Consider the following 72,089-nt stretch of genomic DNA (forward strand, 5'->3'; position numbering starts at 1 on the left):
AGGGGGGTGAATAACCCATGAGATTTCATGCTCGTCTGTCATGCTCATTTGATAGGTTGTCCCTACTTTCTAACGTTATTGCCTTGTTGGAATGACAGGTGGCATGCCTGGTTACCACCCTCCGATGGGGTTCCTGGACAGGTTAAGAACAAGGCTCGACCCCCCGGAATTAATCTTGGTCGTTGATTGGTCACGTTCTTCTTTTTTACTTTGACTCTCAGGGGGGTAGGCACCGACTTAATAGTCATGCTTGTTACCCCATCAAAGCCTTGACGAGATTGGGCTACTTCAAAACAAACGATGATCCACTCGATAAGATGCTCGCTCATTAATGTAGGTTTTAACCCCGTACAGAAATTACCTACATACGAATTCTAAAACACAGAAAATAAACAATGTGAGAGCATAACACATAAAACACATATACATAGAGATTTTCCCATAGATCTAAAAATCGGGACTACTAACTTGATTTTTCATTATATTCCTTTCAATGTTATAATACATATTTATATATGCCGAAGCATCCAATCCCATGGACCAAAAACCATTGCGTTCAATACCATAATTTTTCAAGGCGTTGCCCCGGACCCCATAAAGTGGGGTTATGGGTATGCCTCAAACCCCCTGTGACCCCCCCCCTACTACACAATCGTTGCGACGAAAGGGGGCTCCGACCCCCCTCAACCCCCCAGTTAACTACGTGGGCTAGTCGTGGAAAGAATATAACACAACCCAACATTCTCCCACTTGTTGTTTTCTTTCCACAGGGGGCCACAAGAGAGCTTAGTCATATTTCGAGCCCTGAAACGCCCATTGTCTCTCTACACCAAGAGAACTTCTCAGAGCTCACAGATTTTGTCAATGCATCTGTAGTTTTCTTCAAAGTGTCCACCTTTACCAGCAACACCTTTTTGTCTTCTATCATATCCCTCACAAAGTGATACTGAACATCAATGTGCTTTGTCTTTGAATGATATGCAGGGTTCTTTGCCAAGAAAATTGCACTTTGGCTGTCACAGTCTATCTTTATAGCTTCCTGTACTAACCCCATACTTGAACACAATCTCTGCAACCAAACTGCTTCCTTGCTTGCATGAGTGGCTACCATGTATTCTACCTTTGTAGTTGATAGTGCCACTACAGATTGTTTCTTACTCATCCAACTGATTGCACCTCCAAATAGGTTAAACACATACCCACTTGTAGATCTTCTTTGATCCAGATCTCCAGCCCAATCAGCATCAACAAAGCCACAAATATCCAACACTCTGTCCAATCCTGGTCTTCCTTGGTAGCACAAACCATAATCACTAGTGCCACGCAAATACCTGAAAACCTGCTTCACTGTTGTCCAATGCTCCTTTCCTAGTTTTGACATAAACCTACTCAATACTCCCACTGCATGTGCAATGTCTGGTCTAGCACAGAACATTGCATACATCAGGCTACCGACTGCACTTGCATATGGAACATAGGACATGTCCTCTTCCTCTTCTTGTGTCTTGGGACACTGTTCAGCAGATAACCTCACACCTACAGGAATAGGAACCTTCACCAGTTTACTATCCTGTATATTAAACCTCTATAGTATTATCTCGACATACTTCCTCTAGTTTAACTAGAGCTTCCTCTTTGCCTGATCTCTTTTAATTTCCATGCCCAAAATATAGTTGGTAGCACCAAGATCTTTCATGTCGAATTTGGAGGACAATTGGGTCTTCAAATCCTGGATAATTTCTTTGTCATTTCCAACCAGCAACATATCATCCACATACAAGACCAGATAAATAACACGGTCACTAATTAATTTAAAATACACACAGTGATCTGCTTTGCTTCTGGTGAAGCCAAGTCCCCGTATAAATGTATCAAATTTTTGATACCACATCCTTGGTGACTATTTTAACCCATGCATATACTTCTTTAACTTGCATACCAGTTCTTTCTTACCCTTCACTGCAAAGCCTTCAGGTTTCTTCATGTAGATTTCTCTTCCAGATCCCCGTGAAGAAATGTTGTCTTCACATCCATCTATTCTACCTCAAAATCAAAAGTCGCAGCAACAGATAAAAGTAATCTAATAGAAGCTACCTTGGCAATAGGAGAAAAAATATCACTAAAATCAATTCCCGGCACCTAGGAATAACCTTTTGCTACCAACTGAGCTTTGTATTTCTCCACTTTTCCTTCTGCATTTGTCTTCTTTTTAAACACCCATTTGCTACCAATGGGTTTCCTTCCAGCTGGCAACTCCACTAGATCCCAAGCCTCATTTTTGTGCAAAGATGCCATTTCATCAACCATGGCCTCTTTCCAAACTTTTCCATCCTCTGAATCCACTGCGTCCTTCACAATTCTGGGATCATCATCAATAACAAACAAAGCAAAATTTGAACAGAAAGCAGATGGACTATACCTTTTTGGCTTCCTTCTTTCTTGAACTGATCTTCTCACAACTGGAGTTTGTGGCTCTTAATCTTCTGATTCCTCCTCCGTTGTAGAGTCTGATTCTTTCTCCTTTAGCTCAAACTCTATCTTCTCAGGTTCCTTTGGTTGGACTTCATGTTTAATAACATCTTTTACCTCTTTGAAGACCACATCTCGACTATACACAACCTTCCATGTGACTGGGTTCCAAAGCTTATAACCCTTTAAACCATCCTTATACCCAATAAAGATGCACTTTTCAGATTTACTGTCCAACTTGGTCCGTTTCTCCTTTGGAACATGTACATATGCATCACATCCAAATACCCTTAGATGTGAAAGAGAGGGTTTCTTACCAGTGCATACCTCTTGTGGAGTCTTATCCTCCAACGTTGATGAAGGTGACATGTTGACTAGGTAACATGCATTATCCACTGCCTCTATCCAGAATTCCTATCCTAACCTGACACCACTGAGCATGCTTCTTGCCCTTTCCATCAACGTCTTATTCATTCTTTCTGCAACTCCATTTTGTTGAGGTGTATATGGAGTATTCTTCTATCGTGCTATACCACACTTCTTATAGAATTCTTCAAATTGCTTGCTACAGAACTCTCCACCATTATCTGTCCTCAGCACCTTTATCTTCTTCTCTGTCTGATTTTCCACGAGAGCCTTAAATTCTTTAAACCTGCCAAAGGCTTCAGATTTCTTCTTAAGGAAATATATCCATGTATTCCTTAAGAAGTCATCTATAAATGATACATAGTACATAGACTTACCCAGTGATGGAACCTTCACAGGTCCAAACACATCACTGTGCACAAGTTCTAATATCTATTTCGCCCTCTTACTACCAGAAGGGAAACTCACCCGATTCTGCTTCCCATATACACAATTTTCACAGAAATCAAAATCCAGAGAGATATTACTCATACCTTCTACCATACCTTTAACATGAAGTATTCGAAGGCCCTTCTCTCCAATATGTCCAAGCCTTTGATGCCACAACATGGTCTTCTCTCCAGAGACCACTAGATTTTCTGCTCCACTTTCAGGAACCACAGAACTATTGCACCCATCAATAACAGTGCTACCTTGCAGCTTGTACAGAGTTCCAATTCGAACTCCCCACATCAATACCAGTGCTCCCGAACCATTTTGTAGGTATCCTTCTCAAACACTATTTTTACACCTGCATCATCCAGCTTGCTTACAAAAATCGGATTTCTGGCCAATGCAGGAATATGCAAAACACCTGGAGGTGTTCCAACCCTTCCACCTTGCAACTTCAACTTTACTTTTCCACGACCAATGATTCTAGCCTTCCGATCATCCCATAAGAAGACATCACCACCATCGTATTTCTCATACTCACAGAACCACTCTCTATGGGTAGTGAAGTGAAAGGATGCACCTGAGTCAATCAACCATGCCTCATGATCTACATGTGTACTTGAAGAAGCCAAGTACACATCCCCACCTTCATCTGAGGTGGTTTTCGCCTCTGCAGAAGGAGCATCATCAGATCCCTTTCCTTTATCAGGAGCTTTAGATTTACATTCCCTTTTGCAGTGCCCTTCCTTTTCGCATTTCCAACACACCACCTTTACAGGTTTTCTTGGAGATTTAGATCTCCCTCTAGATTTAGATCTCCCACTCGATGACTTATTTTTGTTTTTGTTCTGGGACCGTCCTCGTACAGACAAGGCATCACCATTCTGGCTCTCCATATTTTTCCATCTCATCTCCTCCGTCAGCAAGGATGAGACTATTTCATCAAACTGCAAGGCAGTTGCATTGCTACATATTGAAATAACCAAACTATCCCACGAATCTGGTAGAGAACACAACAAATTGATGCACTTATCTTCATCTGAAATTTTAATATCAACAGATGCTAACTGACTTACCACAGTATTAAATGCGTTCAGATGCTCTGTCACTGAGTCTCCATCTTTCATCCTCAGGTTATACAGCTTTTTCCATAGGAACAATTTATTCACCAGAGACTTAGATTGGTACAAAGTCCCTAACTTGTCCCACAAATCCTTCGCCATAACTTCCCCTGATACATTTAGAAATATTGAATCTGAGACACACAATCATATTGTGCTCTTTTTCTTCCGATCCAACTTCTTCCATTCTTCATCAGACATTCCCATTGGTTTAGTACCCGGATCTACCGCGATCCACTAATCTTTATCCACCAATAGATCCTCCATCTTGAGTTTCCAAAACTCAAAACTCTGACCATTAAATTTTTCGATCTCTATCTTTCCACTGCTCGCCATCGTCTTTCACCACCAGAATCGATCTCACAGATCTCCCATTGAACAAGGTTTACCACAGGCCCCAGCAAAACCCCTCAGAAACAACGGCGTCCCTTGAAGCCAAAACTGCTCTGATACCAAATGCAGGTTTTAACCCCGTACAGAAATTACCTGCATACGAATTCTAAAACACAGAAAATAAACAATGCGAGAGCATAACACATAAAACACATATACACAGAGATTTTCCCCTGGATCCCAAAACCGGGACTACTAGCTTGATTTTTCATTATATTCCTTTCAATGTTATAATACATATTTATACATGCCGAAGCATCCAATACCATGGACCGAAAACCATCGCGTCCAATACCATAATTTTCCGGGGCGCTGCCCCAGACCCCATAAAGTGGGGTTACGGTTACACCTCAAACCCCCTATGACCCCTCCCCCGCTACACAATCGTCGCAACAAAGGGGGGCTCTTCCCCCCCTCTAACCCCCTGGTTAACTACGTGGGCTAGTCATGGAAAGAATATAACACAACCCAACAATTAACCATTGGATGTCAAATGTGGGGAAGGCCCAAAACCCGTTACCTTTTTCTCCTTCCCCCTTTTTCTTATTTTCTCTCTTCCATTTTAATATTTTATTTTTATTTTTCTAAATCTATCAATAATTCCCTATACACATGAATGGTCTTCTTCTACTGCATGAATAATGAAGTAAATAATGAAGAGGGTACAATAGTATCTACAATTAAAACATTTCACATTGTTTCATGAATACAATAGAAAAAATTGTAGACTTCACATGTTTCTGAATTGGTTCTTTTCTAAGAATTTAAAGAATTATATAATCCTAGGAAATCCCATAGTAGTATATTAGCAAGTCATATATCAAAAAATTATGAAGAATATGCCTAACCTAGTTCGATGGGTGGTATTCATAAAAAGTCCTTGCTTGCGAAAGTAAAATAGATCTATGCTTCTTTCCTAGTTAATACTTCAAGGTGAAATACTATTTATGAGAGGGGTTTCCTTTCTATAGTATTCTTTCTCCTTCACTCTATGATTGTTGGACTATCAGATGGTTCTCAAACATCGAGGTCCTTCCAATTCCTACACACTTAAAATAAAAATACCTTTCATATTTCTTACTTAAAAACATGATAATGGAAGTCTATACTAATACATGAATATAATGATAACATCTCTAAAATGTCCATCATCCAACATAAAAACTATCCAATATGAATTGAATTAAAAGTTGTGGTGGGAAAGGGGATATAAGAGACATTTATATTTTCAAATTATAAAGTTTTAAAAGAAAGTTACGTACTTGAGTTTTCTAGCAATAGCCTCTTCACCCTATCCTAGTTTTTTCTTGCCTTAGCCTCGATTCAAATTGTTATATTTCAAGGACTTGGATGTCCAATTGGTAGAGGAGGCAATATGTCTTTTCAATACACTAAGAAATATTATCTCAAACTTATAGAGGCTAGTGTTTATTCACAAACAATAAGAATGAGCACTAAAACATTTCCTTTGATTTTCATGGGATAGCTAATCCATTACCACCTATCCTTGAAGCTCTTACTTATGGTGATAGAAGTTGGTTGAAGTGGGTGAGGATCAAGTGGAAGGATGTATGTGCCTCATTTATCCCACTCGAATGTTTTTACTTTTTATGCATTTTATAACTTTTATATGCCTATTTTAAGTGTTTTTAGAAATTGCCAGCTAAGAACGAGTGTTAATGAGAATCTTCAAAGAAATGCATGAGTAGAAGGAAGGACTATCAATCATACCCACAAAGACTGACACTTGTAGATTTAAGATTTCATGAATGTTTTATCAGGTTATAAGGTAGTAGATGACCAAAATATTATATGCGAGTGTGTACCATATTTCAATACTTGGCCTTTGAATTATGGTACTTGATAGCTATATTACTTTTATATGAAATAAAGAAATGTGTAATAATAGTGTTTATATATGTTTTTTATTTGACTAGGAAACATTATGCACTTAATCTTATCCACAAGGGTTTTCAATGTACTTGTGAGATGCTGTGCACTATATGTGTGAGCTACAAATTCTTAACTTGCATTAGTTGGCTAATATACTTCTGTAAAAAGGAAATTGCATGGACACACTTCTTAAATCCAAATCTAGAGAGATCATGCTTGGAATTGGTTATGTACTTGAACACCAATAATTTTAACTTGAAATTATTATCACTAGGAAATCTCCTTGAATGGGTTAGGTAATCCCATTTTCTGTAAATCATAGCTCTCATTGTTGGAATTTTTTTGTACAAATTAGTCCAGGAATTGAATTGTTATTCCAAAAATAAAAAGACATCACTCCTTGGAAAAAAGTGAACTTGCAAAATTGAAAATGTTTAAATTAAAGCACAAGAAATGAAAAATAGTTGAATCATACAATTTTCTATTCTTGTGCAGTGGGATTTTCCTTAAAAGAGCATGGAAATTAACTAAAACTACATCCATGCAAAATTAAATAAAATTATAGACTATGGAGAATTATAAAACTATAATTTACAATAAAATGAGAACTTAAGAAAATTTATTCCATGTCATCAAAATTTGGACTTGTTCTCTAAGAATCCTCACTAAGGAATGGAGATGGGAGTCTCTTTTATACGAAAACTTTCTTGAAACTAAAAACCCAATTGAGGATAAGAGATTCTCAAGTGGTTACAACAATTTTCTCAATTTAGCAACTCATGAGTAAATAATTACAAGATTCTTGCTACACCCATAAATGAATTTGTTAAGAAATGAAGATGGAAAAGTCCATTTCAAATGTTGTTGCAAGTATTCTCCAAGTGTTATGTGCAAATTTGGTTATGAAGTAGCTATAAAAATCCATTACTAACTAATCACATGAGTTGCAACTTCCCAAATGATTTTGGAACTCATAGATATATGGAAAAGCATAACCGAAGATGTGGGTATGGCTTTTCCCTCCAACAATTAAGGCCATATGTCTCATCATTTATTAACTTACCAAAATTGATGTAAAACTAAATTCATGGCACTTCCATTATTTTTTTGACAAAATGTTTTAGATTTCTTATAATTGTTAATTGTTTCTTATTTGATTATTGTATTTTTTAAATTCGCCACATATTTTATTAAATCACCCCCTCTCAAATTGTGTGACATCTAGGACATGATTGATAGTGTGTTTTTCCTTGTCACCCAAAATATGTGCATGTAAAAACCAAATATCTTAGTAAAAAACCATCATATGAGGACTACACGACTGAATCAAAAATATTATTTAAGGATGTGACATTCTAGGAATAAAGATAAACACAAATTCCTTTTTTTCTAATATTTAATAAGTGATTCAAATTTAATACTAAATAAATATAATGGGAAACACTTTGAGTCTAAATAATGTATATAAGCATTAAAATGGGTTAATATATGGTTCTCGGTGAACATAAAGAAATTAGAAATAGAGAAAAGAAGATGTCAAAATATGGTAGTTTTGTCACTCATCATGTATGGATGTCAATCACATGATAATATAATCTATGAGATTTGTATGAATTTTTCCATAATGTCATGAATCTTTCTTAGAGCAAATAATTATGAAGTTTTTAGTGAAAACCACCATTAAAATAAAGGAGGGTTCTTTTTCCGAAGTAAAATATAATGTCTCATTATTTTGAGTTGATACTAAAACAGGTCAACAAACTAGAAACCAAAGATTGAAGGTAAAATCTCCACTTACTTTCAATGCAACTCTATTGTATTTTAGAAATAAATAACATGAAAATATATGTTAGAAATAACATAGACTAAGTATTAAAACATGAATCCTAAGGAAAAAGGTTGTAAGAAATGACAATTAGATTTTCCCATGAGAAGGAATTGCACATTTTTATATTTAATAATTTTTAGAAACAAAAATAAAAATGTATATGCATTATCAAGGTGTAAAATATGTATATTCAAAATCTAGATAGAAGCTTAATCCATCTCACGTATTTGTATTTCCTAAGAACATGTCTATCATGTGTCATGTCACAACTAACATAGTCTAAGTATTAAAACATGAATCCTAAGGAAAAAGGTTGTAAGAAATGACATTCAGGTTTTCCCATGAGAAAGAATTGCACATTTTTATGTTTAATAATTTTTAGAAACATAAACAAAAATATATATACATTATCAAGGTGTAAAATATGTATATTCAAATTCTAAGTAGAAGTTTAATCCATCTCACATATTTGAATTTCCTAAAAACATGTCTATCATGTGTCATGTCACAACCTATATTTCCATTGCAAATTAAATTTTGAATAACTAAAATAACAAGGTGAAATACATAAAACATTAATAATTCATCATTCTTTCTCTCTTTTATCATGTCTTGTTTTAATTAAATTATACCTAACCTACAGAATTATAGACATATATACACCTATTTCCATACATTACAAATATTTTCTTTGATTTTTAATTTTTATTTATGACATAAGTCATACCTCGCCAAATAAGTAATTATTGTTTTAGTGAAAAATAAAAGAGTATATGTGAAGATAACAGATCTTTTACTTTGACTTACCCAAAACTATAATGATTATATCTTTAGTTAAGAAAGGCCGAAAAATAAAATAATTTTTTTTAAATAACAGATTGAAGATGAATTTGTACATTAACGATTCCGTAAGGAAGATAACAATTTCAGTCTAATCAACGCACAAATGTGGTAAAACCTGTGACTTTAGTCTAAAAAGATGAAAGGGTCAATGTAAGTTTGGAGAAAAGAGATTTACTAAGAATCTAAGATATAAATGGTGGCAAAAATGCAACGACTCTCTAAAGAATATGGTAAAATTTCTTATTCGTGCTTTTAAAAGTAGTGAAAAAATAATGTGTTTTTCGTTTTACATGGAAAAGTAATACCAAATTAGACATTGATTTCTTAAAGGAGAGTTTATCGAAAAGGTCGGATCACCTACCTTGTTGTGGACAGCTCAAACTTATTGTGGAAAGTAGTTCGTTGTACCTACCTTATTGTGGACAACTCAAACTTATTGTCGAAAGGATAGTCTTTGGTACTTTTTCTTCGATGAAAATCTGAAATGTCTTTGTTATCACGTGTCTGTCGTTGCCAAAAAACTGTTTCAGAAGGTATCGCTCCCTTTCATATCGTTCCCTTCTACGTCTCTCTCCACTTTACTGTAAGAAGATTGCAGGATGCATAATGTTCCAAAAGATCTTTTTCTACGTGAAAATTTGGTATCCATTTTGATACCAAGAAATTTTGAATAAACTTAGAAGCTCAATTTCTTTGGATCTCAATAAGTGGTAAGGCGAAATCCCACAAGTCCATAGTTTCAGCATCTTTGAAGTGTTTTCACCATTGAACTAAAATAGACTGTCTCTTTTAGCACAACAAAGATGGCAAAAGAAACATAGAATTATTAATCATACAATTATGGCTTATAATTTATTTTTAAGTGGTTGAATATGAAAGCAAAACAACATGGAATCATATTTTGTTAAGTGTATCTTTTCATTTTCAAATTGAATATGGATATAACTGGGAGGCCTTCAATATCATATTGGGTTGAACATTTTTGAGTCGAAGAGTTATCTCAATAGTTTCTTGTCTATTAGGTTATCCCACTAATCAGTGGGTAGATGAGATTATTCTAGGATTTCTATTAGTGTTTTCAGCACGTGAAAACCTTTCTATGATCTTCAATTACAGTGAGATTTTGTTTGAAGCAATACATGATCAGTTCTTAAATTTTTCAACAAAAAGATCTTTCAGGTATCAATACATTCTTGTATTCTATTTTTATTCCATCAAGCATATAAATTCAAGTTTCAATTACAGAAATTAGATGAGTAGGGTAATTCTCAATCTGTGATTCATTAGACTTCCTTGGTAAGAAAGAATACCAATGGATTTTCCTTCAGTGATTACACCAATCAATTTTTATGCATGGTCTTATGCTTGCTAAACAATGATGATGTTCCTAGGATTTCCTTTGAAATCAAGAGAATTCTCCATCTCAGTGAGCAAACAAATACTGGAGATTGGTACTTGTACGGAAATGACATAGAGATCAGAGTATATGGATGTGAGTTTCCTCCATATAAATTTCCTAAGTTTGTACCAATTAGGGTTTTTTCACTTGAATATATTAGGCAGATGATGAACATGGATGAGCTACACTTTTTGTCAACTAAGAAGAAATCTCATTTTAAATTAAAACCTCATATTGGACCCTTTATTTGTAATACTTGAGTAGCAGCAAAAGAAGCAGACCTCCTTTTGAAACAAATGAAATTTAAACTGAGTTTTACCTAGTCTTATGATCACTTGGGAATTATTTATAGGCTTAGGGTAGAACATAAAACTACTCCTTCTGCACACACACCTAGACCAGAGATTGAACAGTATATGAAGCAAGATGAATGGTAGGAGAACACATTGCAGGAAGCAGAGGAGAAGGTTTTTATTTCTACATCATCAAAACCTCCAACACCACAAGGAAAACAATGTTAAAAGGACAAGGGAAAGTATTTCCCCTCTTGTTTCGGAAATTTAGCAGTCGGAATTCATAATGTATAAAAAGAAGAAAAAGAACCCTCTTGAAAAGCCATATCAAGAAGAGAGTTCGTAGGAACATACCACATTAATTTCATTAGGTCCTTATGCTACAACATTCCCAAGAGTTGAAGAAATTTTCTCTAGCTCTCCTATATCTTCAGTCACTACAGATCCATTAGAATTAGTTCAGATAAGAGAGCTAGCTCAGACGATTACAGAACAAAGTATATCTGTTAGGTACATAGAAATTAAGAAGAAAAATTAGGCACTCAAGGCCACTACGTATTCATAATTTTGGAAGTAAACTTCAATTTCCCAGCACCGACTTCTCTCAGCATTAGATACTCAGAAGGGGTCGTTTTAGATGGAAATTTTAGAGAATAAAGTTCCTTTTACTGAAAACTGTAGTAGATTACAAATAATCTATTTTTTCCTTTGACACTAAATAGATCCATCCTATTGACCGAATTGATCTGCACAAACAAGCCGGAGAAATGGTTTACTCCACCTTGACCAGTTCAACCATGCCAGCATCCAAGTTGCAGGTTTTAGTGAATAATGTTCAATCCGAGTTAAAGCTAGAAAATATGTCATCACCTGCCAAAGATACTAAAACAAAATCTTTATAAGATCGAGTAATTAAATTGGGATATGATCCCAGTAATGTTAAAGTCGTCAAGGAAATGATTAAGAGGAAAAATGTTGATATTCAAGCATTGGAAAAGTAATTGAAACTCCCTACTACTGAAGATCCCTAGACCAAAGAAGTTAGTGAGTTAGAAAATGAAAAGGAAAACATGTTCAAAATTATTATTGAATAAAATTTGTAGATTCAAAGGATGGAGACTGAATTAGAAAGTCTTTTGAATGAAAAATAACAACAAGTAGATGTGGCAGTAACAATTCCTATAGAAACAACTTCTATTGTAGGTACTTCAACAACTCCTATTACATAGACTTCTACTGCAACAACTATACTGGAAACACAATCCATAGACTCAACAACTGATTTAGCTAAAGCAATGGGAGATTTGTCCATAAAAGATCAAGAGATTGAAAAGTTGAAGGCTCAACTCAACAATCTCCAAGAGCAGAACCTAAAAATTGATAATGTTTATTTAGCAGAGCTTCAGAAAACTCATAGACTAACTCAAAGGATAGAAACTTTAGAAAATGAATTCGTTATTGTTCATACCATTGCACATGCCAAGGAAAACATCTGGCTAGACATTAATGAGTCTATGACAAATTTGTGGCCTTGTATTGAAATTATTTTTGAACAGGAGCAACTATTGGAAAAATCAAAGGAAGTGATTGTCGAAGTAAAGAAAGACCTGATATTAATTTGAAATCAACCTTTACCAATTCTAACAACCATGTCATACTCAACAATCAACTCACATTCAGCGGTCATAGTACATAATTCTACAACTATCACCTACTTACACTCAAGTACATATCAGTTGTCTCAACACATAGGTATTAGTACAACCATCTTAAAACAAGATCATTTCGGCAAGAAGTCTTATAGACACATACCCATATCATTCAAGTAATCAAACATTCAGGCACCATATAGATGACATAATACACACCAAACAATCAAATACCAAATAAATGACATAGTCAAGCATTCTAACACCAAATAGATGACATAAGAAAACTCCTACCTTAATGTATCTCAAGGGAGGCTATCTTGTCTGCATAATCAATCCAGATTATCATGATATTACTTCACGACATATCAACTCAAACATAAATAAGGTCATGATATCAATAATAGTCACTAGCTAACATGTTCACATCATAAACTCATAAACAATTATCATTCATACGTAATAATCACAGTTGCATAGCGAGTCTAGATTACAAATAAGTCAATTCATACCTGAATGTCACAACCCTAACCATTTGCATAGGCGAATCCAAATTAGTATGATACATATAACATTTATATAGTAGTGCTATAACCCTAATAATCAAGTTAACTAACATATAACAATAATAAGTTAACATATAACATGCTCATCAACAACATATAACATAATCATCGAGCTAACTACAAGTTAAGATATAACATATTCATCAAAAACATATAAGATAATCATGAAGTTAACTAACATAAAACAAGAACAACAATGCATACAATCACATGTTACTATCATTCATGATTATGTGACACGTGTATATGACTACACTGATCAACTAATATTTATCATATATGTAACCATAATAATAATAGAATTACAAACATATAAATAACCTTAATTCTTACAACAACCATGAATCACATACTTGCATGCCCACCATACAAACATGTATGATGATCTTCTCTTACCCCGAAGTCTAGTGCTGCAATATCGCTCTGGTGGTCTACATCTCCTACTCTATCTCATCCAATGCATCAGCATGATAACAACCAACAACATCATGATGACCTAAAATGCATATAATGACCTCACAATGCATGTTTGACCTACTATACATGAATAACTATAACCATGACAATGCATGCATAATAACATATGGACGTTGACATGCATATAAAATTCATAAACAACTGACATGCATTCATGACTAAAGCATCCCAACAACAACATCATCAATCTTCACATGGCGACATTACTACAACCATGATCAACACCGTGCAAATGAAACAAGCACATGGACTATAAGAATAAGGAACACATATGCAATCGATATGAATGCATGACCAACACACCGCCCATCCAGTCTGAGGGGTGACCCATGCTCTAATACCACTCTCTGACACCATCCTTCCACATCTACCCAAGTAACCGAACAACCAAGGTAAACATGTGATGAGAAATTACTATGATATTATTTGACTCCCTAGGTGACCTTAAGGAAGTGAAACTGATGGAAAAACACCATACTGACCTTCCACATCAGCAACAAAACTCCCAAGAGCCATCCCAACCACTAAGATAACTAGCCCCTCGGTCCCACTAAGTTTTTAAACCATTAAACCCCCAGACTCTCCCTTGAAATGGACACACATGTGTCCAGGAGGCTCTAGATGCTCCCACAACATGGGTATGCATGCGTCTGGAGACTTTTCTCCTCATACCTGTACCTCTGAATCCGAGATTTGTGCCACTTTTTAATGTCTAGAGCGTAGGTCACTACCCATAACTCAATGAAAGGTTCAGAAATGAATTATCACAATAGAAAAATGATAAATCTACAAAAAATTTGACAAGGACTAGACTTGACCCCTACTAGCCATGACACACATTTCATCAAACATGTCACAAATATGAAAGTTATAGGTCTTAATAATAGAACTGAGCATAGGGGTCTCATGCTTATTTGAGAATTTCTAAGAAGGATTTATGCCTCAACATATTAGCTACAATTTCATCTATTAGGAAATAGATACATGTTTCATTCATTTACAAGTAAAAACATGATGAGAGCCATACATAGCGACTGTCATAATATATGTTCATAACTAGCATAATAACAACAAAAATTCCAAGGAAGCAACATCTATATATTCCACATATAAACCAGTAAATTACTCATCAAATAACAATGAGAAATAACCTCATATTAATGATGTAAAGGCCAAACAAGTTTGGGACTTCCATGAAACATCAGACCGTAGAGATGGCTGAGCCAAATCTCTCTTTAGCTATCATCCGCATTCCATATTCTAAGAACGAATGTGGGATCTCATAAAACACATCAATCAAAACCATCCAGGGCTTCCAGAGGCCAAACCACCTGAACCCATCAAACAGTGATTCCACCTCATGGTGAGACATCACAAACTATCACCAGATTGGTCTCTACCCAAGCCTTCCAGTGCTCTAGAGCATGTGTTCCAACTAAGGCTCCAGGACTAGTAACTCAACCCACAAATTTGTCGAGGATTCCAGAGCGTTTGTACAACGAGGAATTCTAGGACTAGTAAATCAACCCACCAAGGGCTTCCATAGCGTTTGTCCAACAAAGGCTTCCAGAACTAGTAACTCAACCCAAGCTACTACAGGGCTTCTAGATCGTTTGTCCAACCAGGGCTTCCAGGAACTAGTAACTTAGCCCAAGCTAAGTGAAATGTGAGAACCAACCAGACAATCAAAGAAATGAACCCACAACACCATGGTTATCTAGGAAATGGCAAGGCCATGAAAATCCACTGTTAATCCAAGAAATCCTCCATGCCAATGACATATCATGACCAATAAACCACATGCATATGCCATGCATGCCAAAACTAGCAACGAAAACATACATGCAACACGATACCTGCAAGCAAAACTCATTATAGTTTTTAATCCCGATGTCCTCTTACACTTTCCGTATTTTCCTTTGCCTTCTTGCTCTAAATTCCAAGTATGCCACACTCATCGAAGAGTGCTCCAAGAAAACTCTAAGTGTCCAAGAGTATGAGAAAGAGAGGGAATAGAAGAGAGCTCCACCAAAACCCTGTCCAAGCTTGCCAAGTGATCCTCAAAAGCCTTTTTATCAATGAGGCCTCCATTTTCTTCATTTTCCATTATTTTCCTTCAATTTCCTCCTCGCATGCAACCTGTGACCTTTCACCTTCCTTTTCTCCAAAAATTCCATTTTTCCTTTCCAAAGCCTTTGCCATTGCCTTTTCCAATTTCCTTAGCCATAATAAACCGAAATGACACCCCACTAGGATGTCTTTTTCCCACCATTTAGCTTGGAATACGTGTCCCATGACCGTGGTCTTATATTTTTATATTTACATGGACTTTTAACTAGGGTTGTTACAATAGGTAGAGATGGAGAAAGTGAAGGTTCGAATGTTGATTCAAAACAACAAGAAGCTCGCCCCATTTATTGGAAGAATTCAAGCCTCTTATGTATGGTTTTTCAGTAGTTTGCATGTCTTGGTGAGAATACATTGGATACCGTTAGTAAGTTCCCTCGCCAAAGACAAATCTAAGAACCAAGTCTGGTAAGATAACGAACAATACTTGGAGCATCTTACATAGAATGCCACTAGGGAAGACTTGGAGCTGAATAGACAAAACATGCAGAATTTCATCGGTGGTCTTTTCTAAGTTAGAGCAATGCTACTCATGACTCAAAACAAACTTGACATAGGTTCCAAGACAGTGTATCAGATGCCATGGAGGCTGGAGTCTTCTTCCAATCAGACAACATTATGTAGTTTGGTAGCATCATCACACATTATCAAGCTTGGCACCAATATGTGACCGAGAAGCAGCAAGTGAAGGTTGTTGAGCTAGACTTCTCCCAAACTCAAGCAACATAATGTTGTGTCTTGTTAGGCTTTCAAGTTATCTCCACCCTATTTTGTCTTATTTGGGTACAAGTGTAAAATGTGATATTATTTATAGTTATGTTGTAGGTGAAATTCCAAGTACCAATATTGGAATATGAAGAGTCATCATGTAATGTAATGTGTCATTTTGTAAAGATGTTGAAGAGTCATGAGGGTATTCCAAAGGTCACAAAGGGGATTTGAAAAGTCACACCCTCTTGTTATAAATAGAACCTCATAACTCATGTAAGGGGCTTTTTGGAGCCAAGCTTTTTGCTAGGCTTAGGCTTAGAAAGAGATTGGGAGTATTGTGAAGGGCCTTATCTTCTCCATAGCATAGAGCTAGTATACTTCTTTGGAGGAGCACTTATTCTTGACAATAATTTTCCACTATTGGGGCTAGTGGTCGTCAATGGTGTATATGTTAAACACACACATGGAAAAGACAAAATACGAAAGATAAGCATGATATTGTATCTATTATTTGACAATGATATACATTTATAGTACATTTATGTGATCGTTGGGATCCACATACCAAGGTCTCTTGGACTCTAATGGCTGTTCACATTCTACACCAACCCATATAGGATTAGGTATCCAACGTTCCCCCCCTTAATCTGAAGGGTTTTGTATGAGTCCAAGAAGAGAGATGTAATACAAAATATGCAAAAATGCATGGCAGCACTAGGCTGAATGTGCTCTTTGAAATGTTGGTATAAAGGGTGGTGGTTTAAGGATGACCACCAACACTGGAACGATTAGTGAAGTTCCCGAAACTCTTCCAATTCTAGCATGAAGCTGAGGTCTTCTGCTAGAGGAAGTGCTCCTAAGGTTTTGAAGAGAGAAACCTTCAACCTTGAAAGGGAGGTCTCACCTCGCATAAAAGGGAGAACTTCAACCTGAAAAGGGAGGTCTCAACTTGTGATGGTTTAAGGATGACCAACAACTCTAGAATGCTTAATGCAATTCCTGGAACTCTTCCAAAATTGGCAAGAAGTTGAAGTATTCTGCTAGAGGAAGTGTCCCCAATTCTTTGAAGAGGTATCATCGACTAAAGGCATGCTCAGGGCATATTTGTCTCTGGCTACAACTCTGAATCTTGTATGGTAGGTTGTGGCTCAGGCTCGCTTGATGTGGCTTTGAAGCTTGTAGATCACCATTATTCCCCCCCCCCCTGTCAAATACAAGGTGAGATGATGGAGAAAACTAAATTGCAAGAATGTTCAATATTCGAAAACAAATCATGTTGTGTGAGAGAAATATCTTCTTGGCTGTTGAAGCCCATTGCCAAGAAGCGATCCATCCAAGATGAATCTTTGCTCTTGTAGGAGGTTTGTTTCTGAAGAACATGTTTGAAGAATGACTGGTTTTATGACAGTGCTTACATGGATGAAGATCAAAACAATGATCTTTCATGTGGCCAACCAGTCACAGTGTTGGCATTTCATAATCTATTGTTGTTGTTGTGGAAGAGAAGCAGAATCTAGAACAGTTGAAGGTGAACTGTCATGAAGGAATCCAACACTCTGAAACTGAATGGGCTTTGAGTAATTTGGAATGTGAAAGGAAACCTCCTTATAATATCCAAGTCCGGTTTTGTGCTTGTTATGGACAAGCTCTTCCCAAGGTCTGATGATTGGCTTGGGAAGTGTAGGCTGGCCTTCTAAATCTGCATTCACATCTGCTCTTGAATCAACCTCAACTTTACTGTCTTGATTAGTTTTTGCATGTTGATGGGAGTCAATTTTTTATTCAAAAGGAGAACTGTTCTAATCAGAAACAAGTTCAGAATCATGACTATACTTCTGTAACTGCTCTTGCTGTAGTTATGATTCTAGCTGCAAAAAATCAATTTGTTCTTGTGCATATTGTAGACATGTCTGAATTTCTGAGAGAGAACCTTTGCTGATTTGGAATGTGTCATCAACAGTAGATTGTACCAGAGTTTTCAGAAACTCTAATACTTCACCAATTTGAATCATTTCTCCAATGTCAAACTTACAGTTTAAAAAACTTATTACAGCTACCGATCAATGAAGAAGAAGCAACACCCAGTCAAAATAAGGAGGTGAAATAAATGTACACCTACAACTTGATACTCCACTATGAGTTAAAAGTTTTCAGCACCCACATTATTTCACTTAATAACTCAACTAATTAAAAAATCACTCGAAATCAAGCCATTGATTATAATAACTACCAATTCAAGGAGAGTTTTGTTTTACAATAACCAATGTAGCTCATTCCATTCCCGACACTTTCGAATATTTAAATAATAAAAATTGAGGAAGAAACAAAACTAGAACGAAGGTTACTATCTTGGTCCTCAAGTTGTCTCCCTTTGTGTGCCCATGCAAAAATATGTTAGTGCCTCAGAGTTGGTCTTTATTTCGACCTCAATATATATATATATATATATATATATTTTTTTTTTCTTTCGACATCAAATATTGACAGAGTGTGGATGCTATTATTACCAAAATATTTTGGTTTCAGCACAACCTACGAGAGGCTCTCAATATCAACTCACATATAAATTATTGAGAAAACAACTTCTCAATAAGGATAATCACATTGGCATAATGTAAAGCAAGAGCAGAACATCCAAGAGTAGATGACGATGCATCAATTAGCTTCTTATATTTGGAACCAAACTGTGCCCTTGTATTTGGAGATTTGTTATAGATATGACCAGAGTGCAGATAGCTTATAGGTCCACTTGCAAGTAGGTCTTCAGTTTGAGAAACAGGCCCTCTGTTTCCTGATGTCGATGCCGATGTCATCGTTGTATCGCAATATCTTGATTCTATATTACAAGGCTTCGAGGCTACAGTGCCTTTGACATACAAACTCTGATGCTTCGGTGGATGATGAGCATTCAAATTCAAGCATTCCACATATCAAATAGTCATGCCATTCACGCATAAATCTAATCAGGATTTTACATGTATGGAGGAGGTAGAAACTACACCATAACACCTTCAATGCACAATGCATATAAGACCAACTCACATATATGTATAAGACAATGCATATATAAATATTCCAATTAGTAAATAAACCAAGTTGTCAGTGGAACAACGCATCATACAACACAGGCTTGAGTTCTTCACTTGGGATAGCGTTATGCGATCAATCTTGGTTTGTGCAGATCTCTGGCTTGCAGAAATATCCTTTCTCATGAGCACTTGCACATCTCATCTAAGGCACTTCAGGTCTTTGAGCTTCTTTATATTCAAGTAACCAGCAACAAGGAGGCAACCAAATGCGAGGCCTCCCTTGATTGCGAAGGCATACAAAATGTAGGTTCATCACCTACCTAGCATGCCACATGTTGGGCCCATACGCCAAAATATCAAACACAGTGGAGGATCTGAAGCGATGTCGGGGAGGATAGTGCCACGAGAGCCACGTATCAAACACAGTCGAGATACAGAGTATAATTGTTTGAGAATCAGAGATATGGGAAGACTGGTGGTATGGGAAGACCAGTGGCTTATGAGGAAGGTGGTATGGGATATACCATTCAACAGTATGATGTAAGTCAACTTCTAACTAGGAGTAGAAATACAAACAAGTGGAAGGTGTTATATATTATGATAGGTTTGCGGTGAGGAGCAGTGTGAGGAGCGAAGAGGAGGGAGACATATGACATATATATCACAATAATGCTATTAACACAATCAACATAATAACACACTGATAATACCACATTGATACTCAGCGTTTATAGGCAGCGTGAAGTGGAATGGGTCGGATATATATGTGCAGAGGAGGGGCCGAGCCGAGTAGCTTCCAGCGTGGAAGGAATAGTGCGACATGGGAGGTATGGATTGGCTTTTACAGGCAGTAACGTTGCCAGCAACGTTGCCTTACTATTAGCACTTGTCCATGAGACGTTGTAAGCCTAGCTATAATGTTGATGAGCTCCTCACAACAATAGCTTCTGACACACCTGGTACTGGTAGCGAAGCTCATATACCCATAGAGACGAGAGCTTCTGACGCACCTGGTACTGGTAGTGGAGATTATATACCAATAGGGTCGAATGATAATAAACAACCCCCCTTCTGGTATCAAAGCACTGCTATACGATACCACAGCATAGACAATGTACTCTGCTACACTCTTTTGCAGTCAGTCAATTTGTAAAATTGTTGTAGCGGCTGCTCTCCACTGGGGATTGGTGGTGAATGGCGATCACTGACGCCTCCTCCAACACCAAGGAATCCGCACAAGACTCTGATATAGTGAGAAATGCAAGCTAAGGCTGTGTTCCCACCAGTAGTTGTGCCTCCCTGTGCTCTCAACCATACATAGCGTTAAAAAATCCTCTCGACATATAATAGAGAGGTACTACTCTCATATGACACTCGACTTCCATACCAACAAGATAATTTTTGGGGAAGTTTCCATTATTCCCTCCAAACGTCTCAGAAACAAAATCGTCGCATTTGATGAAACGTATTCAAAAAAGGGGCTGGTGAGAGGAATCTAGCTGAAACTTGAAGCATTAATGAAGAGAGAGTCAGTTCATTGATGAGAGGTTGAGGAATTTGTGTTGGCAGAAGGCAGATATGTCAGGTTGCAGAAATACATAACATGGGTAGAAAATCACGACTACAATATAGCTAACAGGATTCACTGTGAGGTAAATGTAACATTTCTGCAGGAAGGAAAATGCAAAAGGTAGAGAGGACAACTAAAATAGTGCACAATGGCAGAGCACCCAGTTTGAAGAAGACCACATAACTAATGGTGGGAGAAGGCCACACATCATGGCTCCAATACCATGTTAAACACGCACATGGCAGAGACAAAATAGGAAAGACAAGCATGGGATTGTATATATTATTTAACAATGATATACATTTATAGTACATTCGTGTGACCATTGGGTTCCACATACCAAGGTCTCTTGGAATCTCATGGTTGCTCACATTCTACACCAACCCATAGAGGATTAGGTGTCCAACAGTATATATGAATGGAACTTTCACTTATAATAATAAAATCAGAGCCAACACGCTTTCATGCATATGTTTTGAATATAGTAGGAATATTCATTTTGTATTTGCAATGTATGTTATTTAACTTATGCTTATGCTTATGAACTATTTCATTTGCATTTGTATGAATCTTGTTGAATGTGTGTTGTTGTATTAACTCATCACTCTAACTTGTGGACTATTTCGTATCTTAGCTTGTGATGTCATTTCACTCATGTGTTCCTTTCAAGTTGAATACTATTATACGCTTCCAAAGGGTACACTTCCTTTTCCCTTCATGTGTTGGAACCTTCATGCATCACACTTGAATCTTCACAGGGTCACACACTTGTTGTCACCCAAAGTTATCATACTTCCCTCTACGTGTTTCCGCAGTTAAGGCATAACATTACCACCCATTGTTGGGGCTCCTACTCCAAATGGTGTGAGGTCTAGTTGGGACTTAATATCGGGGAGATCCCCTAAATGTTAGTGGGTCCAACACTGTCAACACATAGGTGAAAGAAGAAATACAAGAAAATAAACCAAGTGCAAAGGGATGAACACAGAATCCTATGCACTAAATTTCAGTAGAATCGTGAATTAAACTAAGGAAATTAAATGAAAAAAAATCATGGAGCACATTTTAAGGATTTTGATTCAATACATCACATGTACCATTTTCCATAACATAGCATATGTAAATCTACAACTTAAGATTGAATGTTGAAGCTACAATTACACAAATTATGAAGAAGAAAAACACATATGGAGTGACAAACAAAGATAGAAACACATACTGCACATCCCAATGCTTGGAATCACTAGAAAAATTCTTCATTAGTATTTAAAATGATATACATCTCATAAGATCAAGAACTTGCAGAACAATGACAACCTCCTTGATAGAAAAATTGAAACCTTACTAATGAGTCTTTCTTCCCTTTTATAAGGAGAATCAAAACAAGAATGGTTACAAAATATCTTGAAATGCAACAGTTGTCTAAGCTACTCAATTGTGTGATTGTATAACTGGCCTAATTGTCCTAATGATTGCATAACAAACTTGTTTCTCTTCTTGAAAATGAAATATTTACAAGACTACAAAAATGACATGGATATGTCATGATTCCTGAATCAATTTTTTTTAATTGCAAACTCCTTTGATTTCTTGAGTTGGACCTAGGTTCCACTATTCAGAGCCATGGTGGATTGCTGAAATGATCACACTTGTACCATAATCTTGGGTCTGTTGAAGGGGTGTGAACGAGTGCATGGTAGGCCACCCTCATGTTTGTGAGCTTAGTAAAATTAGGTTTACTAGGAAGCAATGCTTTCACTAGCTACAATAATTGAAAATAACTTTGCAAATAATTGACTATAGTTCTCCCCTTGAGAGTGGAAGTATTTTCATGTGAGGAATTCTCCTTGCTTTTGGCCTCAACCAATAGTTTCTCATACTGCTCCAGTGGAAGCAGGTTCCCTTGAAAGTCCCAACTACTAGGAAATCTTTCTCTAGTTCTCTGCTCAAAATTGGAATTAAATTCTACTACGGACTTTGCCAAATCATTCACACACTCCTTAGTTCTATCCCTTTTTGCTTTCCTCTGAATCATTTTGGAAACTTCAATAACTACCCCTATCCTATCTATGATGTCCATTGCTCTTAGATAGTCAACTGATTTTTCATTGAGGTAGCCAATGAATTTGTCTAGTTTCAGGGATTCGGTCTAGAAAAAGGCGTTTCAGATCAATTTTGGGGTGACTTCCAGAATTTTCTCCCCAATGAAAGAAATGTAACAAATTTTCTCCTTAATGTAGGTGGCCATAAGGCAAGACATGAACTCAGGGAATGGGTATATGGCTGGGGTGATGAGGCGGTATAACCCTGATTCGATGACTCAAGACGGGCCTTCTTTGTTCATGTAGCTACCATATAAGTTAAAATGGAGGTTTGACAGGTGCAGGGGGCAAAAGGGTCATGCACCTCTGCCTTGGTGTCCATAAGGGGTTCTGTGTGGATCGAGGGTTTCAAATCTTGGGGTTTGGGAGTATTTGGTGCATATTTCTTCATTTTAATCATGGTAATGACGTTATGAGGACGGGATACTACAGACTACCTAGTAACTGCAGGTGGTCAGACACTTTGGGCGTGAGGAGGGATCTTTATTGGCCGATGATTGGGTGAATGGTGTTGTGAGATGGCGAAACAATAGAAAATAGATGAATTTGAATGGTAAAGGTCAGTTTATGGAGGAGCGTAGGTGAGAAAAACAAGGAGATGACATGGAGGTGACACATGGCATGCTCATATTGGACGAGAAGAGGTGGGTTGAATAACCTATGAGATTTCGTGCTCGTCTATCACGCTCGTTTGATAGGTTGTCCCTACTTGTTGATGTTATTGCCTTGCTGGCATGACAGGTGGCATGTCTGGTTACCACCCTCCGGTGGGGTGCCTGGACGGGTTAAGAACAAGGCTCAACACCCCGGAATTAATATTGGTCATTGATTGGTCGCGTTCTTCTTTTTTACTTTGACTCTCAGGGGGGTAGGCTCCGACTTAATAGTCATGCTTGTTACCCCATCGGAGCCTTGACGAGATTGGGCTACTTCAAAACAAATGATGATCCGATCAATAAGATGCTCGCTCCTTAACCATTGGATGTAAAATTTGGGGAAGGCCCAAAACCCATTACCTTTTTCTCCTTCCCCCTTTTTCTTATTTTCTCTTTTCCATTTTAATATATATATATATATATATATTTTTTCTAAACCTTTCAATAATTCCCTATGTACATGAATGGTCCTCTTCTATTGCATGAATAATGAAATAAATAATGAATAGGGTACAATAGTATCTATAATTAAAACATTTCACGTTGTTTCATGAACACAATAGAAAAAATTGTAGACTTCACATGTTTCTGAATTGGTTCTCTTCTAAGAATTTAAAGAATTATATAATCCTCGGAAATCCCATAGTAGTATATTAGCAATTCATATATCAAAAAAATATGAAGAATATGCCTAACCTAGTTTGATGGGTGGTCTTCGTAAAAAGTCCTTGTTTGTGAAAGTAAAATAGATCTATGCTTCTTTCCTAGTTAATATTCAAGGTGAAATACTATTTAAGAGTGGGGTTTCCTTTCTATAGTATTCTTTCTCCTTCAATTGTTGGACTATTAGATGGTTCTCCAACATCGAGGTCCTTCCAATTCCTACACACTTAAAAATAAAAATACCTTTCATATTTCTTACTTAAAAACATGATAATGGAAGTCTATACTAATACATGAATATAATGATAACATCTCTAAAATGTCCATCATCCAACATAGAAACTATCAAATATGAATTGAATTAAAAGTTGTGGTGGGAAAGGGGATATAGGAGACATTTATATTTTCAAATTATAAAGTTTTAAAATAAAGTTACATACTTGAGTTTTCTAGCAATAGCCTCTTCGCCCTATCCTAGGATTTTCTTGCCTTAGCCTCGATTCAAATTGTTATATTTCAAGGACTTGGATGTCCAATTGGTAGAGGAGGCAATATGTCTTTTCAATAAACTAAGAAATATTATCTCAAACTTGTAGAGGCTAGTGTTTATTCACAAACAATAAGAATGAGCACTAAAACATTTCCTTTGATGTTTCATGGGATAGCTAATCCATTACCACCTGTCCTTGAAGCTCTTACTTATGGTGATAGAAGTTGGTTGAAGTGGTTGAGGATCAAGTGAAAGGATGTATGTGCCTCATTTATCCCACTCAAATGTTCTTACTTTTTATGCATTTTATAACTTTTATATGCCTATTTTAAGTGTTTTTAGAAATTACCAGCTAAGAAAAAGTGAGTGTTAATGAGAATCTTCAAAGAAATGCATGAGTAGAAGGAAGGACTATCAATCATACCGACAAAGACTTACACTTGTAGATTTAAGATTTCATGAATGTTTTATTAGGTTATAAGTTAGTAGATGACCAAAATATTATATGCAAGTATGTACCATATTTCAATACTTGGCATTTGAATTATGGTACTTGATAGCTATATTATTTTTATATGAAATAAATAAATGTGTAATAATTGTGTTTATATATGTTTTTTATTTGACTAGGAAACATTATGCACTTAATCTTATCCACAAGGGTTTTCCAAGTACTTGTGAGATGTTGTGCACTATATGTGTGAGCTACAAATTCTTAACTTGCATTAGTTGTCTAATATACTTCTCTAAAAAGGAAATTGCATGGACACACTTCTTAAATCCAAATCTAGATAGATCATGCTTGGAATTGGTTATGTACTTGAACACGAATCATTTTAACTTGAAATTATTATCACAAGGAAATCTCCTTGAATGGGTTAGGTAATCCCCTTTTCTGTAAATCATAGCTCTAATTGTTGGAATTTTTTTGTACAAATTAGTCCAAGAATTGAATTGTTATTCCAAAATAAAACGACATCACTCCTTGGAAAAAAGTGAACTTGCAAAATTGAAAATGTTTAAATTAAAGCACAAGAAATAAAAAATAGTTAAGCCATACAATTTTCTATTCTTGTGCAGTGGGATTTTCCTGAAAAGAGCATGGAAATTAACTAAAACTACATCAATGCAAAATTAAATAAAATTATAGACTATGGAGAATTATAAAACTATAATCTACAATAAAATGAGAACTTAAGAAAATTTATTCCATGTCATCACAATTTGGACTTGTTCTCTAAGAATCCTCACCAAGGAATGGAGATGGGAGTCTCTTTTATACAGAAACTTTCTTGAAACTAAAAACCCAATTGAGGATAAGAGATTCTCAAGTGGTTACAACAATTTTCTCAATTTAGCAACTCATGAGTAAATAATTACAAGATTCTTGCTACACCCATAAATGCATTTGTTAAGAAATGAAGATGGAAAAGTCCATTTCAAATGTTGTTGCAAGTATTCTCCAAGTGTTATGTGCAAATTTGGTTATGAAGTAGCTATAAAAATCCATTGCTAACTAATCACATGAGTTGCAACTTCCCAAATGATTTTGGAACTCATAGATATATGGAAAAGCATAACCGAAGATGTGGGTATGGCTTTTCCCTCCAACAATTAAGGCCATATGTCTCATCATTTATTAACTTACCAAAATAGATGTAAAACTAAATTCATGGCACTTCCATTATTTTTTTGACAAAATGTTTTAGATTTCTTATAATTGTTAATTGTTTCTTATTTGATTATTGTATTTTTTAAATTCGCCACATATTTTATTAAATCACGCCCTCTCAAATTGTGTGACATCTAGGACATGATTGATAGTGTGTTTTTCCTTGTCACCCAAAATATGTGCATGTAAAAACCAAATATCTTAGTAAAAAACCATCATATGAGGATTACACGACTCAATCAAAAATATTATTTAAGGATGTGACATTCTAGGAATAAAGATAAACACAAATTCCTTTTTTTCTAATATTTAATAAGTGATTCAAACTTAATACTAAATAAATATAATGGGAAACACTTTGAGTCTAAATAATGTATATAAGCATTAAAATGGGCTAATATATGGTTCTTGGTGAACATAAAGAAATTAGAAATAGAGAAAAGAAGATGTCAAAATATGGTAGTTTTGTCACTCATCATGTATGGATGTCAATCACATGATAATATAATTTATGAGATTTGTATGAATTTTTCCATAATGTCACGAATCTTTCTTAGAGCAAATAATTATGAGGTTTTTAGTGAAAACCACCATTAAAATAAAGGAGGGTTTTTTTTCCGAAGTAAAATATAATGTCTCATTATTTTGAGTTGATACTAAAACAGGTCAACAAACTAGAAACCAAAGATTGAAGGTAAAATCTCCACTTACTTTCAATGCAACTCTATTGTATTTTACAAATAAATAACATGAAAATATATGTTAGAAATAACATAGACTAAGTATTAAAACATGAATCCTAAGGAAAAAGGTTGTAAGAAATGACAATTAGATTTTCCCATGAGAAGGAATTGCACATTTTTATATTTAATAATTTTTAGAAACAAAAATAAAAATGTATATGCATTATCAAGGTGTAAAATATGTATATTCAAAATCTAGATAGAAGCTTAATCCATCTCACATATTTTTATTTCCTAAGAACATGTCTATCATGTGTCATGTCACAACTAACATAGTCTAAGTATTAAAATATGAATCCTAAGGAAAAAGGTTGTAAGAAATGACATTCAGGTTTTCCCATGAGAAAGAATTGCACATTTTTATGTTTAATAATTTTTAGAAACATAAACAAAAATATATATACATTATCAAGGTGTAAAATATGTATATTCAAATTCTAAGTAGAAGTTTAATCCATCTCACATATTTGAATTTCCTAAAAACATGTCTATCATGTGTCATGTCACAACCTATATTTCCATTGCAAAATTAAATTTTGAATAACTAAAATAACAAGGTGAAATACATAAAACATTAATAATTCATCATTCTTTCTCTCTTTTATCATGTTTGTTTACATTATACTTAACCTACAGAATTATAGCCATATATACACATATTTCCATACATTACAAATATTTTCTTTGCTTTTTAATTTTTATTTAAGACTTAAGTCATACCTAGCCAAATAAGTAATTATTGTTTTAGTGAAAAATAAAAGAGCAGATGTGAAGATAACAGATCTTTTACTTTGACTTGCCCAAAACTATAATGATTATATCTTTAGTTAAGAAAGGTCGAAAAATAAAATAATTTTTTTTAAATAACAGATTGAAGATGAATTTGTACATTAACGATTCCGTAAGGAAGATAACAATTTCAGTCTAATCAACGCACAAATGTGGTAAGACCTATGACTTTAGTTTGGAGAAAAGAGATTTACTAAGAATCTAAGATATAAATGGTGGCAAAAATGCAACAACTCTCGAAAATTATGGTAAAATTTCTTATTCGTGCTTTTAAAAGTAGTGAAAAAATAATGTGTTTTTCCTTTTACATGAAAAAGTAATGTGTTAGATATTGATTTCTTATAGGAGAGTTTATCCAAAAGGTCGGATCACCTAACAGGTAGTTCGTTGCACCTACCTGTTGTGAACAACTCAAACTTATTGTCGAAAGTAGTTCGTTGTACCTACCTTATTGTGGACAACTCAAACTTATTGTCGAAAGGATGGTCTTTGGTACTTTTTCTTCGATGAAAATCTGAAAATGTCTTTGTTATCACGTGTCTGTCGCTGCCAAAAAACTGTTTCAGACGGTATCGCTCCCTTTCATATCGTTCCCTTCTACGTCTCTCTCCACTTTAAGAAGATTGCGGGATGCATAATGTTCCAAAAGATCTTTTTCTACGTGAAAATTTGGTATCCACTTTGATACCGAGAAATTTGGTCATTTTGAATAAACTTAGAAGCTCAATTTCTTTGGATCTTAATAAGTGGTAAGGCGAAATCCCACAAGTCCATGGTTTCAGCATCTTTGAAGTGTTTTCACCATTGAACTAAAATAGACGGTCTCTTTTAGCACAACAAAGATTGCAAAAGAAAAATAGAATTATTAATCATACAATTATTGCTTATAATTTATTTTTAAGCGATTGAATGTGAAAGCAAAACAACATGGAATAATATTTTGTTAAGGGTATTTTTTCATATTCAAATTGGATATGGATATAACTGGGAGGTCTTCAATATCATATTGGGTTGAACATTTTTGAGTCAAAGAGTTAGCTCAATAGTTTCTTGTCTATTAGGTTATCCCATTAATCAGTGGGTAGATGAGATTATTCTAGGATTTCTATTAGTGTTTTCAGCACGTGAAAAACTTTCTATGATCTTCAATTACAGTGAGATTTTGTTTGAAGCAACACATGATCAGTTCTTAAAGTTTTCAACAGAAAGATCTTTCAGGTATCAATACATTCTTGTATATCTATTTTTATTCCATCAAGCATATAAATTCCAGTTTCAATTACAGAAATTAGATGAGTAGGGTAATTCTCAATCTGTGATTCATTAGACTTCCTTGGTAAGAAAGAATACCAATGAATTTTCCTTCAGTGATTACACCAATCAATTTTTATGCATGGTCTTATGCTTGCTAAACAATGGTGATGTTCCTAGGATTTCCTTTGAAATCAAGAGAATTCTCCATCTCAGTGAGCAAACAAATACTGGAGATTGGTACTTGTACGGAAATGACATAGAAATCAGAGTATATGGATGTGAGTTTCCTCCATATAAATTTCCTAAGTTTGTACCAATTAGGATTTTTTCGCTTGAATATATTAGGCAGATGATGAACATGGATGAGCTACACTTTTTGTCAACTAAGAAGAAATCTCATTTTAAATTAAAACCTCATATTGGACCCTTTATTTGTAATACTTGAGTAGCAGCAAAAGAAGCAGACCTCCTTTTGAAACAAATGAAATTTAAACTAAGTTTTACCTAGTCTTATGATCACTTGGGAATTATTTATAGGCTTAGGGTAGAACATAAAACTACTCCTTCTGCACACACACCTAGACCAGAGATTGAACAATATATGAAGCAAGATGAATGGTAGGAGAACACATTGCAAGAAGCAGAGGAGAAGGTTTTTATTTCTACATCATCACAGCCTCCAACACCACAAGGAAAACAATGTTAAAAGGACAAGGGAAAGTATTTCCCCTCTTGTTTCAGAAATTTAGCAGTGGAAATTCATAATGTATAAAAAGAAGAAAAAGAACCCTCTTGAAAAGCCATATCAAGAAGAGAGTTCGTAGGAACATACCACATTAATTTTATTAGGTCCTTATGCTACAACATTCCCAAGAGTTGAAGAAATTTTCTCTAGCTCTCCTATATCTTCAGTCACTGCAGATCCATTAGAATTAGTTCAGATAAGAGAGCTAGCTCAGACCACTACAGAACAAAGTATATCTGTTAGGTACATAGAAATTAAGAAGAAAAATTAGGCACTCAAGGCCACTACTTATTTATAATTTTGGAAGTAAACTTCAATTTCCCAGCACCGACTTCTCTCGGCATTAGATACTCAGAAGGGGTCGTTTTAGATGGAAATTTTAGAGAATAAAGTTCCTTTTACTGAAAACTGTAGTAGATTACAAATAATCTATTTTTTCCTTTGACACTAAATAGATCCATCCTATTGACTGAATTGATCTGCACAAACAAGCCGGAGAAATGATTTACTCCACCTTGACCAGTTCAACCATGGCAGCATCCAAGTTGCAGGTTTTAGTGACTAATGTTCAATCCGAGTTAAAGCTAGAAAAGATGTCATCACCTGCCAAAGATACTAAAATAAAATCTTTATAAGATCGAGTAATTAAATTGGGATATGATCCCAGTAATGTTAAAGTCGTCAAGGAAAGTGGACAGCTCAAACCTAACCAGTAGTTCGTTGCACCTACCTTGTTGTGGACAACTCAAACTTATTGTCGAAAGGATAGTCTTTGGTACTTTTTCTTCGATGAAAATCTGAAAATGTCTTCGTTATCACGTGTTTGTTGCTGCCAAAAAACTGTTTCAGACGGTATCGCTCCCTTTCATATCGTTTCCTTCTACGTCTCTCTCCACTTTACTGTAAGAAGATTACAGGATGCATAATGTTCTAAAAGATCTTTTTCTACCTGGAAAATGGGTATCCACTTTGATACAAAGAATTTTGGTCACTTTGAATAAACTTAAATACAGATCTAACATGAGCCGAGAGGGATCCAGTTTCTTCACGTGCAAATTTTTTTATGAGTAGACATTATTTAAATATTTGGTATAGTTTTTTTTTTTTTGAGTTTTTAAATTTTTTATTTTGGCCGAAATGAGAAAATTTTCAATTTTAATGACAAAAGGTTAGAGTTACGCCTTTCGGCTCAATAATTTTTTGGTGCATCTTAGTTTCCTTTATTCCCCTTTCACATGATATATGAATATACGAATCTATCATTGGATGTAAAGAGGAACACTTATATAAATGTCATGGATGGTTATATTATCAAATTAAAATATTAATTGTGCTAGGGAACAAATGAAATGGACTAAATGGAGATTTTTGGTTTTGACCACTTTTTAGGATGCAGTAAGAAAATAAAGGAACATAAATTATGAACTTTGTGTACATTTGCATACATGTTATTTATATATTTAGGAAAGATTTTTGTTGGGTCTCTTTGGTTCAACAATAAAATGAATATTTTTAGGTAGACTATTTCTTAATGGTGGCTTTGTTGTAGGTGTACAAGGCATTTTATCTTCTAAAAATAATTATATATAAAATCAGGTTTAGGTAGCCATGTAGTAGGTTAGTGTCATTTTAGACATTCTTTGGCCATTAGTTCAAATATTATGGATAACATTGTGGTGTTTTAGCCTTCCTTGTAGCTATTAATTCATGGAAAAAAAGGTTACTAGTTCAATGCAATTTTAACTAATTGACTAAATTTAGCATGTTCATTTGTTGGGTTTAAATATTTCACACTAAAAAAATGATTATATCAAATCCTTTAAAAAAACTTTTTGACCTATAAATTTTCATAAAAGAGAAATTCAATGTGTTAACAAAATCACAATATGAATGCTAGTGTTATAGCTATCTCCATAACAATAAATAATATTATGAATATCATTTTAAGTGGCCATTTTTTCCTTGTAACCAAACATGTACTATTCATGTTCATTGAAAATATTACTTTCATATAAATGTCAAATTGAATAGTATGATATTTAAAAATAATCCCATTGTTGAGTTAGATGATCAGTCGAGGCAATTTAATACCTCCTTTGAGACAAAGGGTTGCATAGATATGAAAAAATGGGAACCTAGTAATGTTGATGAGATTTGAAAATGAAGACCCAATAATAATGACAAGATTTGAGAAAAAAAATAGTCTTGATATGAGCGATTGACAAAGATATTAGATGGATTCATGGTGATTTGTAAATATATTGAATCATATGAATGACTATTGGATTGTTTTCTTATAGGATGTTTCCTCTAAAAGGGGGAAAAACAATATAACTTTAAGTATATGTGGCATATGCAGATGGAAAATAGGTATGGAATCTATAGAGTAAAAAGAAATGTGTTATTCTTTTAAGTAGAATGATGGAATGCTTTGATGCACTCCTTATAACACAATGGGTCACATAGTTGAAATAATATTAAAATGGAATAATGTTTTTAACATGGAGTAATGTGTGCATGTGTGATAGGACTCAAAGCATATCTTATGGTTTTTTATTATGCATGATAGTATGGAATTAGAAACTTGGTTATGTAAATTGAGAATAGGCCGTCATTTATGAACCACTATACAATAACTTAAATATGTTAATGTTACCTATCTAACTTGAGGAGGTTAAGAAGGAAATAACTATTTAAGAAAGGAACTAGTTGGTTTCCACCTTGAACTTGTATCCCACAATATTTTTTAGATAATATACACAAAAAAATCAAGGAAGATTGGAGTAGTGTATAAGAGCTAGTTTGCAAGTCAATTTTCCAAAGCGTTGGACTCTCTTCTAGGGTCCATGGAACTTGGGTACTACTTTCTAAGGTGTTTTGTCTTAGAGTGATGTTTCGTTATGAGGTTAAAGCTTAAGAAACACCTAATTACCTATCACAAAAGAATGATTTAAGAAATGTTACTTTGTATATTGCTTCATTCTATTTGATCCATCAACAATTTTTTCTTTACTATGTGGAGAGTGGCTTCTCTAGTATTCAATATGTGATCCACTACATGAACCTAAAAATAACCTGCTAACTATGAGGTGAATGGAAATATATTTTTGAAGATAAAATGCTTCATATGAGGTCATTTTGATAGATACAATAGAATAGGTATTTTACCACCATTTTGTGAAGGGAATCTAGTGTGCACATTAGTGTAGTTTTTTTAAGGTGAAGCATTTGATCAAAGCCATTGAAAAAGACCATTTCCCTCTACCTTTCATTGATTAAGTCTTGATGGTCTTACAGGGGAGAAGTTCTTCACTTTCCTGGATGGGTTCAGTGGTTACAATCAAATCGAGATCAGCCCAAAGGAGCAAAAAAAACTACATTCACTTGTCCTTGGGTTACCTTTTCTTATAGAGTCTTTCCTTTTGGATTATGTAATGCCCTTAGCACTTTTCAAAGCATAGTTCTTAGCATCTTTGTTGAGATAGTCCATGAATCTTTAGAGATATACATGGATGATTTCACTCCCTATGGATGTGACTTCCTAGAGGCTCTCTCTAACCTTGGAAAATTCCTAAAGAAGTGCATTGAAACGAACCTCTCGCTTAGTCTTGAGAAGTGTGAATTATTGATGAATGCAGGGACTGTCCTGGGCCATTCAATATCTGAAGTGGGAATACAAGTGCACCCAAACAAAATTGCCATCATAAAAAGGGTCCCTTCTCCACAAAAGCATATGGATGTTAGGAGATTCTTGGGCCTGGATGGCTATTATAGGAGGTTTATCAAAGACTTCAGCAAAGTAGCCTCACCATTGTTTGGATTGCTGGCCAATGACTCTGAATTTTTTTGGTTAGATAGTTGCCACGAGGCCCTAGAGATCTTGAAAGACAAACTGACTGTTGAACCCATAATTAGAGGCCCAAATTGGGATCTTCCTTTTGAAATCCATTTTGATGCATTTAACAAAGTTGTAGGAGCAGTCATAGGCCAGGTAGATGACAAGTTCCCTTATGCCATTTGCTTCATTAACAAAAAATTTGTCTAAGGCTAAATTGAATTACATTGTAACTAAGAAGGAACTCTTACTTGTTGTTCAATCTCTGAATAAGTTCAGACACTACATCATTGGATATCAAACCTTTGTGCATACTGACCATGAAACTCTCAAGTACTTAATGAACAAGCTTGATGTGAATGCTAGAATTATTAGATGGTTTCTTTTACTGCAATAATCTTATCTAACTATCATTGATAAGCCAGGTAAAGAAAATGTAGTTACAAATTTTTTGTCTAGACCTGATTTACCTACAAGTGAGGAAGGGATGGTTGATGATCAACTACCAAATGAGCTCTTATTTTCTATTTCAATTCTCTCCCCATTGTTTCTTACCATAGATAACTACCTAGTTGTTGCATAGTTTCCTCAAAATCTATCATAGAGGTAGAAGAGTAGAATTGTAAGGACGAGTTCGCCTTTCACTTGGATTGGGGGCAATTTCTTCAAGCTAGGACCAGATCAAATCTTGAGGAGATGTTTCAGGGAAGAGGAGTTCTTTGACATCCTCTTAGCCCATCATGATGGGCCATATGGAGGTCACTTTGCTACAAAGAGGACAACTTTCAAGGTTCTACAAGCTTGCTACTATAGGCCCACTCTCCATCAAGATGCAATAAGATACACCAGTCAAAGTGATCAGTGCCAGAGGATGGGGAAACCTATTCCCAACTTTGAAATTCCATTACAACCTTAGGTGGCTTTAGGGCCATTTCAAAAGTAGGGCATGGATTTCATTGGGTCAATTGGGCCACCCTCAGGGTAGAAAAAGTACATAATTGTATGCAATAACTATTTGAAAAATTGGGCCAAGACAAAGACCGTCAAGGTAGAAACACAGGAGAAAAGTGGTTAAGTTCCTGAGGGAGAATGTGTTCTAGAAATTAGGGTACCCCAGAGAGCTAGTCACAAAACAGGGAGCTTAATTCACATCACATCTGATCGAGAATTTGTTAAGGCAACATCATATCAAGCACATAAAATCTATTGCCTATCATCCTTAGGCCAATGGAAAAGTAGAGGTCACCAATAGGGCATTAGAAGGCATCCTCACCAAGGTTGTGAGTAGAAGTAGAAAGGATTCGACAAACAGATTAGTGGAAGCCACTTGGGCCTACAATACCAATTGGAAGATCACTATTGGTTTCACCCCTTATGAATTAGTATATGGAAATAAGGTTTAGCTCTCCATTGAGTTTGAGTATAATACCTTAAGAATGGAAGCACAATTGGATTTAGATGTTACAAAGGCACAACAAGAGAGGCTGCTCCAATTAAATGGCTTGAATGAATTTAGAATGCAAGCCATCTTACGCACTGAAGTTATTCAATTTCAAATAAATGTCTGGCATGATAAGAATATCAAGGATAAGGTCTTTTAAGAAGGATATTGGGCTATGCTATATGACTCGAGGTTTAAGGACTCCAAAGGAAAATTGATGACAAGGTGGTTGGGCCAATACCTCATAGGGAAATGCTATTACAATGGAGTTATTTAGATTAGGACCATTTATGAGAAAGGGATTCCCTTACTTGTCAATGGCTACAGATTGAAGGTTTACATGAAGCCTCTTTCCAAGGAAGAGTCATCAATGCCATTAGCAAGGAGGTGAATGTGATTGAAAGTGTTCAAACTTCCAAGTCACAACATCCCTAAACAATGTTTTTGTTTGTGATAAAAAAAAAAAGAAAAAAATAATAAGAGGCCTAGATAAAAACCTCCATGAGGCATCTGAGACAAAATCTTGGGTTGAAAACCTCCTTGAGGTAGTCAAGAGTGAAAAAAGAAAAAAATAAAAGATCCCTGGGTGAAAACCTCCCTTGAGGTGCCCAGGGAAGACAAGCAAGTTGAAAACCTCCCTTGAGGCAGCCTGTGTGTTGCTAAAAAAAAGAGAAAAGAAAGGAAAAAACAAAGAAGAATGCCATGATAGGGATCTACAACCTGTCCATAAATAGTTTCTGTCATTTTGCAGGTTTTGAGGATAGTGGAAAGTTGCAGAACTCTAGGGACAACATGCTCGAGTTCCATTCCATTTTTCCCTCCATCTACTCCATAACATCCATGGAAACCATGTCCTTACCACTCTCACCCATCCCTAGGCCCCTAAAATCCATTTCTAGGTCCTCTCTGGTTTGCTACAGGATGTCCTATAACTACTACAGGAAGATCCTGTAGCACTACAGGATGTCCTTAAATTCTATAGGAAGGAGGTTTCGATAAGAAAATCATCAAGCATGGCCTATCCTAGGCTAGCTAGAGTCCTCACACTTGATCCAACCACTCACCCATCCTCCATGCATCCCTAATTAAAAAAATCACCATTTCTTAAAGCCACCCCTAAGCCTTGTCTCATTCAAAAAACAAAAATAAAAATAAAAATAAAACAAAGAGGACATTTGTTTTGTTTCCCTAACCCTTCACTACCCTACCAGGCCTCTAACTTCATCCTTCAACCACTACACTCCTTCTCACCACTCCTATGAAGAAAATCCCTTGGAAAAAAAAGAAAAAAGGGATTGCTACAAGATCTCTTGTAGTAGCCCTTGCCACTATTATGATAAACCTGAAGCCTAATTCTTCTTCCCATACAAATTGAGGGAATGGTACCACCATCTTGGAGCACCTTTCCATTCCAGGAAGGACTCCATAGCAAAAAAAACACCTAGGATATCAGCAAAGCACTTTCACCCATGAACAACATTAGCAAGCAAATACACAGGAGCACAAAAAGTATACACATGAAAAAGTGACAACAAGATAACTTCCCAGGAAGTAGCACAACTAGTCCAACACTCCAACATGCATCAATTTAGCACAAGGTAGGCATAGTTATCGTAACTTCTAAGCTTGTCCCTAGGTTTAAAATAATGAAAAATGTATGAATGTCGAAGAAAGGTTTTTTTATAAGCTGGAGGTGGCCATTTAACTTAGCCACCCTCATCTAGTGAACAAAATGTGATCCATTATTCATCATGCAACATAGGTGATCTAATTTAGAATATTAGTTTGCAATCCTAAGATCTTCCTCAGATTATAGACAAAATGCTTTCATTGTACTTAAGGATTCATGAATTTTTGCAAGTGCAATGAAGAGTTTTTATGTTAATTTTATGAGCAATTTAACATAAACCAGAAACTGAACAGCAACATAAACATGTACATAACATCATCAAAAACACATTACAATAAGAACATGATAAGGGAGTTCACCCCTTCTGAGCTACATCTCCTTGGTATAGCTTCCAATGTCTTGTGCCTCTCTATTATGCTCAAAAGTGTAAAAATATGGGCTTACAGTGCTCAAATGCTTCTGAAACGTGCTCCAATCATGCCATAATACTCAAAAATGGCTATCTAGCCTCTTTTTTCCGCTTCTGAAACTTGCTCCAATCATGCCATAATACTCAAAAATGGCTATCTAGCCTCTTTTTTCCACCAATTTGGTGGAAAATTGAAGAATTTATGAATTTCCCTCATTTTCCCATTATTCGCTCCACAAATTGCTCCACATGTGACAGGAACCCACAATTTCGCTCCAAAAATTTGCTAATCGAGTGAGAATTTTGTCACGCAGTAGGCCATAATCCATTGGAACTGACTGTCCATCGCAAATCGAAATCAGTGGAGTCCTGTGGGATTATGGTTTGTGAACAAGGTAGGAAATGTGAGATTTCGATATGGCAGACTCAACGGACCATTAAATTGCAGCCTATAGTCACATCCCATTTGAGGAACCTATTGTATTTCACAATTAGCGGAGTACCGAGATCTTGTATATGTGGGACTTTTCACCATATTGTGATTTGTGATTGTGATATCGCATTGCAACCCAAACCTATCAAGGTCGATTTTGTGAAAACCTCCCTTCGCCGATGTGCAATTGTGATCCATCGCATCACGCCTCTGGTCGATTCTTAAATGCCTTCCTACCTGCTTTATCACATTGCAACCCTTCCCTACTCGGGGGCCAATTTTTAACATCGATATGCCTGTGATTGTGATTTGTGACATGTGGGGGCCAATGGCGGCTTGCCACTTGGCATCTCCTCATTCACTAAAATACCTTGCCACACCATCCAAACCTGCCATGTGTCCAAGTCAAATGCGAACTTTGAGTTTCTCTAAATTCTCCATATGAGCTCGAATTTGCGTTTCGTTCACAGTGTTGGAATCAAAATGATGAGCTATTCGATCTGAAGCTAAGTTTATCAAGATTCTAACACTTTTATTTTTGAGCCTAATTTTGAGCACCTAATCACTCCTCCCCACTTGAAGCCTTTTGGATCCCAAAAGGATCACTTTCAATTGTTTAGCAAGTGAGGGTACAATTCCCTCACCTTTCTAACCTATGTCCATTTTGATTTTGAAGGAGTTTTACCCTTGAGTCCCACTTAAAGATAATCAATACTTCTCCTTTTTGATGTCCTTGTTTTTCTGTCAAGTATAGTGTCTTGCTGAAGCACATCAAGGAATTCTGGAGAGAATTCTTCAATAGATGGAATTTGAAAATTCTCTCCTTGATATTCAATCAAAGGAGGCTCATACAACTTTAAATTCGCAACATTAAAAACAACATTAATTTGCATATATGAAGGCAAATCCAACCTGAAGGCATTGTTACCAATCTTTTCCAAAATTTTGAATGGACCATATCTAATTGGTTTTAACTTTTTACCTTCTCCTTGGAGCCTCTCTTTGTTAATGTGAAGCCAAACTTCATCACCAACTTGGAACTTGTGGTCTTGATGATGCTTGTCATGCCTTGCTTTCAGTACTTGCCTTTGCTTTTCTCTAGCTATTCTTGAACCTTTTGGTGTACTAATTGGATTTGTTCAATGAACTTTCTTGCTTTATCTATGTTGCTATGACCTTCAATAGAAACATATTTGCGAAAAATAAAATCCAAAGGAGATTTAGGCAAGTATCCCATGCATGCCTCAAATGGCAAAGTTTGAGTGGAAGAGTTCTTGGCTTGGTTGTAAGCATGCTGAATATAGTGCAACTGTTCAGCCCAAAACTTAGGATGCTTGTTGAAATACCCATGTAGAAGATGTATCAATATTTTGTTCACTACCTCTATTTGAGCATTTGTTTGTGGATGAAAGGCTTTACTCTTTTTCAATTTGGTGTCCATGAATCCCCACAATCTTGACCAAAAATTCCCAACAAAGTGAGAATCTCGATCACTAACAATGGATGTGGGTAATCCAAAATGCACCCAAACATTTTGAAAGAATAATTGAGTAGTTTGTTTAGCTGTAAATTTCTTTTTACATGGCATCAAAATAAACATTTTGCTGAACCTATCCACAACTACATAAAAATAATCATGACCTCTTTTTGACAATGGAAGACCTCCTACAAAATCCATAGAAACACTCTCCCACAGTCGTGAAGGAACCAAAAGTGGTGTGTACAATCCTAACTTCCTATTACTAGGCTTAATGATTGCACATAATGAACATCCTTTAATAAAACGAGACACACTTTCAAGCATACGAGGCCAATAAAAATACCTATGTAGATGTGTCATCGTCTTACCTACACCGAAATGACCAGCAATAAGATAAGTATGTGCTTCTCTTATGATGTTAACTCTTTCTCCCTGTGAAATACAAATCTTGCCAAGATGGCACAAAAAATTATCATGCAAATGATAATCCAATGAAAGAATATCAACAACTTTATTGTAGATACCTTTCTTATACCTAATTACCAAGTGGAATTGTAGAAGGAAACCCATCCATCAAAAGTGCCTTGATTGCTGCAACTTTGATTGAGATTGCAAGTATTGCAATGATTGATGATGAGTGTGAATGGCTATTTCCTTACACATCAGGTAGTTTTTCCATCTTTTCACACTTTGCACCAATGCATATAATTCCTTGTCATATGTAGGATAGTTAATCACTGCACCATTAAAAGTTTCCGAATGAAAATAGAGAGGCTTACCATTCTGTATGAGGACTGCACCCATAGCGTAGTCACTAGCATCTGTCTAAATATCAAATGACTGAATCAAGTCTAGAAATGCGAGTACAAGAGTTGTACTGATCTTTTCCTTCAACACATCAAAGGCCTTTTTTTGTTTGCCTCCCCACTAAAAAACCTTTTTCATGCTGGTCAACACATGCAAAGGAGCTGCTATAAGAGAAAAATTAGCAATGAATTTCCTCCAATATTGGGTTGCTCCTAGAAAACTTCTTACCTCTATAACTGTCTTGGGCCTTGGCCAATTTACAATGACATCAACCTTGGAGGGATCTATTTTCAACTCACCTCCTCCAACAATATGACCCAAGTAAACTAAATAAGTCTTTCCAAACTCGCACTTTGACATCTTAAGATACAACTGTTCTTTTTTCAAGACATCAAGTACTTTTTTTTCTCACACATGACATGTTCATAATAAAATTTTCTGAAAACGAAAATGTCATCCGAGTAGACTATCATGTCTAGAAATGGCTTCAGGACATCTTTCTTCATATGCGTAAAAGTAGTAGGAGCATGGAAAATACCGAAAAGCATAACAATCCATTCAAACAAATCCTTCCTGGTTTTGAATGTCATCTTCCCTATATCTCTTTCAATAACTCTACTTTTATGAAAACCTCTTCTTGAATCCCATTCAATGAAATGCTTACTATTCTTATCGGGTGCCGAAATAAGAGGTGCACCACAAGGTAAAGGAGTACGCTGAATGATCCTTTTATTCAACAATCCCTCAATTTGCATCTTAATTTCTGCACTTTCCATCACTGACATCCTATACATGCCAATGTTAGGAAGAAGACACTTTTGCTGCAACTATAACTCAGGTTGGATTCCCCTCTTGGGAAGTAATCCCTTTGATTCCTGAAAAATTTCATCATATTGGTTAACAATGTCAATCAAATTAGTCTTCATATTCGAATTACAACCATCAAATGCTTTATAATCAATATCATTCTCAGGTTTGATCATCAGAAGCATAAACTTCTTGCTCAAATTCACTACTCTTTTCACTTGCCCTGCATTAACAAGCGAGAGATTTGTTTTTTTGCTGTGAGCTCTCACAATATATTCTACTCCATTTTTTAATATGTGATATTTGCTTTCATGTCGATGGAAAATAACTTTTCTGTGATAAAGGTACGGGCTACCCAAAACTATGCCACAGATATCTAACAGCACAACGTCAAGCTCCACTTCATCTATGAAATTTGCAGTAATAGTGAATCTCAATTTACACTTTCTACTAACCTGCAATTGCGCATTGTCACATACCCATCCAAGTGGATACAGTTTATGATGTGGAACAATTTCCAGATTTAAACTCTTGACAATGTTTTTAGAGATAAGATTGGCTTGAGAGCCACTATCGAGCATCATATCAATCTTGTTATGTTTTGAGATCACCCTTATGTGAAAAAGTTCTATTCTCCTATTTTCATTTGGAGTTTCATTTTGCGAGTCTGAAGAACTAGTGCTGGCAATGGATTCTTTTCCTTTTAACTCCATGGTTGTGATTTTAGTTTCATCACCCAAATCAGATCCCAAATCCTATTGAGTGGTTGCAGTTGTCTTCTGTTTTCCCTTGTTGTTCTTTTTGGTCTCATTTTGGGATGAAGATTCCAACAGTGAGCTTCATCATGACCCTCTCTCAAACATTGTTTGCATGTAATTTTCTCTCCTTTTTTGATAGAAACATTTTTCTAAATGTCTTCCCTTTGAAAGCCTTTTCTTTTCCCTTACTCTTAAATGGATTTTTACTACCTTCTTCTGGGGTGTTTTTCCCTCTTGCCTCAAGATGAGTGGCTTTCCCACACACATCATCTAGATTATTGGGATTAAACATTAAGATAGTATGCCTAAGGTAACTGTCTAAAACCCCTAGCTCTTCGACAATGTGTCCTATGATTGCAGATCTACACCTAACATCAAAGACCTTTTTCTAAATTCTTGGGTGTAATCTTGCACATTTTGACCTTTAAGTCATCTAAAGTTCTGCCAATTCATGATGGCTTTCTTCATATAAGCTAGAGGGTATAATTCTCTTTTAATTGCAGCAATGAAATCATTCCAAGAAATTGAGATCTTACTGTGTTTTTTAATCTCCTCTTGGGTCTTTGATTCCCACCATACTAGTGTTACACCCTCCATTCTCAAGGAAGCTAACTGAATCTTTATTTCATCCTCTTGAAGATTTTGAATCCTGCAATAGACCTCCAACTAATAAGTCCAATTATCAAGCTTCTCTACATTCATTTCACCATTATAGATGGGCAACTTGAATTTAACATCAAGTTTTAAAAAAGGTGATTTACCAGTTCCTTTGGAAGAATGATGATGAGTATGAGTAAGGGTTGTACTAGTGGAAGAGGGTGAAGATGCTTGTGAAGAAGAAGATGAATAAGATGGTGGAGAGGGTGGAGTTTTGTCTCCATTCCCATTACCTTCTTTTCCATTACCTACTCCTAAAGAGCCTTCTCCATTGGGAGGTTTGGAACTTTCTCCTTGCAACCTACTATTCCTCTCTTCATAGAGGACCTTCACCATCTTTGTCATATCAAAGAAAGCCTTTCTGAAGGTGTTATCATCTTCTGTCATGTTTGTAGGTTCTCCGTCATGATACATGATCTCTGGAGTCTCCACTGCAACTTGAGGATGAACTGGTGTTGGAGGTTCAGTAGGGGAATTTTGAGGTCTAAAATTGGCCTCCTAAGGAAATTATAAAATAATAGTGGAAATAATAAAATAAGATATGATTACATCATCAAATTTTAGAGGGAGAAAAGAAAAAACTATTTTTCAACTCGTATTTTCAACTTATCTCCCTATGAGTTTACCCAAATTTTGAGTGGAAACACTCGTTGGATGCAAAATTTGATTTCTCATCCAAGGAGTACCCATGTTGCATACTTTTGATGGACCCTAATACATGAAAAACGATAAATACATGAAAATAGTGATTGCAATCACATTGTTTCATGTATTTATCATTTTTCATGTAGCAGGGTCCATCAAAAGTATGCAACATGGGTACTCCTTGGATGAGGCATTAAAGTTTTCATCCAATGAGTACTCCCACTCGAAAATTGAGTAAAATCTTGCCACGTGGCGGGGGACAATCCAGCGACACCGACTGTCTATCACAAATCGCAATCAGTGGAGTCCTGCGGACTTATGGCCTATGAAAAAGGCAGGCAATGTGTGATTGTGATATGGTGGACTCGACGGACCATTATAGTACAACCTATAGTCACATCACATCTGAGGAACCTATTGCATTTCATAATCAACAGAGTACTGGGGTCTTGTATATGCAAGACTTTGCACCCTGTTTCAATTGTGATTGCGATTTCGCATCGCAACCAAAACATGTCAAGGCCAATTCTGTAACACCTCCCTTCGGCGATATGTGATTGTGATCCATCACATCGTGCCTCCAACCAATTCTTGAATTCCTTCTCGCATGCATTATCGCATCGCGACCCTTCCCTTCTCGATGGCTGATTTTTAATGCCAACCTGCCTGCGATTGTGATTTGCAACATGCGGGGGCCAATGGAAGCTTGCCACTTGGTGCCTCCCCATTCACTGAAGGACCTTGCCACATCATCCAATCATGCCATGTGTCCAAGTCAAACCTGAAATTTGACTTGCTCTAACTTCAGCACATGAGCTCAGATTTGAGTGTTATTCGCACCATTGGAATCAAAATGACGAGCTCTTCGATCTGAAGCTAATTTTATCAAGATTCTGACACTTTGATTTTTGAGCCTAATTTTGAGCACCTGATTAGGAGTGTCACATCAGTCAAATCAATTAATAGGGAAGTTAGAACCAATTAAGAAGGAGTGGGTGTTAATTACGAGTCTCGAGAGAATGATCACCCAAGGTGGGCCAACGGTCTAAATGAGGAAACTCATACCACTCTTAGCCATCACAACGCTCCGAGCCCTAGTCACAAATAACATAAAGTTCAGACTTCCTTGCATTTTCACTCATTTTGAAATCCATTGAGGTAGGTTTGAGGATGGGAAGCTATTAAGAGAATCAAACCCTACTTTGTCAGTCCTACAAGAAACATCTACAGGAAGTGTAAGAGACTATAGGAAACAACTACAAAAAGTGTGGGAGGTTATAAGAAGCTACAGGAAGCACAAAAATTCCTACAAGGAGCCTCCAAGGGTGCAAAAACACTTCCTAGGGTCATTTTGGTCTTCAATTGTCATTACACCAAGCCTGATAATGAAAAGTCAATGGCCTTCTCATTCTTCTATCCATGATTTTCATGTTAGAGAACCTTTTACTCTGGCAGTAATTACAGTAATCTTGTGGATTAAAATATTTTTTTTGCTATAAAATACAATAGCTGAACATAATTTTCATCAATTAGAGGCTCCACCCCTCTGTTCCCTTTGAGTTCATATTGGGGCTACCATAGAAAAAACACTCCTACACCTAATTAAAAACAAAGAAGAAGATGGGAGGGGGGTTCAATAGAAGAGAACCTACAGATACTAAGAGAATTCACCTTCATCCCCCTATAGTAGACATTTTCAGGAGGCATCAATGGTTAGGATTCTTTGAGTTGCTAAAAGGATATGATGATGATATCACTTATGAGTTTTCCATGGCCCTAAACCCTCAAGGGAGAACCAGTGCTACCACTGTGGTGAGAGGATTATCCATTACCATTACTCTTGAGTTGATTAGCAGGGTGACAACACTTCCCCTAGGGGCCCAATGGAGGAAAGAGGACAAATCCAATAGTTCCTTTGCTAATAATAAATTCTTCACTGATGATGAATAACCAATTGAAGATAAAAATGATTCAGAAGGGAGAGCCTCCCCTATAGCTGGGATGAGGTGGCCTACCACATCCTTAAGTTCATCTCTTGTGAAGGAATACTATGTGTAGTCTATGGAAACCAGTTGAGATTGCTCCATGAACTGAGATTTTGAGCAAGTTTACCCATGGACCAAAGAGTCGGTGTTCCTTATTTCCTCCTACAATCCATCATGGACATGAGCCAGAAGGTGAAAGAGGGAAAACCACTTTGTGTGTGGTCTCGTATTGTTATTGGTTTCCATGGTCTTTTTTTGTTTTGTTTTTTGTTCGTGCCTATTATGTTTTTGAGGGTCTTAGGAATTGTTTGGGGAAGGAGGAAGTTAATGGAGCTCAGGACAGCTGGATGAAACCCAACAAGTAATGTGAGAACTGGATGAAGCTCGGTGCATGTATAAGGGCCACTAAAGGCGAGAGTATGACATCTAGTTAGACTGGTTGGGTCCATTAGTGTAAATGGATGGTGGTAGGACAATCATGAGATAGGTAATCAAGTAAGGTAAGGTAAATAGATTTGATGTGTCAGATGCCTTGGCTATGTTGGGAATTGTTGTTCTCAATGTTGTGCATGTTGTGGACACATAAAGGGAGTTCTTTTAACCTTGACCTTATGATATATGGTGATTGTGTTGTGACTATGATTATGTTGATGTTTATATATGAGTATATGTAGGTATGTATGTATGCATGTATGTAATTGACTAGTAGGGTCATTAGGATTGTTTTTTTTCTAGTACTCACATGTAGATATATGTATGTATGAAGTTGGCTGAAAGGTTTTTCAAGGTTTATGATTGTTTTATGTTAATGTTTATATATATATATATATCGTTGTCTGACAAGGTCATCAGGAATCATTCTTGTGGAGGAATGATTGGTTATGCAGGTGAATGGCATGAAGACATTCCTGGTTTATGAGGAATTAATTGGGAAGAGTAGCCTTGACAAATTTATGAGGTTAGTTTCATGTGGATATGAGGTGATATTATGTGTTTATACTATGCCTATGTTTATGTTATGGACAAGTAATGCTAAGAGATACATCAACGGAATGAAAACAGTGTGATTTGTGACATGCTAGGATAAGCATGGATGACAGAGAGACACTGGAAGCAAGGTTGCTTGGTATTGACAATGTGGTTTTGGTTTTGCAGTGCTATTGTTGTGTGTATGTTATTCATATTGTATATTCAGTGATTGTACCTATGGTGTTGAGTTCCTATTGTATATATGGTGTTGTGTGCATATTGCATATGTAGTGCTAGGTATACATGGTGCTATGTACATATTGGCTATGCAGTGCTATGTACATATTGTATTGAGCGCATGATGGATATGCAATGTTGTGTGCATATGGTGTTGTGCACATGTTGGATATGCAGTATTTTGTACATGTTGGATATGTGGTATTGTGTACATATTGTGCTATGTACATGTTGTATATGCAGTGCTATGTACATATGGTGTTGTGTTCATGTTGTACATGTGGTGCTATGTAAATATGGTGTTGTGTGCATGATTGTATATGTGGTGTTGTGTACATGTTGTACATGTGATGTTGTGTGCAGGTTGTGTTGTGTACATGTCTTGCATGTGGCACTGTGTACTTGTGGTGTCATATACATGTCATGCATGTGGTGTTGTGTACATGTGGTATTGTGTACACATTATACAAGTGATGCGGTGTACATGTGGCATTGTGTACAGGTTGTGCAGGTAGTGTCATGTACATGTGATGTTGTTCACACGTTGCACACGTGGTGTTGCGTACAGGTGATACTATGTACATGTTGTACATATGGTACTAGTGTACATGTGGTATTGTGTGCATGTTGTACATGTGTTTTGGGCATGCTGTACTATGTATGTGCATTGTGTAGTTGTGGTATCGTGATACGTGTATTCATTGTGTTGTACTCCTTGTAGTACATGTATTGTGTGGTGTTGTACATTGGGTATAGATGTATGTGTTGTGTTGTACATTGGGTGTAGGTGTATGTATTGTTTGGTGTTGTACATCATGTGTGGATGTACGTATTGTGATGTACACTATGTGTATGTGTATGTGATTGAAGAGAAACAAAGGCATTGGGTGCTTGTCGGGTGTGTGAACCGATTCGGTATGTGTATAGAAAGAAAAAAAGAAAAAGTAAGGACAAATTAAAGGATAAGTATCAATATTTTATTTCAATTTTATTATACATATGGTATATAATTATGATTTATGATGGTTACATGTGATCTATGATTTTGGTTTATGATGATTGCATGTGATTCATGAATTTGATCTAAGATGGTTGTGTTTTGAGCTAACTATATGTGATATGTTTATACATGTTCATTTGATCAAATAGCTAGTTTGACTTATTGTGACAGGATGAGTGAGAAAAATTGCAAGTGTACCTTGTTAATGGGCCACCGATGAGGTACGATTTGAATTTATTTAAATTTATTTTGAATATAAATGAAACTATGTGCTTGGTATAGGAAAGCATGGAAATTCCCGGTTTGGGTGGTTGAAACGGACTACAAGAATTAGCAACAACAATAAAGGAATTGGAATAGGCAACAATATGCTGGTAAATCACTCCACAAGTAGGGTCATTATGGGACACTGATACCCAATAGTGTCCATTGATCACCTTGAGAATGCTATGACTAATATGATGGTTTTAAGGAATGTATATGCCTTGGTTGTTTGACCTTCTGATGTGAGGAAGCCTTGCCAAAGGATGGATCACCCAGGATAGGCGATGTCAAGGAACTTAGGATGTGAGTGACTGCACGAAATGGGGTGACCATATTTCCCGAGGGAGTGTGTAGCAGAAAAGGGATATTGAGGGAATACACCTTCTTTTTGTCATTATCATTTCCAGATGGAATCATATGCACATTAGGAATTTTCCCTGGAACAATGAGTCAGTAACTATTCACAAAGAGGACAAGTGCCGTAGGATTGTAGCATTGGACATTGGATGTAGTTTTGACTTTGGTAGTGGATTTTGGACTTTCTGGGAAGGAGGTGAATCCTAGTATTAGTTTTGAGGGTGGAGGTGTGAGCCTATGGATTTCCTTATTACAGATGCAGACATCATGTCATTTTATCTATTGGTTGAGAAACTATGCATATGTGTATATATGTATATTATTGTAAATAATGTGATGAAATAAGTTATAAAGATCCATAGACAATATGATTATTTATTGGTTGAAGCAAACATGCAAAAGTATATGTGGTTATTGTAAATACCATAATGAGATATGTTATAAAGTTCCAATAAACAATATGTTTGTCATGTTTTCAATAGGTTAATCATTGTAAATATTGCAACGAGCTGTGTTATTAAGCTCCATGGGCAGTGTTTTTTGATTTTTAGTGGTCTTGATGGTTGTAGGTGTTATTGAACACCAAGGAGGGCGTTCCACCAAGGGGAGGGTTCGGTAACAGACCTGGTAAAAAATCATGGAAAAAAAATATGAGACCAAGGTCATGGGACACACATTCCAAGTTGAATGGTAGGAAAAATGGTATTTTTGGGAATTATTTATGAAAATAAAGAAAAGTAGGAGAAAACTAAGGTGAGAGGTCACAGGATGCATGTGAGGAGGAGAAGGAAAACAATGGAAATTAAAGAAATTAGAGGCATCATTGATAAAAAGGCTTCTAAGGATTAGTTGGTAGCTTTTTTTCAGTTTTAACCATTTGTGAGTTTAACCTTTGGTCAGTTCAATTTTGGAGCTCCCTTTTTATTCTCTCTCTCTCAGTCACTCTTGGAAACTTAGTTTTTTCTTGGAGCACTTCAACATTGGATCAAGAAAATAAAAGAAGGAAAGACGAAGAAAAGATCAAGAAAGGAAGAGCATGATCAAGTAGCTACAATGGGATTATTTTCAAGTATCGATTTACATGTGTTATTTCCTTGCTAAATTTTGCATGCATGGTTATGAATGTGTGTTCTTAGTTATTTTGTTATCATTGGCATGGATTTTTCCATGTGTGATAGTGTTCTTCAGCCTAGCCTTTCCATTTCTAGATAGCCATGGTGTGATGGGGTTCTCATGTTTTGGTTGATATGGATTGCTGGATGGATTCGAACTAAGTGAGGTGGTCTCTAAAAGAAGGAACACATGACCTAGTGATCCCTCAATTGGATTGTGGATTGCAGTAAAGCCTTGGACTAGTAAACCCTAAACCAAAAAGTGGGTTGCGGTAAAGCCATATTTTGTGTTACCTTGGTGGGTCTAGGAATCCTCGACTAGTGAATGGCGGGATATATGGTAAATCCTAGATGTGGGTGCCCTTGATCAAGCCTAGGAATACTTGGTTGGTGAATGGCAATGTATACAATAAATCCTGGAGGGTGAAGTCTCGATTAGGGCCTAGTGATGCGATGGGGATTATGGTAAATCCTAGAGACTAGGAGACAGGAAAATTCCTCACGGTGTAGCTCGAGAAATCTAGTAACATCCATGCATTTTTTGTTGGAAATAATACTGAGAGGGGGGATGAATCAGTATTATCTAATTCTTTTTCAATATATTTATACTTTGAATTATTGTATGTCAGTACCATAAAATAATGAGCATGAACAAGAAAAACAGATAGTCACACCAAAGAACACCAGATATAAGGTGGAAACCTAATGTGGGTGAAAACCACCTGCGGAAATATGTCTCTATCTTCTTTCAATTAGAAATTCCTTTTACAATGATTTTGTATTGGTGCTGTCCTTTACCGGTACGCAGGCTGCAATCTGCAGAGAGCTACAACTCTCTCTCCTAGAAGGGAGTTACAACCCCCTACTTCTTTTCTTTCAAGGACCACTTTTCATAAATTTTCAAACTGGATCCATGAACATCAATCAATCATCAAGTATATCTGCATCAAACAATCTCCTTTTCCCAATTAGCACTGAATCAAGTAAACACTTCTCTGACAGCTGTACCCAGAACACAGTAACAATAACCACACACCAAATTCTGAACCCAGAATACTGCAGCAATAGACAGAGGCATCTAGATCATAATTTAAAGATATACGCTACTTCAACAACCTGAAACCTGCGTGCAGATCTATAAAGGATAATTCCTTCTTTCAAATATTCAGACACTAATTTACCCAGATTGTCAGATTTATAGATCAAGCATGCGCCTCATATAACAGATCAAAATCATACAAAGATACTATTATTCAAGCATAAAGATTATGACCCATCAATAGAACTTATCCTTCTTTATGTGCTAAGGTTCCTCCTTCATTCAGATCCAGATCTGCACCATAACCCAATCACAAATATTTGAGATCTAACACTTATTAGATATTCAATTCATTCGATAATACTTTGCCAAATGATCTCCTTCCTCTTTTATAGTCTTAGACCTTCCACAATACCACGGTCCAAAACCATAGGATCAAAAAACTGTTGGACTAATACCATGAACCAACCATGAAAGTGCGTGAGATCAACACTTTTGGATGCAATACCACGGACCAAAACCATAATAAACCAATACCACGAACCCAATACTTGGGATCAACACTTCTGACGAGGTACCATGGTCCAAAACCATAGGTTCAAATACCAAGGACTAACTACCATGGACCAAAGGTAAGTTCTCCAACATATACGCGCTTTTCCTTGCATGAAAGTGCGTGAACTTTTTCTCTACATGCAATACCACGGACCAAAACCATAATAAACCAATACCACGAACCCAATACTTGGGATCGACACTTCTGACGAGGTACCATGGTCCAAAACCATAGGTTCAAATACCAAGGACTAACTACCATGGACCAAAGGTAAGTTCTCCAACATATACGCGCTTTTCCTTGCATGAAAGTGTGTGAACTTTTTCTCTACATGAAATAAACTTTTCTCTGCATAAAAGTGCGTGAACTTTTCTCTACATGAAATAAACTTTTCTCTGCATAAAAGTTCGTGAACTTTTCTCTACATTATAATTTATTATCTGAGATGAGTGGGTTGCCATCAAGTACAACATATGTATCATAATGCTAACAATCTCCCCCTTTGGACTTGATGGCAACAACAACCAATCACTCTCCCCCTTTGACATCAAGGGCAAAGGGTTATTCTCCCCCTAAGAACATGCTCCCCCTGACTATAAACCAGATCTGCAAAGAAGAACCATAATCCATGACCATGAAAGAGATAGAGACATATTGCAGCAATATTCAGACCAGCGTCCATGATCTCCTTCTGTACTTCCTCCATAATGCCAACAATGCATGATATGCTCCCCTTGAACCTGTGCCTTTCGATCTTTGACCAATCCGAAACCCAGCACATGTACGCATATACTTCAGATGAACCTTGCGTACAACCGACAATCAGAAGAGATTCAACAACAAGATGATGCATCAACAACCCCCATCTTTTGCCTGAGGTATTCAAAGGTCTCCCTAGGCATTGGTTTGGTGAGTATATCAGTAACCTGTTCCTTAGAAGGAACATACTCCAACTTGACCTTTTGTTCAAGCACTTGTTCCCGGAGAAAGTGATACTTGATTGGTATGTGCTTGGTTTTTGAATGCATGACTGGGTTCTTTGAAATGCTGATTGCACTTGTATTATCACATAAGATGGAGATGGGTGGTGTACAAGTGATTTGAAAATCCTGCAAGGTCTGCATCATCCAAAGGAGTTGAGTGCAGCAAGATGCAGCAGCAACATATTCTGCTTCAGCTGTAGACAAGGCAATCGAACTCTGTTTCTTGCTGAACCAAGATACTAATTTGGAACCCATAAAGAATGCACCACCACTTGTGCTCTTCCTGTCATCCACGCTTCCGGCCCAATCTGCATCTGTATAAGCATGAAGTGTGAGATCTGTATCTCTAGGATACCATAAACCATAGTTTTGAGTCCCTTGAAGATATTTGAAGATTCTCTTCACTGCCTGAAGATGAGTTTCCTTTGGATTTTCCTGAAATCTTCCAACTATTGCCACTGCATGCATGATGTCTGGTCGGGTACCTGTCAAATAAAGTAGACTTCCAATCATAGATCTGTAAGTTGGTTGATGCACTGCTACTGATTCATCATGTGCACTGAGGTTACATCCTGTGACCATGGGTGTACATACTGGTTTTGCTTCTTCCATACCATATTTCTTCAAAATCTGCTTGAGATACTTGGTTTGAGACAAGAAGATCCCTCCTTCATTTTGTTGGATTTGCAAACCAAGAAAATATGTCAATTATCCAAGCAAGGACATTTCGAATTCTTTCTGCATCACCAAGGCAAAGCTTTGACTCATAGATTCTTCATTGCTGCCAAAGATAATGTCATCTACATACACAACAAGTATTAGCAATTTGTCATTTTCAATTTTTATATAAAGATTGCTGTCTGCTGATCCTTTTGAAAAACCTTGTTGATGAAGATATTTGTCCAAACGATAGTACCAAGCCCTTGGAGCTTGTTTAAGACCATAGAGAGCCTTTTTCAATATGCATACAAGATTTGGATCATTTCCAAGAATGAAACCATCTGGTTGCTCAATGTATACTTCTTCTTCTAAGTCTCCATTCAGAAAGGCTGATTTCACGTCCATTTGAAATACTTTGAACTTTTGAAAGCTTGAGAGAGCAAGGAACATTCGGATGGCCTCAAGTCTTGCAACAGGAGCAAAAGTTTCTTCAAAATCTATTCCTTCTTGCTGCGCATACCCTTTACAAACAAGTCTCGCCTTGTTTCTAATTACTTCCCCATTTTCATTCAACTTATTTTTGAAGACCCATTTTGTCCCTATAACATTCTTATCCTTTGGTCTAGGAACCAACTCCCAAGTGTTGTTCTTTTCGATCTGCTCAAGTTCTTCATCCATTTCTTTGACCCAACATTCATCTTTGCATGCCTCTTTTACATTTTGTGGTTCAGTGGATGAGAGTAATGCCAAATAGCTTGAAGCTTCTGCAATTGTTCTTCTTGTTTGTACACCTGCTTCTTTTTGCCCCAAAATCTAAGATTCTGGATGATTCTTCTGAACGTACCTGGATGGAGTCTTCTCTTCCACCCTTATCTGTTCCTCTGGTGCTTCTTCAGGTTCTTCTTCTTCATCATTCTGTCTTTGAGGGTAGTCTTCATCTTCTTCGATATTTTCATGATTTACTTGCCTAGGAATGTATCCTTTTTCATCAACCACTACATCAATGCTGTCAACAATTCTTCCAAGTCTTTTATTGTAGCACTTATATGCTTTGCTATGTGGAGAATAACCAAGAAGAATGCCTTCATCTGCTCTAGGTTCAAGTTTGCCAAGTTGCTCATCAGTATTCTTAATATAGCATTTGCTCCCAAAGATTTTGAAGTGTTTTACCGAAGGAGTCTCACCATACCAGAGTTCATGAGGAGTTTGAGTGTTGTTCGCTCGGACATTTGTTTTATTGAGAATAACAACCGCAGCATATGTAGCTTCACCCCAGAAAGTTGCGGGAGTTCCGGACTCATCAAGCATAGCACGGGCCATTTGTTGGACTGTTCTGTTCATCCTTTCCACCACTCCATTTTGCTGAGGAGTTCTAGCTGTAGAGAATTCCCTTCTTATCCCATGTTCTTCACAGAAATCGAAGAATTCATTTGAGGTAAACTCCCCACCTCTGTCGGACCTGAGGCACTTAATTTTGTAACCTGATTCATTTTCAACCAAGGCTTTGAAGGATTTGAATTTTTTGAATGCTTCGTCTTTGTGCTTCAAAAGCCCTAACCAAAAAAACCTGGAGAAATCGTCAATGAATAATATCAAGTATTCTTCTCCTCGAGGTGACCTCGTCCTGAAAGGACCACATACATCTGTATGGACTAGTTCAAGAGGCCTGTTGGCTGATCCTTCCTTCTCCGGGAAGTTGGTTCTGGTTTGCTTACCAAACTGACATGATTTGCATATAGTGTTGTCTGGAATTTTGATATCTGGAAGACCACGAACTGCCTGATATTTGCAAGCCTTCCTTATTTGTGAAAAGATTAGATGCCCCAACCTCCGGTGCCATAACCAATGTTCATCATCCTTGCTCAAATAGCATTGTTGTTGTTCTTCTTCAAATATGTATAGATTATTTGGAGTTCTTCTACCTTTGATCACTGTTTTCCCTGTATCAAGATCACGAACGCTACATGCATTTGATCGAAATATTACCTCGGTTCCTTGATCGCACATCTGACTGACACTCAGAAGGTTATGCTTCAAGACATCAACATACAAAACATTTCCAGCTTTGACCTTTTCTTTTAACTGAGCTGTGCCTTTTCCTTTTATAGCTGCTGGAGTATCATTTCCAAAAGAAACTTTCTTTCCCTTTTCTAAAGCAGAATATGATTCAAGTTTTTCTTTATCACCTGTCATATGCTTCGAACATCCACTGTCGATGTACCATAGATTTTCATGTCCCTCTGCATAAAAGGCTATCCCACATCTTTCTGATTGTGGTTCCTTTATTCTCCATGTTTTGGTGCTTGAGGCTTGTTCCTTTGTCTGCTAAAATCTGCTCCTGCATTCAGAATCTTCATGACCAAAGTTATTACAAATAGAACATTCAATTTCATTTTCAAGAGCTGAAAAGTTGTTATAGGTCCTTTTTGTAATCCCAGTCATACTTCTTTGTTTTTGAGCTTCTCTAGTCATGATTGTTTTATATGCAACACATTGAACTGCTTTGTGACCAAAGTTATGGCAAGAGAAACATTGGCCATTGAAGAAACTTCTGCGGTTATCAAATCTACCACCCAAATGATTGTAATTCTTATTGTCATCCATTCTTGAAATTAATTGAGAAGATTTTACCTGTGGCTGGTTGTAGCTTTTGTTCACCCTTAAGATAGATTGCCCCTGGTTTACCTGGTAGTCTTTGTTAGTTCTTGATGTAGTTCGTCCCTGCTTTACCTGGTGATCTCCATTGTGCTTTCGCTCATTCCTTCTTGCTGCATCAAGATAACTCTTTGAGGTGGATGCTTGAGATGTTTCTCCATTATACCCCAGACCTGTCTTGTTTAACGGAGAACGCTGTACATTGATGATCTCATCCAGAGTTTCAGATCTTTTGACAAACTTAAGATTAATAGCCTTTGTTTTCTCAATTTCTTTTCTAAGGCCAACAATTTCACCTTCTAACTTTTCAAGATATTTTTCTTTTTCATCAATTTGAAATTGTAGAGTATCAATGATCATATTCTTTTCTTCTATACATGTCTTAAGTCTAGAAATCTCTTCATAAAAACTATCCACATCTATAGCATCCATGTAATCATCATCTTCAAATGCCATTAAAAGTTTATAGTCATTACCTCGTTCATCTTCATCACTATTTGATAGACCATCACTGTCTTCATGAGTGTAGTAGCTTTTCTTATTTGCATTCTGTTTCTTGTTCCATCTGGCAGGTTCTTTTCCTTTGTCAATCTTATCCTTATGAGTACATTTGGCAGCATAATGACCTACTCTTCCACAAGCAAAACATTTAAAAGGTAGATTACCTCTGAACCTTCCAGTACCCCGTTGAAGATTTCTGACAAAATTTGATTCTTCTTCTTCTTCTGGCACGTGACTTGATTCATAGTAGTCTCCTTTGCCTGAAGCCTTAAAAGCAACTTCTCTCCTGTCTGATGGACCTCCTTTTCTCATTTCATAAGCAGTTAGAATTCCGTGTAGTTGAGACATAGTAAGAGTTCGTAGATTTTCCTTTTCTTCTATTGCAGACATTTTAGATTCAAACTTGGGGGACAATGATCTTAGGACTTTTTCAACCACAAAAGCCTCTTTTATTTCTTCACCCAAGTTTTTCATACAATTAACAATCTCATCTACTCGAAGGAAATAGTTAGCCACACTTTCATCATTATACATTCTGAGATTCTCATACTAAATCCTGAGGGTTTGAAGTTTTGCACGTTTTACTTGTTCATCTCCTTCGTAGCTCAAAACAATCTTGTCCCATATTTCTTTTGCGGATTTATATTGCATAACCTTCACGAATTCAGATTGAGATAGACATCCTAGAAGAGTATTAACCGCCTTTGCATTTGTTTCATATTTCTTCTTCTCAGCTGAATCTGTAGGAGTAGCTGATGGAAAAGTATACCCTGTTTCTATAATGTCCCATACTTCTGTACCCAAAGATTGAAGATAGGCAGTAACTCTTACCTTCCAATATACGAAGTTTGTTCCATCAAAAATCGGTGGCCTGATTGATGCTTCCCTCTCATAGTTGCTCATGATGTTAGATCTTCCTTCAAGCGATCAAGCTTCTTCAAAAGGACCTGCTCTGATACCAATTGTTGGAAATAATACTGAGAGGGGGGGTGAATCAGTATTATCTAATTCTTTTTCAATATATTTATACTTTGAATTATTGTATGTCAGTACCATAAAATAATGAGCATGAACAAGAAAAACAGATAGTCACACCAAAGAACACCAGATATAAGGTGGAAACCCAATGTGGGTGAAAACCACCCGCTGCAATATGTCTCTATCTTCTTTCAATTAGAAATTCCTTTTACAATGATTTTGTACTGGTACAGTCCTTTACCAGTACGCAGGCTGCAACCTGCAGATAGCTACAACTCTCTCTCCTGGAAGGGAGTTACAACCCCCTACTTCTTTTCTTTCAAGGACCACTTTTCATAAATTTTCAAACTGGATCCATGAACATCAATCAATCATCAAGTATATCTGCATCAAACAATCTCCTTTTCCCAATTAGCACTGAATCAAGTAAACAATTCTCTGACAGCTGTACCCAGAACACAGTAACAGTAACCACACACCAAATTCTGAACCCAGAATACTGCAGCAATAGACAGAGGCAGCTAGATCATAATTTAAAGATATACGCTACTTCAACAACCTGAAACCTGCGTGCAGATCTATAAAGGATAATTCCTTCTTTCAAATATTCAGACACTAATTTACCCAGATTGTCAGATTTATAGATCAAGCATGCGCCTCATATAACGGATCAAAATCATACAAAGATACTATTATTCAAGCATAAAGATTATGACCCATCAATAGAACTTATCCTTCTTTATGCGCTAAGGTTCCTCCTTCATTCAGATCCAGATCTGCACCATAACCCAATCACAAATATTTCAGATCTAGCACTTATTAGATATTCAATTCATTCGATAATACTTTTCCAAACGATCTCCTTCCTCTTTTATAGTCTTAGGCCTTCCACAATACCACGGTCCAAAACCATAGGATCAAAAAATTGTTGGACTAATACCATGAACCAACCATGAAAGTGTGTGCGATCAACACTTTTGGATGCAATACCACGGACCAAAACCATAATAAACCAATACCACAAACCCAATACTTGGGATCAACACTTTTGACGAGGTACCATGGTCCTAAACCATAGGTTCAAATACCAAGGACTAACTACCATGGACCAAAGGTAAGTTCTCCAACATATACGCGCTTTTCCTTGCATGAAAGTGCGTGAACTTTTTCTCTACATGCAATACCACGGACCAAAACCATAATAAACCAATACCACGAACCCAATACTTGGGATCAACACTTCTGACGAGATACCATGGTCCAAAACCATAGGTTCAAATACCAAGGACTAACTACCATGGACCAAAGGTAAGTTCTCCAACATATACGCGCTTTTCCTTGCATGAAAGTGCGTGAACTTTTTCTCTACATGAAATAAACTTTTCTCTGCATAAAAGTGCGTGAACTTTTCTCTACATGAAATAAACTTTTCTCTGCATAAAAGTTCGTGAACTTTTCTCTACATTATAATTTATTATCTGAGATGAGTGGGTTGCCATCAAATACAACATATGTATCATAATGCCAACATTTTTTGGGCCTAGTGATCTGATGTGGATTGTGGTAAAGTTTGATTCTTTTGATGAGGTTGATGTGGTTTAGCTTCAGGAAGCCCTCGTTGATTTTGGTTATGAGTCACACATTCATGCTTTGAATATGGCACGAGGGTGATTGGATGAAAGAAATATTTGGTTCAGCCAATTAATGGTCGGGTGGTTTGCGGAAGTCCCATAGCTAGTTGGTTTATGCATTCATTAACAACAATTCTTTTTCCTTGGTATTTCATGTGTAAATGTCTTGGTTTATATGTGGATTTTATGGTTTTTGTATCATTTTCATTTATGTTGTTTATATGCGGGGTATAAGTATGCTTCATGACAATGATGATGTATGGCTCTCATCATGTTTCGATTTGTACATGAATGAACAATGAATATATGACCTAATAAATGATAATACAACTAATGTGATAAGGCATCAATGCTTCTTAGCGATTCTCAAATAAGTATGAGACTCCTATGTTCAGATATGTTGATATGGCATGTAGATTGCATGTTGATATGGCATGTGGATTGATCCTTTTTGACATGTTTGATGAAATGACTATCATGGCTAGTAGGGGTCAAGTTAGGTCCTTTTCTAAGAATTTTCTTAGTATCATTTTTTTGATGTTAGTTTTCATTTCTAGAACTCTCATGAAGTTCTGGGTAGTGGCTTGAGACCTGACCCTGTAAAAGTGGCACAAAATTCGGGGTCGCAGGGTCATAAGTAGCGAAGAAAGTCCCCAGTCACTGGCATGCACTTGTTGTGGGAGTGACTAGAGGGTCCAAGTCACATGCATGCCCATGTCATGGGAGTGACTTCGACTCTAGGCCAGTAAAATGTTAAGTTACCTCGGGGGTTGGTAACCTGGAAGGGTTGGTTGACTCCTGAAGGTTCTATAACATGCGTAGAAGGTCAGATTGGTTGTGTTTTGTTACTTCCACTTCCTTAACTATACATGGGGAGTTGAATCAGATCATAGTAGGCTCTCGTCACATGTTTACCCCAGGAGACCAACTAACTTGGGTAAATATGGGAGGAGGGTGTTACACATACTTTATTAAATTTCCATGTCTAGAATTTTGTGGTATCTATAACATGATTCTCAGTTTTTGTTTCCTTTTCGCCCAAAATAGTTGCATGTATAAACCAAATATCCTAGCAAACAATTGTCATATGATCATGTCATAGGTCCATAGAAAACAATATTTGAGCATGTTACACTACGAATAAAGATAAACAAAACAAATCTCTTTTTCTAATTTTTAATAAGGGATTCAAATGAAATATGGAACAAATGCAATAGAAAACAATTTGAGCCTATGTCTTGCATATAGACATTAAAATGAGTTAATACATAATTATGTGTAAACATAAAGGGATTAAAAATAAAGAAAATAAAATATTGAAAGATGGCAATTTGTCACTCATCATGTATGTAGGAGAATCTCTTGATTCTATAATTATAGGATTTGTATGAAATTGGTTATAATGTTAGGAATCTTTCTTAAAATAAATAATTTTAGGGTTCATAGTGAGAGTCATTTTTAAAATAAAGGGTGGTTTTTTTCTTTCCCATGTAAACCATCATGTCTTTATAATTTATATGTTAATTGGAAACCACACTAAAGATGCAAGATAAGATATCCTATTGCTTTCATGGCAACAATATTGTTTTACATTGTTCATAAGTTATATTTTAGAAATAAATAACATAGAAATATTTCTTAGAAATAACTTAAACAATTAGATATTAAAACAATATTGCACTCTTAATAAAACAATAGCTTATTCTAATAAGTACTAAATATTAAAAAACAACTATTAAAAAATAATTACTAAGGAAAGAAGTTGTAAGGCATGCTATTTATGTTTTTTCATGAGAAGGGAATGCAGAAGCATTTCTCTTCAATAATATTTTTAACATAACCAAAAACCTAAAATATGCATGTATTATCAAGACCTAAAAAAAGTATGCATTTTTATATAACCTAAGAGAAGTATACATTTCTATTATATAAACTTCAAAATTTATGTACAAACTTATCTTATGTAATAGATTTAAATTTCATAAAAATATCTATATCTATGTCATGTCTCACTCTATATCTTTACAGTAGAATTGAATTAAATTTTAAAATGCCAAAACAATAATATAGAATGTATAAACTATGGATATTTCAATATTTTTCCTTCTAATCAATTTTGTTCTAACAAACCACTGTAGTACACATAGTCCGTAAAATTATAAACATATAAAAATGTGTTTCCATTTATTTTATTTTTATATATATATATATATATATATAATTATTTTTTACGAAACAAAAAATAAGAAAATGGATATGAAAATAACATTTTTTATTTGATCCATCTTAAAAGCAAAATGAAACTTAGATCTTTAGTAAAAAAAGGAAATCAATAAATAAATATATATATATATATATATATATATATATTTTAATGATTTTGAATAGGCTGACCTTTACGGTTTGATTTACCCTGGACTAGGTGAAAAAAAAGTTGCCAAAGTGAATACACGTTTTGAGAAAAGAGATTTATGAAGAATTTAAGATATGAATGGTAGAAAAAAATCAAACAACTCCAAAAGGACAAATGTTTTGGCTCAACCAACAAAAGAGTATCTAAAATTTCTTTGTGGTGCCTTTAATGTTATTATGAAAAACATGTGTTTTTCTTTACACATGGAAAGGTAATTATAGCTCATTATGTTATAGTAAGAAATTTATGTTTTTTTTGGGAGAAGGGATGCATTTTTTTTTAGACAGTTTATCAAATATGTCAGGTTCAAAAGAATTGATTAGACAAAATAAAGGCACTTAACATAGAAAATGGAATATAATTAGTCAAATGAGCGATACCAAACTTGCATGTTTTTAGATTTTAATGTAAAGGGAATAGAAAAATTAATATAAATTTTAAAATAAAAAGACTTTACGGGAGTTTTCAGATATTTTGACTGACAGGAAACGTGCACCAATATTGCATCTTGAAAAAAAATTGTTTTCTCGACTTAATTAAAATAAAAGAAACATTTTATCACAACAGCCATGGTACAAGAAAGATAAAATTATTATTTACAATTCATATGTATTATTATTTAGAATTTATATGTCTAAGTGCTTGAACAGAAGAAGGTAAACAAATTGCAATTATAAATTTTAAGGCTTATGTGATATTTAAATTGGATATGGATGCAATTAGTATGATTTGTAGAAGGGTTTTAGAATTTTTATCATCGTTAAATAATAAACGCATGAGCTTTAAAATTATATTCAACCATTTTAAGCTTAAAAGTTTGGAACAAAGTTCTTAAACTAATACATGGAAACTTTGTAGAGGTTATTTGACTTTTATTTGGTAGAATTTTGTTGAGCAATTTATATTGGGATATAAGAATTATAAGTAAGTTTTTTTTTTTTCATTTCAAAACAAATATAGTAAATGAAGAAATATACTTGTTGTAGTATATAATTGAAACCTTTTATGCTCGAATACAATGAAAAACATCTAAAAAGTATTCCATAATTTATTTCTAGGGAGTCTTTCGCATCTTAGTTGAACGTGGATGCCATTATGAGCTCTTAGGAATCATGGATGTATCTTGGATCTTCGACAAAAGTCGAGAGAGGGGAAAAATAAAATTTGAACCTAAACCTTGCTTCTCAAGATCAAGTGCAATGGACGAGTCCTTGAAGCACTACATATGACCCTTCATGCTCACGGGGCTTCATTCTGGTGGGTTACAACAAATTTATGTAGAAAGAGTGGGTGCTCCTAGCTAGTAGGTTTTGACAAACCAATGTAACAAGATTGAAGAATAATAAAAGAAGAAGCAAGAAAAGTAATATAATGGTTTTTCTCCTCAAAGGGTTTCCACCAAGATATCTGTGGTCCATATGTGTTAATTCTTATGCTATGATTCGATGTTGTTTACATGTTTGTATTTGTTGTTTATATGCTATGCTAGTATTTTAACTAAGCTTCAATTAATTATTTTATGAAGCCAAAAAGTTTTCAATAATTGCGTAATAAGCCTTACTACCGATTCACCCCCCTCCACTCTCAATAGTGACTTGGTTACCGAAAGAAAAGTGTTGGGTGTTATATCTCTCTAGTAAATTTATAGGATTTAATAGTAGTACACACCCCAATATCTTAGGAAAATAACTAAGGGAGTTTAACCATGCATCTATTGGAACAACCCAAAAACCATCAAACTAGAGTTTGGTCTCTTTGAGTGGTGTACTAATTAGCATGTGAGTATCTTGAAAAATGTGTGTTCCATGTACTACCTCAATGGGAGTATCACTCCTAGGTAATTATTACTATGGAATCAAAATCATCAAATTGTTTCTCAATACAAAGATGCATGAATTTCATAGGGTAACTGTAGAAGTTAGGTTTTGTAGGTTCCCAGTAATAGAGTGTTAGGTGTTATATCTCCTTGATATATTTATAGGATTCAATAGTAGTATACACCCTAATATCTTAGGGAAATAAATAGGGAATCTAAAATGCACCTTTAGCTATAAAACCCAACAACCTAAGTACAATAGGGTGATCTCCTCAAGTGATATTATTGGTGTACTATATATGTATGATTGATTGATCTAGGGTTGAATTCAAATGTACCTTACAGATGTTCAATATACATGTAAGTACGTGAAGTGAGATTCCATGTATAGGCAATTTTTTTTGCAATACTAATTGAAGGGATATCAACAAGAGTGATAAAGGTTTCCAACAATTTGATTCCATTTTTATTTCTTACATGTATTCTTCACCAATTGTAATTTTACCCATGAAGTTGTAGATGGCTATGCTATTTAAAAATGTTGGAGCACATATCTATCGTAAAATCAATCTTGTACTAAACTTGAAAGGCACGTTGGTTCAAGAAAGAGCTCTAATATGACTTGTAATGTTCATTAACATTTGAAAAGTAAATAATAACTAGGTATACAAAGAATATAATTGTTGATTAACCAAAAAAATGAGACAAAAAGAAAAAAACTTGTAAAGAGGTCATTTTGTATTATAATCTTAAGAGGATATAGTAACAAAAGAAAGCCCACAAGTAACATAATTAAATTAACCTTAGGGCAGCGATCCTTGAAGGGAGAATTATGTGTTTCCCTCCTCTATATTATTATGGTATATTCATTAAGGATAATGTTAGAGCATGAAAAACAAGTCAACTCTCTTTAAGGGATGCCAACTGTTAAAGGAGTCCAGGAATTTAACCATTCCTGATTTGTTGATGACGCTGAAATTACTATTAGAAGGTGCGTGAGTTGTTATTGTACAATACCTCAAAGAAATTCTAGACATATTTGTGAATACTATTAGAGGAAAAAAAGTAGTATCTACAATTAAAACTTCTCACGTTGCTTCATGAATACAATAGCAAAAATTGTTGACTTCATATGTTTCTAAATTGGTTATTTACTAAGCATTTAAGGAATCCTATAATTCTAGGCAATCCTGTAGTAGTAGATTAGAAAGTCATATATAAAAAAATTATGAAGAAGATGCAATAATGTGGTACTTAGTTTCTTAACCTAGTTCGATGAGCGGTCTTCATAAAAATTCCTTGTTTGCAAAAGTACAATAGATCTATGCTTCTTTCCTAATTAATACTTAAAGATTAAATACTATGTAAGAGAGAGGATTCCTTTATATAGTCTCCTTTCTTCTTGACTTTGACTATTGGACTATCAATGGTTCTCGAACATTGAGGTCCTTACATTTCCTACACACTTAAAAATAAAAATACCTTTCATATTTCTTACTTAAAAAACATGATAATTAGAAAGATCTATATTTTCAAATTAAAATGTTTTACAATAAAGTTACGTACTTGATTTTTCTACCAATAGCTTCTTCACCCTATCCTAGGTTCTTCTTACCTTAGCCTCAATTCAAATTTCTATATTTCAATGACATGGATGTATAATTGGTAGGGGAGCGAGTATGGATTTGCAATACCCTAAGAAATGTATTATCAAACAAGTAGAGACTAGTGTTTCTTCACAAACAATAGGAATGAGCACTAAAAAAATTCTTTTGATATTTCATGGGATAGCTAATCCATTACCACTAGTCCTTGAAGATCTTATTTATAGTGATACAAGTTGGTTAAAGTGGTTGAAGGTCAAGTTAAAGGATGTATGTCTCTCATTTAGCCTGCTCAAAATTTTTACTTTTCATATATTCTATATCTTTTCTATGCCTAAAGTTAAGTATTTTTAGAAGATACTACCTAAGAACAAGTGAGTGCTAATGAGAATTTTTAAGTAAATGTAAGAGAAGAAGGAACGACTATCAATCATACCCACAAAGATTTACAATTATAGATTTAAGAGTTCATGAATGTTTTATGAGGTTATAAGGTAGTACATGACCAAAATCTTATATGCGAGTATGTACCATATTTGAATACTTGGCCTTTGAATTATGGTACTTGATAGCTATACCATTTTTATATGAAATAAAAATATGTGTAATAATAGTGTTTCTATATGTTTTTTATTTGACTGGGAAAAAATATGCATTTAATCTTATCAACAAGGGTTTCCAATGTACTTGTGAGATGTTGTGCACTAATTGTGTGAGCTACAAATTTTTAACTTGCATCAGTTTGTCTAATATACTTCTACAAAAGGAAATTGCACGAACACACTTCTTAAATCCAAATCTAGCTAAATCACACTTGGAAATGGTTATGTACTTGAACACCAGTCATGCTAATGGGAACTTATTATCACAAGGAAATCTCCTTGCATGGGTTAGAAAATCCCTTTTTCTATAAATCATAGCTCTCTTTGCTGGAAAATTTTAATAGAAACTAGTCTAGGAATTAAAATGTTACTCCAAAAATAAAAAGACACCACTCATTAGAAAAAAATAAATCACACTTGCAAAATTGAAAATGTTTAAATTAAAGCACAAGAAATTCAAACAATTGTATCATGCAATTTTATATTGTTGTGCAATGGGATTTTCCTCCGAGGAGCGGGGAAATAAACTAAAACTACATCAATGTAAAATTAAATCAAATCGCAAACTATGGAAATGATAAAAATATAATTTACAATAAAATGAGAACCTACAAAAATTTATTCCATGTCATCACAAATTGGAATTGTTCTATAAGATTCCTCACCAAGGAATGGAGATGGAAATCTCTTTTATATAGAAAATTGCTTGAAACTAAAAGCCTATTTAAGGATAAGAGATTCTCAAGTGGTTACAACAATTTTCTCAATTTAACAACTCATTATTAAATAATCACAAGATTCTTGCTACACCCATAAATGAATTTATTAAGCAATGAAGATCGAAAAGTCCATTTCAAATGTTGTTGCAAGTATTCTCCAAGTGTAAGTGCAAATTTGGTTATGAAGTAGGTATATGTATGCATTGCTAACTAATCCACATGAGATGTAGCTTCCCAAATGACTTTGGAACTCATAGATATATGGAAAAGCATAATTGAAGATGTGGGTATCTGATCTTTTCCCTCCAACAATTAGGACCATAAGTATCATCATTTCCTAAATTACCAAAATTGATGTAGAACTAAATTCATGGCACTTCCATTATTTTTTTTGACAATATGTTTTAGATTTCTTATAATTGCTAATTTTTTCTTACTTGATTATTTGGCTTTTAAATCCATCATATCTTTTATTAAATTAACCTCTTTAGAATTCCATGACACCTAGAACATGATTGAGAGTGTGGTTTTCCTTCTCGCCCAAAATATGTGCATGTAAAAACCAAATATCTCTAAACGACCATCATGTGAGGATTACACCATTCATTGAAAATATTAGTTGAGGATGTGACAATGTAGAAGTGAAAATAAAGAAATTTTCTCTCTTTTTGTATTGTTTAATAAGTGATTCAAATGGAATACTAAACAAATGTAATGTGATGCAGGAGCATCCAGCTCAGGCACCATGACCGGGTGTTGGTCTCTGCCAAGTTGAAAAGTTGAGTTAACATTTTATTTGTCTTTTATGTTAGTTTTTCAGAATAGGAGGTAGGATTTTTATTTTTATCTTAATCTCTAAATTAGTCAAAGGTAGTTTGATCGGTTAGGGTTATTTACTTGTTTGTTTCTAATAAACCCTGGATTAATAATTGTCCTGTTATTCTAAAAGGAAAAGACAAATGTGTCGAAAAGGAAGGACAAAATCGAATGATTAATAGCCATGTAACTGTAAAGTCTACAACTGAAAAGTAACTGTATAGTTTCATTAACTGTGAACAAGAAACATATAAATGTAACAATGAAAGTCATGTAAAAGGTTCAACACTTCTTGCACTTGAATAATATCAATAACAGTGAAATCAATTCAGTCCATCTGTATGTCCTACTGTATTTTTATTGTGATTTCTAATTAATGAGCATTTGAACAGACAACATATTGTACACAGACCATTGTGTTTAATTCTTTTTGTTTTTCCTGAGAAAAAGAACTAGTCCTAACAGCGAGACAGAAGAGCAGAGGCCAGAACGAGGGCTTACATTTCTATTGAAGAAAACAATGAAGACAGAAAAGGAGTGACACAAGAAAATACTAGTAGGGCCAAGCATCCACAGGCCAGATGAAATTTTCTATTATTTTCTTTTAAATTGATTCCCAAACAAATTACCAGAGCAACTACAATGTCCTCTCATGTTCGTATGAAACATCACAAGCATAGCAGAAAACAATAATTGCAATCCAAGCGGAGAATCTAGAGTAAACAAAGAGAACAACAACCTAATTACATAAACAAAATTTAGGTAAACCAAACCCAATTATCTTTCCTGAAGTTCTTCTCTTTCAAAATTGCAAAAACAAGTATATAACAATACATAGTAGCATTGCAAGATAAAGCCCAGACAAGCATAAAGCTAGTGGACGACAAACCCTAGGTGAGGGTTTCAAAAACTGTTTCATACATAGCCATAAACACATAAGCCTGTAAACGAAAATCCCTAGGTGAGGGTTTTGAAAAATTGCATTCATACAAAGGAAATTACAGTAAAAAAAATCACCAGATAGTAGAAGCCCAGACCACCAATACGATAGGACACGACTCACAGCCGAGAGTCAATTGACAAGCACCGAGGGTGACAAACTCTCACGACCAAAAGGACTATTTTAAAAATATAATGAGGACTGAAGGAAATTCATGTCATAGAGCCTATCGGGCAAGACAGAAACATTCATTGCCAAGACCTCCAACCGCAAAACCTCAACACCTAAAAAGAAACTGACATATAGGTGTTAGAGTCACATTGTTACAGAAGCGGGATTACAGTGCCTGGAAAAAATAAGTAGCAAAAGTTGTATTTAACTTACTTGAGGAATTGCAATGAGAATCGAGGACAAACTTTCCACCCACGGGTTTTGACCAACTGCGGAGACGAAGGAGCAAACAGGTTAGGAATTGAGGAAAGAAAACCATAAATTGAATCAAGGAAGGAGGGGCTACCTGCATTTGAAGCTGAGGACGGAAGGACACCATCGTTTCGAGCCTGGATGCAAGCCAACCACTGAGTTGCCAACAAGAACATGAAATACCAACATATAACTCGGAACACGATGACCTGTTGAGCCAACAGCAGGAAAAAAACAATAACAGAGAACCACTTACCCAGGCGACGGCAGGAATACCCACAACTGCCCAACGAACTAGGCTAGAGGACAACCACGCAGACATAAAAGAACCAGTACAGAAGTCACCAAGAGGCGTGCCCAAAACTTGTAGCAAAGCTGCATACTCAACTCGCAGAGCATAGCAGAACAAACCCTCGGCAAGCCCAATGAAAATGACCAAGTGAATGATGAACAAAGAGTTTTGGCATAGCAAGGAGCGGGAAATGCGACCTAAGGCAGGTACCCAGACTTAATTGTGAAATTGAATGCCACATAACCCATTTCCAAAATATCTGATGGTTTGATCCTCACACATGTAATCACAACCATAATGTCTACCCAATCATATAATCACCCAAACAATCATTTTAATTGCCTAAAGTCCGAATAGTGTTGGGTTGGTCCCATCATAGTGGTATCAAAGCAGGTGAAATTGATTGAAGAAATGGAGAGAGGAAGGCAAGGTCGTGGCAGAGGTGATCGAAGGATAGCAGAGGAAGGACTGAGAGAGGAGATCAGAATTCTTACTGCTCGTTTGGAGGTAGTAGAGGCAGGGAGAAGAAGAGACCCGGAGGTAGGCGATGACAGCGAAGAGGAAGCTGAAGCAGCAACAGATGGACCGGAAGGTGAGACCCCAGAAGTGAGATTGTTGAGGTCTATTTTAGTGGCAAGCAGTAAAGCCAAACCAGAACTTCCAACCTATGATGGCCGCTTGTCCATAGAGGTTCTACTGGATTGGATCGACGAGATGGATAATTATTTCGAGTGTGAGGAAGTCAATGAAGACCATAGAGTTAGGTTCACTGGGATGAAATTGAAGGGACATGCAGCCCTGTGGTGAGATAGTGTCCAGACGGAGAGAAAGAGATTAAACAAGTTGCCGATTAAAACCTGGTCAAGGATGGTGGCCAAGTTGAAGGGCAGATTTCTGCTGAAAGACTATTAGATTGCACTACACAGGTAAGTACAAAATCTGAAACAGAAAGGAATGACAGTATGGGAGTACACGGAGGAGTTCTATCGAGTGAACTTAAGAGTTGGATATACAGAGGATACGACGGAAAGGACAGCCAGGTACATAAATGGTTTAAGACTAGAAATTTTAGATGAAATTAGTATTTTATCTCCAAATAACACTAAAGAAGTGTATCAAAGTGTGATGAAAGCTGAAGAGAAAATTACTAGAAGTAGAATTCCCGGAGAGGATGAGGAGCCAGCACGGGAAAATCCAGTCATATGGAAGAGGGTGGATTGCTAGTAGTAATGAGGAAGGCAGCAGTTCCAAAGCTTTCGGATCAGTGGACAGAGGTGACAATGTGAGAGGTGGTAGGTCATACCAGCGAGGCAGGGGAAATGGCCACGGTAGAGGGGTTGGTTTAATCAATGTTATAGGTGTCACAAATGGGGACACAGATCATTTGAATGTCCAGAGGCAGATCAAGCTGGACAGAGGGGTGCATATGTTGCACAACCAGAGGAAGCAGCGACACCTCCCCAAGAAGTAGAAAATGCTCCAGAGACAGGTGAAGCCTTGGTGCTAAAAAAGGTGTTGTTAAAACCAGCCAAGGAGGTCACCGAACAAACACAACAGAAGGCTTTGTTTAGAAAAATTTGTAAGTCACATGGTAAGTGTTGTAAGTTAATTATTGATAGCGGATCATGGATAAGTTGGTGTCCACAGAGATGGTGGAAAAGTTGGAATTGAAGCGCTTGAAACATCCCACCTCTTACAAAGTCTCATGGCTGCAAAAAGGCCATTAGTTGCTGGTGGATGAACAGTGCGAGGTGGAGTTTCAAATAGGCAGATATAAGGATAAAGTAATTTGTGACATCATGCCGATGGATGTATGTCACATACTACTAGGCAGGCCTTGGCAGTGCAGCAGAAAGGTGGTACATGATGGATTGGCGAACTGTTATAAGTTTGTCAAGGATGGAATCAAGCATACGCTTGTGCCCATCAAAGAGGAAGGGACAATAGGGACAAGTGAACCAAGAGCATTGTTGGTTAGTGGAAAATAGTTTCTGAAACAAGTTGAGGACACTCAGATGAGTTATGCAGTTGTAAAGAGAGCAAAAACAGTGTTGTTGCATATAGAGGTATCAGATTTACCTACAAAAATCTAGCAAATGTTGCAGGAATTTACGGATATAGTGGTGGATGACTTGCCAGATAAATTACCCCCCAAAAGAAGCATAAGTCATCATATTGACTTCATACCGGGAGCTAGTTTTCCTAACAATGCAACATACCGAATGAGCCCCAAGGAAAATGAAGAGATTAGGAAGCAGGTGCAAGAACTGTTAGGCAAAGGATTAATAAGGGAAAGTTTGATCCCTTGCGCAGTCCCAACGGTTCTCGCTCCCAATAAGGGAGGAGAGTGGCGGATGTGCACAGACTCGAGGGCCATCAACAAAATCACCATCCGGTACAGGTTTCCACTGCCATGGATGGATGACATGATGGATTGTTTAATCGGGGCAGCGTATTTCTCTAAGATAGACTTGAAGAGTGGGTATCATCAGATTTGGATACGAGAGGGGGACGAATGAAAGATAGCCTTTAAGATGAATGAGGGACTGTACGAATGGCTGGTCATGCCATTTGGACTGAGCAATGTGCCCAATACATTTATGAGGTTAATGAATGAGATGCTAAAGGAGTACATCGGAAAATTTGTGATAGTGTACCTGGACGACATACTAATTTTCAACAGGACAAGGGAGGAGCACCTTCAACACTTTCGGAAAGTGTTGGAAAAATTACAGCAGAATAAACTGCTAATAAATTTGAAGAAATGTACTTTTCTGCAGAAGGAATTGATTTATTTGGGCTTTGTAATAGCAGAAAATGAATTGAAGATGGATTCGAAGAAGGTTGCGGCAATAGTTAATTGGCCATCTCCAAAAAAAAATTGAGGTATGTAGCTTTCATGGACTAACAAGTTTTTACCAGCAATTCATAAGGAATTTTAGCGAAATTTGTGCAGCTATGTTGGACACCATTAAAAAGGCCAGTCAGCCTTTTCGATGGACAGATGCAGCGGAGAGAAGTTTCCAGTTATTAAAGAGAAAGATCACTGAGAGGCCGATCCTGAGATTGCCAGACTTCAAGAAGCTTTTTCAGGTTCACTGTGATGCTAGCGGTACGACTATTGGAGTTGTACTCAGCCAGGAGGATAAACCTGTGGCATTCTTCAACGAGAAGCTCAATGAAAGAAGACAGAAATATCCGCCTTATGACAAGGAGTTCTATGCTGTTATACAGGCATTAAAACACTAGAGGCATTATCTACTGGGAAACGAATTTGTGTTGTTTTTAGATAATTCTGCACTACAATATGTAATGCAACAGCACAAGTTGAACCACAAACATGCCAAATGGGTGGAGTATTTGCAGAGTTTCAACTTCATGTTGAAACATATCAGTGGGTAGGCCAACAAGGTGGCAGATGCACTGAGTAGGAGAGCTTTACTTCTGCAGGAAAGTACTGTGCAAGTGCTGGGTTTTGAGCACTTAAAATATTTATACTAGACTGATACAACTTTTAAGGATGCCTATGAGGCATGTCAAAATCCCTTGGTGAGAGATAACAGTCCATGGTTGGACTACAACTTACAAGAGAAACTGTTGTTTAAGGGAGGACAACTATGCATACCTGACTGCTCGATGAGAGAGAATATTATTCGGGAGAAGCATAGTGGAGGTCTGGCCGGACATTTCGGCATGGACAAGACACTCAAGCAGCTCAGTCATTTCTACTTTTGGCCAAAGATGAGGAGGGATGTATAGTGATTTGTGACCAGATGTAAAGTGTGCCAGTTGGCGAAGGGTCACAGTCAAAACATGTGACTGTACACACCGTTACCTGTTCCAGGTAGGCCGTGGGACTTAGTCAGCTTAGACTTTGTCTTGGGTATATCTAAAACACAACAAGGTTATGATTCGGTGATGGTAGTAGTGGATAGATTCTCCAAGATGGCGAATTTCATCCCTTGCAGAAAAACTAGTGATGCCACTCACGTGGCCCACTTGTTTTTCACAGAGATTGTCAGGTTACATGGGTTGCCTAAGTCTATCCTTTCGGACAGGGATGCAAAGTTTACAGGGCACTTTTGGCATACCCTGTGGAAGAAAATGGATACACAACTGAGTTACAGCTCAGCTTATCACCCACAAACCGACGGGCAAACAGAGGTGGTAAACAGAAGTCTAGGAAACCTGCTACGAAGCTTGATTGGGGAGAATTTGTGGATGTGGGATCGAGTGCTTGCACAGGCAAAGTTCGCTTATAATTACTTGCCTAATCGCAACATAGTATTCAGTCCATTTCAGATCCTGTACGACATGCATCCTCACAGAGTGCATGAGTTGCGGGATCTTGGACT

This window comes from Pinus tabuliformis, chromosome 3_1, assembly GCF_031772625.1.
Source record: "Pinus tabuliformis cultivar Carrire ecotype Pingquan chromosome 3_1, CPIR1, whole genome shotgun sequence".
In the NCBI taxonomy this organism is placed as follows: Eukaryota; Viridiplantae; Streptophyta; class Pinopsida; order Pinales; family Pinaceae; genus Pinus; species Pinus tabuliformis.